Source organism: Moschus berezovskii, chromosome 7, assembly GCF_049115385.1.
Source record: "Moschus berezovskii isolate FMDL1 chromosome 7, NW_MosBer_1.0, whole genome shotgun sequence".
NCBI lineage: Eukaryota > Metazoa > Chordata > Mammalia > Artiodactyla > Moschidae > Moschus > Moschus berezovskii.
The window spans coordinates 73,765,370-73,837,458 of record NC_142466.1 but is presented as its reverse complement, the minus strand read 5'-3'; positions in this window follow the sequence as shown (position 1 = coordinate 73,837,458).

Sequence of the window (72,089 nt, the reverse complement as noted above, 5' to 3'; positions counted from 1 at the left end):
ACCCTCTTGATGAGCTAATAAAATAGTTTTCAGTGAGTCAGAATAAATTAATTCTGAGGTGGTCTGACTCAACTGCATCATAGAAATCTTTTCCAAACTTAACCGTTGTTGTAATTTATCTCCCTGCACATGATTCATGATTTTAAACCATGTGAACATCAAATATGTGCGGGTCACTTTAGGATAGAGCTCTTTGCCAATAAAATAATAATAATAATATATCTGTTTGTATTAATGATCTCTAAAGTATATTCCAGAGTCTTGGCAATATTCTTACAAACTTTGAGAATAGCCTGTTGTGAACTCTCAGGGAATTGTAGCATGGTTCTGTCCTTACTTGACTCTTTCCAATAATGATGTGATAAGAGACAATGATTTCAATGGAAAGGAAAATACCTCATATTCGATTTTCTAGTCTTTTCAGAAAGGCAGTTTTATAGATATGGTTTCATTCAGCCCTTCCCTCCTTTTTACTTGAGGGAGTTTTCTGTTATTACTTTTTAACTATGGGTGACAGAAAATCTACCACAGTGACTGACCCCTCAGCCAAGAAGAAATATATGGTATATCAATTTTCTCCCACTGCTGTAACCCATGAACAAAATGACCAAAATGTGCCAGAATGATTAACTTCAAACCCCCAATTTAGTATTCTTGAAAGTCTCTTTTTACTTCAGTCATTTGATGGAAGAGACTCATAGTGAGAGTATAGAGTAGATAATGTGTAAGAAATGTTAGGTCCATTGTTAGCAATTTCCCGTGAAAATTTTAAAGTACAAAATGCCTGAAAAGAATGTGATTAAAGAAGAGAAAAAAAATCTATGAAACTCAAATTACTATAGCGATACTCAGAGTCCTTTAGTGAGTTCAGTAAATCAAGACATACTGAAGACAAGATATTTTTTCCTTACCAAATTTTTAATTGTGTTAATTACTTTGACTTATATTCAAAGACAGTGTAAGTCAAGTCAGAATTATTTTGGCAACTTTAATAGCATTTTGGTCTTTCTTTTGCTTTTTCTTCCTGGATTTCTGCTTTTGTTTTTGTTGTTTTTGTTTTGTTTTGGTGAGTTGAAAGTGAAAGTTGCTCAGTCGTGTCCAACTCTTTGTGACCCCATGGACTATACAATCCATGGAATTCTCCAGGTCAGAATACTGGAGTGGGTAGCCTTTCCTTTCTCCAGCCTTTCCCTTCTCCTCTCCCTAACTCCAGGGGAATTAGGAGTATGTGAAAGTCAATAAGGCTGTTTGCCTATGACCATTTCGGAGCCAAGCTATTCAAAACTCCCCAGGATGTGAAGGAATGAGAATGGCATAATACAGGATGCTCGGGGCTGGTGTACTGGGATGAACCAGAGGGATGGGATGGAGAGGGAGGTGGGAGGGGGGTTCAGGATGGGGAACACATGTACACACGGGGTTCAAGATTCATGTCAACGTATGGCAAAACCAATACAATAATGTAAAGTAAAAACAATAATAATAATAAAAATAAACTTAATAACAACAACAACAACAAAAAGAGAATGGATTTGTATTTATGTATCGGTTTGCTTTTTAATGTTCAATTGACTCCTAAAGAGTGTGAGGTTATATCTCATCATGAGTTTGATTTGCACTCCCCTTGTGGCTCAAACAGTAAAGAAACTGCCTGCAATGCAGGAGATCCAAGTTCAATCCTTGAGTCAGGAAGATCCCCTGGAAAAGGGAATGGCCCCCCACTGTAGGATTCTTGCCTGGGAAATCCCACGGACAGAGGAGCCTGGCAGGCTACAATCTGTTGGGTCACCAAAAGTCGGACATGACTGAGCCACCAACACTTTCACTTTTTTTCCAGTGATTAATCATGTTGATCATCTTTTCATGTGATTACTGACAATTTGTATATCTTCTTTGGAGACATGTCTATTCGAATTCTTTGCCCATTTTTGCATGGTTGTTGCTTTTGAGTTATAGGAGTTTTATTTATTCTAGATATTAATTCTTTTTCAGGCATATGATTTGCAAATATTTTCTCCAATTTTGTGGGTTGCATTTTTACTCTACTGATAGTGCCTCTGTTTCACAAATTGTCTTAATGTTCACAAAATCTAATTTTTCTATTTTTATTTTGTTGCCTGTGTCTGTGGTGTCATATCCAAGAAATCTATGCCAAATTCAATATCATGATGCTTTGCCCTATGTTTTCTTCCAAGAGTTTGTATAATTTTATGCCTTATATTTAGATAATGGATATATTTTGAATGAATTTTCATGTTCTGTATTAGTCAAGGACTCAACTTCATTTTTGCATGTGCATCTCAAGTTTTTCCAGAAGCGTTTATTGAAAAGACTATCTTTTTCCCATTAAATGCTCATGGCATCTTTGTTTAAAATCATTTGAAAAAGTTTATTTCTGAACTGTCTATTCAGGTCCATTAGTCTAAATGTCTGTCTTTAGACCAGACACACACTACTTTTGTCACTTAGTTTTGTTGTAAACTTTGAAGTCAAGAAATATTAGTACAACTTCTTTAACTTTGTTCTTTTCTTCACAATTATTTTAGCTATTCAGAATTTTTTGAAATGTCTTGTAAATTTTAGGATGGAGTTTTCTAATTTTCTAATATCAGGGCTTCCCTGATAGCGCCTCAGTTGGTAAAGAATCTGCCTGCAATGCAGGAGACCATATTGTCCATATACTCTTTTATAATCTTTTTTTCTATTTCTGTAGAATTAGTAGCAATGTTCCACTTTCATTTCTGATATTAGTAATTTGAACCTTCTCTCTTTTTTTCTTAGTCAATATAGATAAAAGTTTGTTAATTTTTTTAAAAGCAACTTTTGTTTTCATTGATTTTCTCTATTCATTTTCTATTCTCTACTTTTTAAAAATCCTTGCTGCAGTCTTTATTATTTGTTTCTTCGTGGTAGTATCGGGTAAACTTTGTTCTTATTTTTCTAATTCCTAAAGTTGTAAAATTGAGTTGCTAATTTGAGATGTTCCTTTTTTTCTTAATGTAAGCATTTATAGCTATAGATGGGACCAGATGCCATGATCTTCGTTTTCTGAATGTTGAGCTTCAAGCCAATCTTTTCACTCTCCTCTTTCACTTTCATCAAGAGGCCTTTGAGTTCCTCTTCACTTTCTGCCATAAGGGTGGTGTCATCTTCCTATCTGAGGTTATTGATATTTCTCCAAGCAATCTTGATTCCAGCTTGTGCTTCTTCCACCCCAGCATTCCTCATGATGTACTCTGCATATAAGTTAAATAAACAGGGTGACAATATACAGCCTTGATGTACTCCTTTTCCTATTTGGAACCAGTCTGTTGTTCCATGTCCACTTCTAACTGTTGCTTCCTGACCTGCATACAGGTTTCTCAAGAGGCAGGTCTGGTGGTCTGGGATTCCCATCTCTTTCAGAATTTTCCACAGCTTATTGTGATCCACACAGTCAAAGCTTTGGCATCATCAATGAAGCAGAAATAGATGTTTTTCTGGAACTCTCTTGCTTTTTTGATGATCCAGCGGATGTTGGCAATTTGATCTCTGGTGCCTCTGCCTTTTCTAAAACCTGGTTGAACATCTGGAAGTTCACTATTCACATACTGCTGAAGCCTTGCTTGGAGAATTTTGAGCATGACTTTACTAGCGTGTGAGATGAGTGCAATCGTGCGGTAGTTTGAGCATTCTTTTGCATTGCCTTTCTTTGGGATTGGAATGAAGACTGACCTTTTCCAATCCTGTGGCCATGCTGAGTTTTCCAAATTTGCTGGCATATTGAGTGCAGCACTTTCACAGCATCATCTTTCAGGATTTGAAATAGCTCAATTGGAATTCCATCACCTCCATTAGCTTTATTCGTCGTGATGCTCTCTAAGGCCCACTTGACTTCACATTCCAAGATGTCTGGCTCTAGGTGAGTGATCACGCCATCATGATTATCTTGGTCATGAAGATCTTTTTTGTACAGTTCTTCTGTGTATTCTTGCCACCTCTTCTTAATATCTTCTGCTTCTGTTAGGTCCATACCATTTCTGTCCTTTATCGAGCCCATCTTTGCATGAAATGTTCCCTTGATATCTCTAATTTTCTTGAAAAGATCTCTTGTTTTTCCTGTTCTGTTGTTTTCCTCTGTTTCTTGGCATTGATCCCTGAGGAAGGCTTTCTTATCTCTCCTTGCTATTCTTTGGAACTCTGCATTCAGATGCCTATATCTTTCCTTTCCTCCTTTACTTTCCGCTTTTCTTCTTTTCACAGCTATTTGTAAGGCCTCCTCAGACAGCCATTTTGCTTTTTTGCATTTCTTTTCCATGGGGATGGTCTTGGTCCCTGTCTCCTGTACAATGTCACGAACCTCTGTCCAGAGTTCCTCAGGCACTCTATCTATCAGATCTAGTCCCTTAAATCTATTTCTCACTTCCACTGTATAATCATAAGGGATTTGATTTAGGTCATATCTGAATGGTCTAGTGGTTTTCCCTACTTTCTTCAATTTAAGTCTGAATTTGGCAATAAGGAGTTCATGATCTGAGCCACAGTCAGTTCCTGGTCTTGTTTTTGCTAACTGTATACAGCTTCTCCATCTTTGGTTGCAAAGAATATAATCAATCTGATTTCGGTGTTGACCATCTGGTGATGTCCATGTGTAGAGTCTTCTCGTGTTTTGGAAGAGGGTGTTTGCTATGACCAGTGTGTTCTCTTGGCAAAACTCTATTAGCCTTTGCCCTGCTTCATTTCGTGCTCCAAGGCCAAATTTGCCTGTTACTCCAGGCATCTGGTCCCATCACTTCTTGGGAAATAGATGGGGAAACAGTGGAAACCGTGTCAGACTTTATTTTGGGGGGCTCCAAAATCACTGCGGATGCTGATTGCAGCCATGAAATTAAAAGACGCTTACTCTTTGGAAGGAAAGTTATGATCAGCCTAGATAGCATATTAAAGAGCAGGGACATTACTTTGCCTACCAAGGTCTGTCTAGTCAAGGCTATGGTTTTTCCCGTGGTCATGTATGGATGTGAGAGTTAGATTGTGAAGGAAGCTGATCGCCAAAGAATTGATGCTTTTGAACTGTGGTGTTGGAGAAGACTCTTGCGAGTCCCTTGGACTGCAAGGAGATCCAACCAGTCCATTCTAGAGGAGATCAATCTTGGGTGTTCATTGGAAGGACTGATGCTAAAGCTGAAACTCCAATACTTTGGCCACCTCATGCGACGAGTTGACTCACTGGAAAAGACTCTGATGCTAGGAGCGATTGGGGGTGGGAGGAGATGGGGACGACAGAGAATGAGGTGGCTGGATGGCATCACCGACTCGATGGACATGAGTTTGAGTGTACTCCGGGAGTTGGTGATGGACGGGGGCCTGGCGTGCTGTGGTTCATGGGGTCGCAAAGAGTCGGACACGACTGAGCGACTGAACCAAACTGAACAGAACTGATAGATTACCCTCATAGCCTAGTTTTTGCTGTTTCCCATGAGATTTGGTATTCTGTGTTTTCATTCTTATCCATTTTCACATATCTTTTAATAACAATATGGAATTCATTTCAAGATAAAAGTCATGAGCAACATCAAAAATATACTTAGAAGAAGTCATAGCCTTATTTTTTTTTAATTTTTGTTTTTGTTGGAGGTTAATTATTTTACAATATTATATTGGTTGGTTTTGTCATATATTGACATGAATCCACCCTGGGTGTACATGACTTCCCCCTCCCGAACCCCCTTCCCATCTCCCTCCTCTCCTTATCCTCCCTCTGGGTCATCCCCGCATACCAGCCCCGAGCATCCTGTAACATGCATCGACCCTGAACTGGCGATTCGTTTCACATATGATAATATACATGTTTCAATGCCATTCTCCCAAACCATCCCATCCTCACCCTCTCCCACAGAGTCCCAAACACTGTTCTATACATCTGTGTCTCTTTTGCTGTCTCGTATATGCCAAGCCACTCCAGTACTCTTGCCTAGAAAATCCCATGGATGGAGGAGTCTGGTAGGCTGCAGTCCGTGTGGTCGCTAAGGGTCGGACACAACTGAGCGACTTCACTTTCACTTTTCACTTTCACACATTGGAGAAGGAAATAGCAACCCACTCCAGTGTTCTTGCCTGGAGAATCCCAGGGACGGGGGAGCCTGGTGGGCTTCTGTCTATGGGGTCACACAGAGTCGGACACGACTGAAGTGACTTAGCAGCAGCAGCAGCAGCATACAGGGTTATTATCATTTGCATCTTTCTAAATTCCATATATATGCGTTATTATATTGTATTGGTGTTTTTCTTTCTGGCTTACTTCACTCTGTATAATAGGCTCTAGTTTCATCCACCTCATTAGAACTGGTTCAAATGCATTCTTTTTAATGGCTGAGTAATACTCAAGAAACTGGAAGTAGAACTGCCATATGATCCAGCAATCGCACTCCTGGGCATACACACCGAGGAAACCAGAATTGAAAGAGACACATGTACTCCAATGTTCATTGCAGCACTGTTTATAATAGCCAGGACATGGAAGCAACTTAGATGTCCATCTGCAGAAGTCATAGTCTTAAATGCTTTCATTACTGCTCAAGAAAGTCTAAAACAAAAGTTATTCCACAATATTAGAGATAATACAATAAATTAAATGAAAGTAAAGGCAAATAGAAAATAATATTTAAGCACAATTTAATGGGGGAGGAGAAAGTAGAATTTGTTGATATGAAAAATCAGACCAAAGTGTCAAACACGCACTTGCATACAGAACAAAGCCTAAAGCAGATAGAATAAAACCTTAAAACAGATCCCAAATAAGATCTGCTACTGCTGCTAACTAAACAGTCAGTAAGTCGTGTTTACTGACTAAACAGTCAGTAAGTCATGTCCAACTCTTTGCAGCTCCACAGACTGTAGCCCTCCAGGCTCCTGGGATTTCTTGGCAAGAATACTGGAGTCAGGGTTGCCATTTCCTTCTCCTATCTCCAAGTATTTTTAAAATTCCCTTGTGATTTCCTTTTTGACACACTGGTTGTTTAAGAGTGTGTTGTTTAATTTCCACAAATTCATGAGCTTTTCAATTTTCTGTTTGCCATTGATTTCGGATTTCATCATGTTATAGTCAAAAAGATACTTTGTACGTTATCTGTGTTTTAAAATCTGCTGAGATGTAATTTGTGGCCTAATATATGAACTATTTCTGAAAAATGTCTCGTGCATTTGGTAAGAATGAATAATCTATTGTTGGATACAGTGTTCTATGTGTGTCTATTAGATACAGTAGGTGCATTGTGTTAAATGCTCTGTTTCTTTACTTCTCTCTGTCTGACTGTTCTATCTCTTTTCAAGAGTTGGGTATTGAAGTCTCCAGCTATTATTTTAAAATTCTGTCCATTTTTGTCTTGTATGTTTTGGGGATTCATTATTTGATGTGTAAAGATTATGATCATTATAACTTATTGCTGAATTGAATCTTTAATATGTAACATTTATTTTATAAATTTGTTTCTTGTCATCTTTAAAGTCTAAGTTGTTTGATACTGAAATAACTACCCCTGTTCTCTTTTGGTTACTATTTGCATGGCATATCTTTTTTTTCCCCATCCTTTCAGTTTCAACATATATGTGTTTAGATCTAAAGTGAGTCTCTTGTAGACAGTATATAGTTGGATCATCTATATGTTTTAAATCCTTCTGCCAATCCTGACTTTTGATTGAGAAGTTTGATTAACTTACATTTAAAGTATTTACTAATTAGGAGGATTTTTGCTGTCAGTTTGCTGTTTATTTACCATATACCTTATATATATTTTGCAGTTTTCCATATTATTGCTTTCTTCTGTGTTTAGTTGATTTTTTGCATTGAAATATAAGTTATTTTCTCATTTACTTTGTATATATTCTTTAGATATTTTCTTCATGGTTTCCATTGGGATTATATTTAATCTGAAGTTTTAATGCTCTAATCTGAATTTATATCAGTTCAACTTCAACAACAAACAAAAACTCTGTTCTTTTAATGGTTTCTGTCCCCATCCCTTTTAGTTGTTGATGTTAAAGTTATATATAGGTGGATTGTGTGCCCAAAAGATAGAAAAATATTTTTTAACTGCATTAGTCAAAATATGTAGAAAACAGAATTTGGAGTTACAAACCCAAGTTACAATTACACTCTCTTTTAGACTAATAGTTTGTTTAAGACATACTAGTCTCTTAAATCATGTGGAAAACAAAAAGTGGAGTGTCACACCTTTGCCAAATGATACTGGCTTTTATAATTGCTCATTTATTTACCTTTACTGAGAACTTTTTCAAATTTTTATTTATTTATTTTTGACGGTGCTTTTGCTGCTGTTTGGGCTTTTCTTGAGTTGTGGCTGGCTGGGGCTACTCTTCGTTGCTGTGGGTGGGCTTCTCATTGTGGTGGCTTCTCTTGTTATGGAACACAGGCTCTAGGGCACAGGAGCTTCCGTAGTTGCTGCGCGTGCACTCAATAGTTGGTGTTCCCAGGTTCGAGAGCACAGCCTCAGTAATTGTGACTCATGGACTTAGTTGCTCCACAGCATGTGGGAACTTACCAGACCAGGGATTGAACCTGTCTCCAGCACTGGCAGGTGGATTCTTTACCACTGAGCCACCAGGGAAGTCCTACTGAAATCTTTATTTCTTCACATAATTTTAAGTTCTTTCATTTCAAACTATACGATTCACTGTAGTGTTTCTTGCAGGGCAAATCTAGTGGTAATGAGCTCCCTAAGATTTTGCTTATTTGGAAAAGTCTTAATTTCTTTCTTATTTTTGAAGAACAGTTTTGCCTGTTCTTCAAATGATAATATAAGTACAAAATATAAAGTATTCTTGGTTGACAGTTTTCCTTTTCTTTTTTTTCTCTAAGCACTTTGATTACCTCAGTTCACTTCCTTCTGTCCTCTGAAGTTTCCAATGAGAAATCCGCTGATAATCTTATTAAGGGCTCCTTGTATGTGCTGAGTCCCTTCTCTCTTGATGCTTTCAAAATATTTAATTTTGTCTTTGCCTTTTAACAGTTTGAGCATAATGTGCTTCAGTGTGGATCTCTTTGAGTTCATTCTACATGGACTTAATTGTTTTTCAGATGTTTGCAATTACTTCTATCATGAAATTTTGAATGTGTTCAACTATTACTTCTTCAAATATTCTTTGCTCTTTTCTTTCTTCTCCTGGGACTCCCACGAGGGGTATGTTGGTCTGTTTAATGATATCTCACAGGTCCCTTAGGCTCTCTTCACTTCTCTTTAATCTGTTCATTTCATTCTCTTCTTCAGACTAGATAATTTCCATGCTCTTATCTTTCAGTTAACTGATTCTTTCATCTCAAATTTGCTTTTGAAGCTTTCTAGGAATTTTATATTTCAGTTACATTTTTCAGTTCTATAATTTTATTTTGCTTTCTTTTTAAGTTTTCTTTTTATTTATATTTACATTGTAGTAGTACATTATTTCCTTGATTTTTTTCTGTATCTTCTTTTAGTTCTTTAAGCATCTTTAAAATAGCTATTTCCAAGACTTTGCCTAATAGACCTGTCATTGTCTTTTTCAGGAACAATTTCTCTTGGTCTATTTATTTATTTTCTTTTGAGTGGGACATACTTTTCTATTTGTTTGTATACCTTGTGTTTTTCTTGTTGAAAAGAGGACATTTAAATCAAATGTGAGGCTTCCATGGTGGTCCAGTGGTAAAGACCCCTGTACTTCCAATGCAGGGGATGCAGGTTCGTTCCCTGGTTGGGGAACTAAGATTTCCCATGCTGCACAATGTGGAAAAAAAAATAGTGCAATCTCTAGCCCCAGTTGAGCCTGATGATGACTACAACTCTGCTTCCAGGCCATTGGCCACCTGAGACCCTGAGCCAGAGCTCAACTGAGCTGCTGTCTGGTTCCTGGCCCTCAGAAGTTTTGTGAGGTAATAAATGTTTTTAAAAAATCAAATAATGTGCTAACTCTGGAAATTAGATTCTCCCCCTTCCCCAGAGTTTGCTGGTATGTGTGTGTGTGTGTGTTTAGATGATTGCAGTCTTTATCTGTGCTGAGGATCAGCTTGAGGTATAAATTTAGTCTCATCAAGTCTTTTCTGACCGTACCTTCTCCTGTGCTGTGTTCTTGAAGGCATACTCAGCCAGACCAAGAACTATGACTTTAATTGGTTCAGGTGGCCATGCCTCAAATTGCCAAGAGGTCAGTCACACCCTAGGGCTTCCCAGGTGGTTCAGAGGTAAAGAACCTGCCTGCCAATGCAGGAAACACAAGAGGTGCAGTTTGATCACTGGGTCAAGAAGATCTCCTAGAGGACAAAACGGCAACCCACTCCTGTATTCTTGCCTGGAACATTCCATGGATAGAGGAGTCTGATGGGCTACAATCCATGGTGTTGCAAAGTCAGACATGACTGAGTACATGCACACATACACACAATCAAACCCTAACAAGGTTGAGTCTACTTGACTCTGCCAAAGCTATATTAATGTATGTCTCCCTTAGAATGAAGAGTAGAATGAAGAACACTACTTTTACAATAAAATTTTAATCAACATGACTATTCTGGTAGTGAATATTTTCTAAATTAGGAAGAGGAGATTTAAATGAACATCTGTGTCACTCACCTTAAATTTATGATCAGAGTTGTGGAAGCTTGTTTGTAAAATGTTTTCTTTTTTACATATTTTTTGTTTAACCATAGATTTGACATTCATTCTTTATTAACATGATCTCTTGGATAAATTCTTTTTTTATGGTGTTGCTTGAGCACTCTCAACTTTCTACAAATTGAATTACCTAATTACATAAAATGTAGCTATTTAGCATAAGCTGGGTAAAAGGTACACAGGACTTGTCTGTACTATCTTTGCAACTTCCTATGCATCCACAAGAAAAGTTATGACCAACCCAGATAGCATATTAAAAAGCAGAGACATTACTTTGCCACCCAAGGTCCGTCTAGTCAAGGCTATGGTTTTTCCCGTGGTCATGTATGGATGTGAGAGTTGGATTGTGAAGAAAGCTGATCGCCGAAGAATTGATGCTTTTGAACTGTGGTGCTGGAGAAGACTCTTGAGAGTCCCTTGGACTGCAAGGAGATCCAACCAGTCCATTCTAAAGGAGATCAACCCTGGGTGTTCATTGGAAGGACTGATGCTAAAGCTGAAACTGCAATACTTTGGCCACCTCATGTGGCGAGTTGACTCACTGGAAAAGACTCTGATGCTGGGAGGGATTGGGGGTGGGAGGAGACGGGGACGACAGAGAATGAGGTGGCTGGATGGCATCACCGACTTGATGGACATGAGTTTGAGTGAACTCCAGGAGTTGGTGATGGGCAGGGAGACCTGGCGTGCTGTGATTCATGGGGTCACAAAGATACGACTGAGTGACTGAACTGAACTGAACTGATGCATCCACAATTATTTCAAAATAAAAGATACAAAAAATTACTTATACAAAGAAATAGAAACTAGTTGTGCAAATATTACCATTGAGGGGATCTGGGTGAAGGGCAGTTGAGAAATTTGTAGTACGTTTTCAGCTGCATAGAAATTTATAATTTTTTAAAAGATAATGTTTAAATAAAAATCATAATTACTTAAGAGTTTAAAATGCACATTGCTAGGCTTCCTGTCTGTAGATTCTGCTTTACTGGAACAATGTAAAGCCAGGGTGAGAACCATAAGTAGAGCTAATGGTATCAATATGTCAGAACACTAACACTGGAGATTTCAAGTGTCCTGCAATATTTTGGTGATAGGTATCGATACTTTTCATGTCACATATACATTGTTTAAGTATATCAGTATAAATATTTTTAAAAGGAAGATATTCAAGTGTCTATTCTTTTAATTTCATTATCAATAGCACTTGAGCACTCTCTGATGGGCCTTAAATAATCCTTTTAACATAAGTTGTCTGCTTTCTTATTAACTCGAAATGTGAACATAGTCTTAGAGGCATGTTGCATTTCATTCTGAAGATATGCGATGAATTCCAATCATAATATGTTTTTATTGTATTAAATTTATGATTTAAGCACATTTTTTTCTTCTTTTTGCATATACATATGTATCAGAATGCATTTCACAACTGTCTTTCCTTTTACTTTTAATATAATAATCCCTTAAACAAATGTATCTTCTTAGGAGAAATATGAAATATAAAACTGCTGTAATTTAAGATGAAAGGAAACCAGAAGCAAATTGCTTTATAATACTTGCTTTCAGAATTCCTGAGGTTTTGATGTTTCTAATTTATGATATAGTAGATGCTTGATTTATATGTCAATAGAAAATAATTTTTGCCTGACTTATTAAGTGATGAAGTCTGTGCAGTTTCTTATTGGGTCAAAATTTATCATTTATACTCTGACTTTGTATTTTTCTTTTCTCTTAATTTACTAGGTGTGACAGAAGTTGTATACCTGTTCTATATCACTGTCATAGCCATAAGCATTAATCAATACATAAATTTGTACCCCAAAATTGCCAAAAATCTAAAAAATGAAGATAGTACCAAGACTGATATTAAGAGTGAGTTTAACATTCAAAATAGAATGAATAAAAGTCAGAAAAAACAGATGGCCAATAGACACACGAGAAAATGGTCAACAGTAATAATTATTAGAGAAATAGAGATCAAAACTACAATGAGGTGTCTCCTCATACCAGTAGGCGTAGCCATCATCTAAAAGTCTGCAAATAATAAATGCTGGGGAGGATGTGGAGAAAAGGGAACTTTCCTACACTGTTGATAAGAATGTAAATTGGTATAGCCACTATGGAAAACAGTAAGGAGGTTCCTCAGAAAGCTAAAAATGGACGTATTATGTGATCCTGCAATTCCAGTTCTGGGCATATATCCAGAGAAAATTTTAATTTGAAGATACATGCACCCTAATGTTCATTGCAGCACTGTTTACAATAGCCAAGACATGGAATCAACTTAAATGTCCATTGTTAGATGAACAGATAAATATGTGATATATATAAATCTATACATATATATAATGGAATTATTACTCAGCCTTAAAAATATTGAAATAATGCTATTTGCAGCAATATGAATGGACCTAAAAATTATTATACTAAGTGAAGTCAGACAAAGACAAATATCATATCACATGTGGAATCAAAAAATTATATAAATGAACTTACTTACAAAACAGAAATAGACCCAGAGATATAGGGAAAACAACAACAACAACTTATGGTTACCAAAGTGGAAAGGAAGGGGAGGTATAAATTATGAGTTTGATATTAGCAAATATAAACTACCACATATAGAATGGATAAACAACAAGGTCCCACTGTATAACAAACCATACTCAATATTTTGTAATAACCTATATGAACAGAATCTGCAAAAGAATATATGTGTATCTGAATCACTGTGCTATACACCTGAAACTAGCACAACACTGTATATCAAGTATACTCACCCTAGGACTACAAAGAGATCAAACCAGTCAATCCTTAAGGAAATCAACCCTGAATATTCATTGGAAGGACTGATGCTGAAGCTGAAGCTCCAATACTTGGCCACCTGATGTGAAGAGCTGACTAATTGGAAAAGACTCTGATGCAGGGAAGACTGAGGGCAAAAGAAGGAGGTGGCAGAGGATGAGATGGTGGCAGAGGATGAGATAGCATCACCAACTCAATGGACATGAATCTGAGCAATTTCTGGGAGGTCGTGGAGAACAGAGGAGACTGGTGTGCTACAGTCCATGGGGTCGCAAAGAATTGGACATGACTCAGTGACTGAACAATGACAAGACTTCAATTAAAAAATGAAAAGAATGAAAAAGTCAGGAAGAGGATTTCTTCTAATTGGCAGCCATGGTTTGTTTATTTTACTATGACAACATGGCTTTCTTTCTATGCAAGGGGCTCTAGGATGGAAACCTTGCCCTGTTCTCCTAATAAAGGCAGTGGGTCTACTGAGCCAGAGGCTTGCTTACACACCCAGCCTCAGAGACAGGACTGCTGCAGGTTCTGCTTAGTGCTGTTCCGTTCCGTTCAGTTGCTCAGTCGTGTCCGACTCTTTGCGACCCCGAGAACTATAGCCTACCAGGCTTCTCCATCCATGGGATTCTCCAGGCAAGAATACTGGAGTGGGTTACCATTTCCTTCTCCAGGGGATCTTCCTGACCCAGGGATAGAACCCGGGTCTCCCGCATTGGAGGCAGACGTTTTAACCTTTGAGCCACCAGGGAAGTTTAGTGCTGTTACAAGATCTATTTGTTTAACATGATATAGGTGTGGTCATTAATCACTATTTGGCAGTTACTGACTATTCTGACCTGATTTTCTAAAACTGCTGTTTAATTTGCATAATGACTGTGGGTTTTAAGTATAACCAAGGCGTTGAGCTGTGGACCTACTTACAAATGAGACACCAGGTTTCTTTTAGAGGACCCTAGAGCTTTGCTTTTTGTGGCAACCAGTGTTGTGTTCTCTAAACTGACTGTTGGCACTTGCAAAATGAGACAAGAACATATTTAAATGAGGGGCAGCTATGGAGAAAGGGGAGGTGTGGGAACAAGAAGGGACAATAGGGGTTAATGTCCATGAGGGAAATAAAGCAAAATTGTTGTTCAAGTATATTTCTTTCTCAAAAAGACAGTAATGACATCAACTTGTCCTTGACCTGGATGTGATTTGGTCTTGATAGGAAAGCAAGCGATTTCAATGTTTGTTTAGGACAATAGGATGGACTTGAAATGTGTCTAAAGAATGTAACATTGGCCCAATCCAAGTCACTCACTAGATGAAAAGTTGAAAAATGGCTATCTTAATTAACTTACCCACTTTGACTGTATTTGGTTTTGGTTTGTGATTTGAACAGACCCACAACTGAAAAGATGTTTATAGGATTTTACTCACCATGTCCTTACTCATCAGTCACATTCTCTCTCCACATTTCTAGTTACATTTCCCTCAAGGGAAAATTAAAGATCATACAGCAGTTAGCTTTCACTTCAAATTTAAGTGAAATGTATCTGAAATTTGTGCACGTACCTTTAGTTTACAGTGAGAGAAGCACTCAGTACCAGTTGAATACATGATGAGATGGAATATTTGCTGGGTTGCTCTTATTCTAAGGAAATTTAACTTATACTAATATAAATCTAAAAAATATCACAATGCAAAATATAATATATAATTTCACTTTAAACAAAAAGCTAAATTGTAAGTTCCAAGGGCATTTTCCAGTTCCAGTATTATAAATTAGAATTTATACTGCTTTTAATTTTTACCCTAGTAAATTATTCAGAGCCAATCTACACTATGATTTTTAAACGGTGGTGATTTAATCACTAAGTTGTGTGCAATTCTTGAAACCCCATGGGCAGTGGCCCCCCAGGCTCCTCTGTCCATGGGATTCTCCAGGCAAGAATACTGGAGTGACTATTGCCATTTCTTTCTCCGGGGTTTCTTCCCTACCCAAGAACTGAACCGGGGTCTCCTGCATTGCAGGTAGACTCTTTACCAACTGAGCTATGAGGGAAACCTGATGTTATTATGTTCTGGAATTGAAGAGAGATATAATATAAATACACATGCACAGGATTTATTTTTTTATTTTTTCTACCTAACAGTGAATTTTATTTTATTTTTTATTTTTTTTATTTTTTATTGGAGGCTAATTACTTTACAATATAATATTGGTTGGTTTTGCCATACATTGACATGAATCCACCCCGGATGTACATGTGTTCCCCCTCCTGAACCCCCCTCCCACCTTCCTCCTCCCCATATCCCCTCCTGGGTCATCCCCGTGCACCAGCCCCGAGCATCCTGTATCATGCGTTGAACCTGGACTGGTGATTCATTTCACATATAATAATATACATGTTTCAATGCCATTCTCCCAAATCATCCCACCCTCACCCTCTCCCACAGAGTCCCAAAGACTGTTCTATACACCTATGTCTCTTTTGCTGTCTCTTATACGGAGAAGGCAATGGCAAGCCACTCCAGTACTCTTGCCTAGAAAATCCCATGGATGGAAGAGCCTGGTAGGCTGCAGTCCGTGGGGTCGCTAAGGGTCGGACACGACTGAGCGACTTCACTTTCACTTTTCACTTTCACACATTGGAGAAGGAAATGGCAACCCACTCCAGTGTTCTTGCCTGGAGAATCCCAGGGACAGGGGAGCCTGGTGGGCTTCCGTCTATGGGGTCACACAGAGTCGGACATGACTAAAGTGACTTAGCAGCAGTAGCAGCATACAGGGTTAAGGTTACCCTCTTTCTAAATTCCATATATGATGCATAGGATTTAAAATGTAGTTTAAAATTATGTGAGAAGATAGTTATTATGAAAAGAAATGATTGATTTTTGACAGAGGTGCCAAGAAAATTCAATGAGGAAGGGATGGCTTTTTCAATAAGTCATGCTGGGAAAATTTTATATCAACATGTAAAAATTAACTTTGACCCTTACTACACAAGTTGCTTGAAAATTAACTCAAAATGGAAAATAGACCTAAATGTAAAGAACTACAGCTATATAACTTCTGTAAGAAAACTTAGGAAAAACCATCTTGACCTTGGGTTGGGAAAGAAGCAGAAAGATAAGTAAGGAAAAGCATAATCCATAAAATATTGAAAATGGAATTAATCAAATTTAAAATATTTGTATTTTCACTAAAAAAGAGTTTCCATATGATCCAGCAATCCCAGTCCTGGGCATATATCCAGACAAAATTGATTCATAATGAAACATGCACCCCTATGTTCATTTTAACACCATTCACAATAGCCGAGACATGAAAACAACTTAAATGTCCATCGACAGATGAAAAGATAAAGAAGATGTGATACACATATATGTGAAATGGAATATTACTCAGACATAAAGAAGAATAACACCATTTGCAGCAACATGGATGGACCTAGAGATTATCATATTAACTGAAGTTAATGAGAGAAAGACAAATACCATATGATAACACTTACATGTGAAATCTAAAATGTTATACAAGTGAACTTATCTATAAAACAGGAACAGAGTCACAGACATGAGAAAAGATTTCTGATTGCCAAGGGAGAGAAGGTATATGTGAGGGATGGATTGGGAGTTTGGAATTAGCAGATGCAGACTATTATATATAGAAAAAAATAAACAACAAGGTCCTATTGTATAGCACAGGAAGTTATAATCAATATCATGTGATAAACCATAATGGAAAAGAATATGAAAAAGAATGTGTATATATGTATAACTGAATCATTTTGCTGTACAGCAGAAATTAGTACAAGGTAAACAAACTTTTCAATACAACTTTTAAAACAATTACATTACAAAAGACACAATCAAGAAAATTAAAGACAAACTACAGAATGAGAGAAAGAATTTGTAAATCATATAAAGGATTTGAACCCAGAATATATTGAAAATTTTTTATAAGTCAACAACATGAAACTAAATAACTCAAAATGTGAACAAAAACTAGAAATTTCGTTAAAGAAGATGGCTTATTAGCACATGAAATGATGCTCGATTTCCTCAGTCACTAGGAAAATGCAAATTAAAACCACAGTGAGATATTATTTCACAGTCACTAAAGTTGTAAGAAAAGATAGACAAAAACAAATGCTGTTGATGAAGCACAAAACCTGTAATCCTTATTATTCATGTTGAGAATGTAAAACGTTTCCACTTTATAAGACAGTTTCTGAGTTAGGAAGATCTACTGGAGAAGGTACAGGCTATCCACTCCAGTAGTCTTGGGCTTCCCTTGTGGCTCAGCTGGTAAAGAATCTGCCTATGATGTGGGAGACCTGGGTTCTATACCTGGGTTGGGTAAATACCCTACAGAAGGGAAAAGCTACCCACTCCAATCTTCTGGCCTGGAGAATTCCATGGACTGTATAGTCCATGGGGTTGCAAACAGTCAGATGCGACTTTCACTTTCGCTTTTTGCTTCTTAAAAAGTTAAATATAAACATGCCATATGACCCAGCAAAATTCATAGCAGCATTATTCATAATAATTCCAAACTGGAAGTAATCCAAATATCTGTCAACTGGTGAATGCATAAACAAAATGGCATATATAAATGTAATGGAACACTATTTAGCAATAAAAAAAAAAAGCTACTGATAAGTGCAATAACACAAATGAACCTCAATAAACATTATACTAAATGAAAGAATCTGACCTAAATTACTGCATGTGGTATGACTCCATTTATATGAAATCTCCATTATTATAGGTACTGAAAGAGATTTGTGGTTGTCAAGATCTGGCAGTGGGAGCAGGGATTAACTCAAACAGGCATGAAGATTTGGGGTTGGATGGCTATAAAAATATTCTAAAATTAGGTTGTGATTCTATAAATTTTTTAAGTAATTATTAAATTATATAGTTTTAATGGGTAAATTTAATGGTTTGCAAATTCTACCTCAGTAAAACTGTGAAATAAATAAGAATGAACAAATACACAAAAAGCAGGCCAAAGATTTGAACAGATACTTTACCAATAAAGAAATTTAAATAGCAAAATAAGCACATGGAAAGTTGCCCAACACCTGTATTTATTTGTATGGTGCAATAAACTATCACAAATTTAGTGGCTTGAAACAGCACAAATGTATTATAGTACCACAGATTCTCAGGACACCATGGATGTCATTGGGCTAAAGTCAAGAGGTTAGCAGGGCTGTATTTCTCTCTGGTGGTCTGAATGAACAATCTTTTCTCTTGACTTTTCTAGTTTTTACCAGGAGTCCAAAGAGTCAGACAAGACTTAGAGACTAAACAACAAACAACAACAATCAAGAGTCCACATAACTTGATTTCTGGTCCTTTCTGTGGTCAAAGTCAGCAACGTTAGGTTGAACCCTTCTTACATCAAATTACAGCCGACTCTTGAACAATGTGAGTTTGAATCACATGGGGCCACTAACATGCATTTTTTTTTTTAATTAGTAGATACTACAGCCATGTAGTATTTACAACCCCCATGGCTGGTTGAATCCTAGAATGGGGAACTGTGGACACAGAGGAAACAGACTGTGTATTTGGAGGGCCGACTATAAATTATATGTGGATTTTTTGATTGCAAGAAGAGTCCGTGCCCCTAAGCTCAAGTTGTTCAAGGGTCAACTGAACTCTGACTTAAAACTTCTGCCTCCCTCTTTCACCTTTAAGGACCTTTCCTTTTGATAACATTGGATCCATGTGGACAATCCAGGATACTTTTCCAACTTTGAGGTCAGCTAATTTGCAACCTTAATTCCCCTGTGTTGTGTCAAGATTAGGACATGGGCATCTTCAGGTATTTAACACAAAGTAAAACCATATGGCAGTATTCCAGTAAGTACACACATATTATAATGGCTAAAATTAAAAAGACTGTCAAGGATGTGGAGGGACTGGAATTCTCTTTTTTTTTTTGGAATTCTCATGTACTGCTGTCAGAAGAAAAAAGTTTGGTACTTGCTTTTTTTTTTCAATTTGTTACTTTCTTAAAAAACTTAGATGTACATCTAGCTATTCCACTTTCAGCTCCTTGCCCAAAATAAATAAAATCATTGTTGTTGTTCACTTGCCCGATCGTGTGTGACTTCCTGTGAACCCTATGCAGCACGCCAGGGCTTCCTGTCCCTCACTTTCTCCCAAAGTTTGTCTAAGTTCATATCCATTGCATCAGCGATGCCAGCCAGACAGCCATACATCCATGCAAAAATCTGCATACAGATGTTCATTGCAGCATTATTGATGATAGCCAAACACTGAAAAAAAAAAAAAAAACTGATGGCCATCAACAGTTGAATGATAAACAAAATATAGTACACCTATACAATAGAATACTGTTCTGCCATACCAAGGAATGGAATACTTACATGAGGGTTTCTCATCCTCAGTTCAGTTCAGTCACTCAGTCATGTCTAACTCTTTGTGACCCCATGAACCGCAGCATGCCAGGCCTCCCTGTCCATCACCAACTCCCGGAGCCCACCCAAACCCATGTCCATTGAATCAGTGGTGTCATCCAACCATCTCATCCTTTGTTGTCCCCTTCTCCTCCTGCCCTCAATCTTTCCCAGCATCAGGGTCTTTTAAAATGAGTCAGCTCCCTGCATCAGGTGGCCAAAGTATTGGAGTTTCAGCTTCAGCATCAGTCCTTCCAATGAACACCCAATACTGATCTCCTTTAGGATGGACTGGTTGGATCTCCTTGCAGTCCAAGGGACTCTCAAGAGTCTTCTCTAACACCACAGTTCAAATGCATCAATTCTTCAGTGCTCAGCTTTCTTTGTAGTCCAACTCTCACATCTATACATGACCACTGGGAAAACCATAGCCTTGACTAGACAGACCTTTGTTGACAAAGTAATGTCTCTGCTTTTTAATATGCTGTCTAGGTTGGTCATAAATTTCCTTCCAAGGAACAAGCATTTTCTAATTTCATGGCTGCAATCACCATCTGCAGTGATTTTGGAGCCCATAAAATAAAGTCAGCCACTGTTTCCACTGCTTCCCCATCTATTTGAAATGAAGTAATGGCACCGGATGCCATGACCTTAGTGTTCTGAATGTTGAGCTGTAAGCCAAATTTTTCACTTTCCTCTTTCACTTTCATCAAGAGGCCCTTTAGCTCTTCTTCACTTTCTGCCATAAGGGTGGTGTCATCTGCATATCTGTGGGTATTGATATTTCTCCTGGCAATCTTGATTTCCCTTTGTGCTTCCTCCAGCCCAGTGTTTCTCATACTATTGTCTTTTTGAGTCAAATAATGCTTTATCATGGGGAATGTTCTGTACATCATAAGGTGTTTATTAGCATGCCTGGGCCTTTATGTTTTAGATTCCAGTAACAACTTCCTGCTTCTGACCCAAACCATGGCAACCAAAAATGTTCCCACGTATTGTCAAATGTATGCTGTGGGGCAAAATCACCCCTGTTTGTCAGTCATTGATATAAACTTTGTCCCAGTAGTCTTGCTCAAGTGTGTATTTGTCCTTAATTCAATTATTCTTTGTAATATGCAGACACTGCTCAAATATATAAATAAAATTAAAATCTTATTAATTAATTTATAATAAATTTAGTATAAATAAATTTATTAATCTAATCTCCTGAGTGGATTATAAATACAAGCACATGTATTCAGAACTGATGAATACAACTTATAAAATATTTTTTAAAAGATTCTTGTTTTACTTTTAAGATTTTATTCAATTTTTGTTGAGGTCTAGTCAATAATTTTTTTTAAAAATGTACCTTCTTTAATTAAGTTTTGGAATGTCCTTTATAGGTTTCCAAAAGATTCAATTTTATGACTTCACTTAAGGGAGGGTATTGCTTATCTATTTTTAGAAACAATGTATGTTTTTGCACTCGGTCTGTGAGTATTTGCTTTGTAAGTTTGAAGCAACTTAATCTTTTTAGAATTTTGTCATAACTCTAAACCTATCCATACAGTGTTTTATGGCTGTGCATTCATTAGTTACACAGTGTTGCTTAGGCTTGCAATTCCTTGCGATGTTGTGTACCTGAAGTTATTACAAGCTGCCCATAGAAATCAATATTATTGTTTCCTATGAATGTGATTAAATCAGAACAAGACTTAGGGGCAGAATGTGATATACGATTTCTCTATATACTTGATTTCAAAACTCTATTGAAGAGACAAGGCTTTTTTAATCGATCTTGCCCTTTGTGAAGGACGCACTATAAATATTTTCTAGAAGGCATTCCAAATAGGGTTCATAGACTGGCAAAGCCAGTGTGAGGATCCTCTGGGCACTACAGTCTCTAGCTAGAGAGAAAAACACCTTTTTAAAATAAGGAAAAAGTAATGGAAACTTATAAGATAAGAAACTATTCCGGAATTAGCCATTGCCACCTATAAAAGGAAAAGTAAATAGTTTTGTTATTGAAATAACTGTAAGACCTTTTAAATTCTCATTTTCTGAAGACATTTTGATCTACAAGATTTATATATATATATATATATATATATATATGAGAAGGAAATGGCAACCCACTCCAGTATTCTTGCCTAGAGAATCCTGTGGACAGAGGAGCCTGGTGGACTGCTGTCTATGGGTCACACAGATTCGGACACAACTGAAGTGGCTTAGCACCATATATATATATATATATATATATATATAATTTACATGACAAATTATGACTTTCAGTCATAATATTAGGAAAAATATACCAAAAACAGTGTTTGGAGAGAGACCCTCTAGGAGCCAGACAGGAAAACAAGTTATATGCAGAGTGCAGAGAAAATTAACATGTAAGGGGAAAATACCCCTTTTTCTCACTGATATGTCAGCAGGAAATAAATAATCCATCCCCTTCAGGGAGAAGCCAAATAGTGTGGATGATCATCATCTCTCATCACCTCTTAGGAAATTAAAAAATATTACCAGAGGGCAATAAACCACAGTTAATATTTGAAAAATTGATTTAAAAATTCTTAAATCTACTCCTCAGTTTCATTTTATTATTTAATTTTAGCTACATGTCTATGTAAACTGCACAAAAACAGACCTGCCCTTTAGGTTCTCAGAACTATATAAAATAACAGTGTGACAACCTAAATTCTCCTTAAGTTTTGTGGAAGATGGAGATACGAATTTTAGAAAGCAATTTCTACCTTAGTTATAAAAGCCTGCCAAAATATTTTCTATATGTTCCACATATAACACTAAATTTTGGCTAAAAGTGTTTCCTCTATTATCAATGTCACCATTATTCCTTTGTGAAAAATAAAGATTTGAAATACAATAGAGGGTTCACCCTATTCAAGAAAACTATGTCTTCAAAATCTGTCTACATAGAAAAGTATGTGAGTGGTATGCAGGATAGAGAGACCTGTTGGTAGGTCAAAAAAAAAAAATACATATAACTTATTCTTTGAAGACGGGGAAATGATTGTGAGGGTAACTTATGGGCAGAATAATTCATGTGTCTGTTAACAAAAATTTCAGAAACAGAGACTTGATTGAAATAAGGAGTGCTTATTTGGGGTTTATTAGGACTGCAACCTGGGAGACACAGATTCAAGAAGCACTCAAATTTTGTTCCACTGATTACAAAACAGGGGCGGCTTATGAAGGCAAAAATTGCAAGGCCGCAGTTAGTTATTTGAGTTTTATGCTAAGAATTATAATCGGAGAGGGAAAGAAATAAAGTGCTCATTAAGCAAGAATTGACTGGGATCCAAAATGGTTACATAGTTACAAGGGGGGATAACCTTGAAATACAAGGCTGTGGCTAGCAAATGCTGTTTTAAAAATCTGAAACCAGCTGGTGTCCATATAGTTCACAGAAAGTTCAAGTTCTCAGTGGTGTGGGAATGTTTCTGAGACCAGGTTCCCGGTAGTCACCCAACTCCATTTTGCATGCTTATACTCTACTTACTCCATTAACATTTCGATCTGTCATCATATATAATTTGTATTGATTGTTGGGAGCCCTAAAGTTAAATTTGCTGTCCCCCTCATAGCTCAGTTGATAAAGAATCCACCTGCAATGCAGGAAACCCCAGTTTGATTCCCAGGTAGGGAAGATCTGCTGGAGAAGAAATACTCCAGTATTCCTGGGCTTCCCTTGTGGTTCAGCTGGTAAATAATCTGCCTGCAATGTGGGAGACCTGGGTTTGATCCCTGGGTTGGGAAGATCCCCTGGAGAAGTGAAAGGCTACCTACTCCAGCATTCTGGCCTGGTGAATTTCATGGACTGTCCATGCAGTTGCAGAGTTGGACACAACTGAGCAACTTCCACTTTCAGTAGATTTGTGAAGGGTTTTATGCTGTTCAGTTCTGTATTGGACACCTCTGGCTTCACCTTACTGTGAAATCCAGCAGAGGAGCAGCATATGGATGTGGTGCTGGTATGTAAAGTAGGGGTCTGCTCTTTGATGGCTTCAGTTTTCTCAATGAAGTAAGCAGTAGGGTTATTGATAGGGACGGAGTTAATGGAGGTTGAAAAATGAGGAAAAGATGTTTATTTGTGTAGGTTGTGCATGCGTGCTAAGTCGCTTCAGTTGTGTCCAACTCTGGTACTCTATGGACTCTAGCCCACCAGGCTCCTCTGTCCATGGGATTCTCCAGACAAGAATACTGGAGTAGGTTGACAGGCCATTGGAGAAAGAGTACCAGGACCCGAAAGGCTGGGGGTTGGGAGAGCCTGTATGTATATTGAAATTGTCAAAATAGGATGTGAGCAGCTGCTGGAGCCTGGAGAAGGAAATGGCAACCCACTCCGATACTTTGGCCTGGAAAATCCCATGGATGAAAAAACCTGTAGGCTTCAGTCTCTGGCAGGCTACAGTCTACGGGGTCGCAAAGAGTCAGACATGACTGAACGACTTCACTTTCACTTTCAGCTGCCGGAGAGAGTTTCAGTGAGTGCAGAGCTCAAGTTCGGAACGAGGAGGCAGTGGCCAGAGGTGGGCATTGCAGCAACGAGGGTCAGCAGGTGGTTTGGTCTGATGATGTGAGATTCAAAACTGGGGGTTTTAGGAAAGTGGGAGGGAGCATGGTCTCAAAACAGTGTCAAAAAACATGGGGACATCATCCCTCTGCAGGCTCAGGGGGCCAGGGTTCTGGCAAAAAATGTCTCTCATGAGAGTGTAAGGTGAGTGCACAGAAAAAGAGAGCGAGCCAGGCATTCAGGCAGAGAAAGATTTATTATAGGAAGAGGGAAAGTGACTGGCTTTAGAGAGAAACCAGTGCTCTCTCTTTACAACCAACCATTCTTATACCCTATTAAGGGGAAATTGCGCCCTGAAGGGAGGGGGGCTTAGCTTATCTTTAGCCAGCAGGTGGGGTCTTATGATCACCTAGTTGAAGGGGTCTCATGGTTGGGTGGTCATGTAGTCTTGACAAACTGGCACCAGCAGGGAAAAACAGGCGATCGCCTTAAGGAAAAAACAGGATGTCCACCAGGGCAATGTGGCAACTGTGACTTCATCTCTTGTTTGTCAGGTCACCACAATGGCCCATTTTTAAACTATATGCTATGAGCCCCTTGCGATCCCTAGCAGAGAGTTCTTGAGGGAGTTATTACAACAAGATGGTGACGGGAGAAGAGAATGAGGTTTTGCTGCAGGGTCAATAGCTGGAGGGTTAAGGGATACTTGAGGGATGAGAAAAGGGAATGGATTCCCTGGGAAGAGAACAGAATGTGATGGGGATGACCTGGGGGATCGGGAGCTTCTAGAGGTGACAGAGAAAGGCAGGAGAGGAGTTTTGCTGGTTTCAGTAGAGGGAGGTGGTCCGTGAGTGGGAGGAGAAGGAGCAGAGGGAGAGGGGAGGGAGGGTGACTGGGGGTGCCGTGAGGGCCAGTGTGGAGCTGAGAAGGGCTGGGAGACATAGTCCCAGAGCAGGGACTCTCTGTAGAACCCCTGATGCCTTGATTCCTCCTCTGTTGTGTTTTTTTCTAGTTATTTCATCCTACTTCCTTAAAATGTTTCTTGGTAAAGTTCAAGCTATTGGGTTGGTGAAAAAGTTCATTCAGGTTTTTCCACAACATCTTACAGAAAAGCCCAAATGAACTTTCTGGCCAACCCATGATTTGAGAACCAAGCCACGGGTGTGAATAACTAGAATTAGTAGAATTAAATTCTCCTAATTCCTTTTAACAAGGAACACTCTTGGGTACCGTGAGGACCCCACTGTTGTGACTGAACTTATTTTTTTTTTTTTTGTGACTGAACTTATTAGGCACAGGTCAAGGGTGTGGGTCACTACCATCTCAGTTGCCTTATAGCTTGGGCTAAAATAGATAAGCTTTTATCTGAAGTTATGAATTTCAAAGTCAAATTCAAGAAACCGTAAGACATTTTCAAATCACTTTGATATAATGCACTTTGTGTAAAATTTCTGAACATAATTGGCCCAATGGTCACATCATTTTAAATTAGACCATAGTCATTTGCTAGGATGCACTAGATAACTGCCTTCATAGCGGCCTCACTGAAGCGGAAGCTGGGCTGGGTCTCAATTAGACAAGCAAGATCGCTGACAAGGCAAGGTTCCAGAAATAGTGCAGCTGGCTCTGCCCCTTCGAGAGCAGTCAAGTTTCTAGCTGGGCTCAGGCTCTGTGAAAACAACCTGAGGTGCAACAGAATAATGCAAACCACTTACACTGGCTGACACTAGCTCAGTGCTTTCACAAAATTCCCCAGTTTAGATTTCCCCACACTTGGGGTAAGAGTGACAATGTGCTCCAATAATGAGCAGGAATGTACCTGTATGAATGAGCTGAGTTTATTATTTGGAGAGAGAGAGGCTCACCTTTAGGAATCGTGGGGCCTCTCAGTAAGAGGCTTAAAAAGAAACTATTACAAGATTTAGAGTCTTGGTTGGGTTGTTTGGTAAAGAGCTAAAGAAGTAGGAGTTCACTCTAGAATGGACGCTCTCAGAAAGAGGAACAACTCAGTAACTGAATATCTCAATAAATCTGGTCTGTAGAGAGAGGAGACTAGAGCCAGGATAAAGGGGTAGCTGGTCAAGATGAACATCCAGGGCCTTCCCTGGTGGGCCAGTGGCTATGACTCCATGCTCCCAATGCAGGAGATCTGGGTTTGAACACTGGCCATGGCACTAGATCTCACATGCTGCAACTAAAGAGCCTGCATGCCACAATTGAGACCCAGTGAAGCTAAATAAATAAAGACTAATTTTTAAAGAAGCACATCCATTAGCCAGGAGAGGGGATATTTGGTGTTTCATGGGTTGTCCAATGACTTTGTTTCTCTGTGTGCTTAGACAAATTATGAGGTTACTTTGTTTTATTTCTATTTTTTTTTTTTATTTTTTTTATTTATTTTTTTTTTATTTCTAAAAAAGAATTTTATTAAAAAAGCACAAATGCAAAGAAATGAACAGAGGAAAATTTATGCGTCGAACCTGGACTGGTCACTTATGATAATATACATGCTACAATTCCATTCTCCCCAATCATTCCACCTTCACCCTCTCCCACAGAGTCCCAAAGACTGTTCTAAATGCCTATGTCTCTTTTGCAGTCTCTTATACAGGGTTCAGGTTACCATTTTTCTAAATTCCATATATATGCGTTAATATACAGTATTGATGTTCTTCTTTCTGGCTTACTTCACTCTGTATAATTGGCTCCAATTTCATCCACCTCATTAAAACTGATTCAAATGCATTCTTTTTGATGGCTGAGAAATACTCCATTGTGTATATGTACCAAAGCTTTCTTATCCATTCATCTGCAGATGGACATCTAGGTTGCTTCCATGTCCTGGCTATTATAAACAGTGCTGCAATGAACATTGGAGTACATGTGTCTCTTTCAATTCTGGTTTCCTCGGTGTGTATGCCCAGGAGTGCGATCGCTGGATCATATGGCAGTTCTATTTCCAGTTTTCTGAGGAATCTCCACACTGTTCTCCATAGTGGCTGTACTAGTTTGCATTCCCACCAACAGTGTAAGAGGGTTCCCTTCTCTCCACACCCTCTCCAGCACTTATTGCATGTAGACTTTTGGATAGCAGCCATTCTGACTGGTGTGAAATGGTATCTCATTGTGGTTTTGATTTGCATTTCTCTGATGATGAGGGATGTTGAGCATTTTTTCATGTGTTTATTAGCCATCTTTATGTCTTCTTTGGAGAAATGTCTGTTTAGTTCTTTGGCCCATTTTTTGATTGGGTCACTTAGTTTTCTGGAATTAAGCTGCAGGAGCTGCTTGTATAATTTGGAGATTAATCCTTTATCAGTTGCTTCATTTGCTATTATTTTCTCCCATTCTGAAGGCTGTCTTCTCACCTTGCTTAGAGTTTCCTTTTTCTATTTTATTTTTTTTCTATTTTATTTTTTTATTTTCTATTTTATTTTTCTATTTTCTATTTTTTTTCTATTTTATTTTTTTCCTATTTCTATTTTATTGTTGTCTTAGCCACTGAATTGAAGGTGAAATCTTTGCTCTTGTGACAACGTGAATGGACCTTCAGGATATCATGCTAAGTGAAATAAGAGAACAACAAATAGAGTATGAGTTCACTCTTATGTGGAATTTAAAAAACAAGAAACCAAATAAATGAACAAACAAAATTAAGCAAAAACAAATATGTAGATACAGAGAACAGAGTAGGTTACTAGAAAGGAAGGGACATTGGGGAGGGAGAAATAGGCAAAGTGAATCAAATGTATGATGATGGAAAGAAACTGGAATTTTGATCATGAACTACTATAGTGTATACAGAAATAGAAATATAATGTACATTTGAAATGTATGTAATATTACAAACCAATGTTACCTTAATAGAAAGTAAATTAAAATAAATAAAAATAAAATGTTTAGAAACCACAGGCCTGAAAATATAGAAGGAAAAATAAGCATACATGTTCAAGATTCAAATAACTTAATCAAGTCATATTTAATGATGTTATAATATATAATATCCTCTAAGAAAGAATATACATTCTTTATGTCCATAGATGATTTATAAAAATTCATCTTTCATCTTGATACAAAGAAAATTCTCATTAAAGGCCAAAGCCAAAATACAAATTAAGAAACTGGAAAATAAAGTAAATAGATTGGAATAAAATAGGAGTAAGATATAAATATATATAAATGCTGAAAATAGCAAAATATATATAATCATCATTAAAATTTGGATTTTTGGAAATATATAAAACTCTGATTTGCTTAGTGAAAAAAAATGATAAAATTTTTTTTAAATGATGAAGAGTAAGAAACGAGACCGAGGTGAGTTAAGGATATTTTATGGCAATTTGGAGAAATATACATATAACGCTCTGGTAATATATGTAGATAAGTAATAAACATTCCCGGAGGAGGAAATTTGAGTATGTCAGCACTGTCACAATATGCTATAAAGCTAGTTAGAGGTCTGCTAGGCTCAATTTTCAGCTCAGAGGAGTAAGCATGACTAATAAGGCTCAACAGATGCTCGTGATTCTAAGTTTGCCAGATTCTTGACCCCTTCTAAATTTGTTAGTCCTTCACTATCTTGGCCAGAAATTGTTTGGTATTTTTCTTTCCTCCACTTCATGATTCTTATGAAACCCAGAAAAACAGTACCAAACAGAGGAATTAGAGGGATTTAGAATCTGCAAGGAGATCCAACCAGTCCATTCTAAAGGAGATCAATCCTGGTTGTTCATTGGAAGGACTGATGCTAAAGCTGAAACTCCAATACTTTGGCCACCTCATGCAATGAGTTGACTCACTGGAAAAGAGTCTGATGCTGGGAGGGATTGGGGGTGGGAGGAGAAGGGGACAACAGAGAATGAGATGGCTGGATGGCATCACCGACTCGATGGACGTGAGTTTGAGTGAACTCCGGGAGTTGGTGATGAACAGGGAGGCCTGGCGTGCTGTGATTCATGGGGTCGGAAAGAGTCGGACACGACTAGCGACTGAACTGAACTGAACTGAGAATCTGTTAGTATGAGATGAGATAGAAGATGTTTCTCTTTGTGCTCCTGATCTGAGGAGCAAGTTCCAGATCATGCTGATATTACCCTTCTCAATTTCCTAATCTTATCAGAAAATCATGGATGAGCTGCGCATCCTGGTAAATTTTCCCAAAGGCTGGCAAAAATGATTTTGTATAGAGTTTAGAATGTTATGTAACAGTATCATTTGAAATATTGGGAGATGTGAGCCAAATTTTCCCTACACTTACCTCTATCAGCAGTGCCAGTTTCAGTAATCCTTATATATAAATCTGGAGATGGATTTTTCCATTTACTTTGGCACATCTATCCATCTGGTTAAAGGCCCTGCAGGACACAATTCTTGTGCTACTCTTTGTAATTTAGGTTACTAGATATATATTTTTCTGCCAAGAAAAGTTAACTGTGACCTTGAAAACATGCTCTCCTAATCTCATTTATAAAAGGGAGATAAGAATACTAAGTTTGCAGCATGGAGATAAAAGAGGGTAAAGCATGTAACACATAGAGTGAATTCAATAAATGACAGATACATTTCACATCCACTATGATCCTTAGCTAGTAAATCTTTAGAACTGAAATCTTGAATACCAGCTTTCCTGTCAACCATTCTTAAGTTAACCTTTTTAATGTTATTTTAAATGATACAGCATTTCACGGTATTATTAGCATAAAACAAAATACTAATACTTTGTATTTTAATATCAGCTATCATTTCTCATAAAATGCTTAATAGATTAAAACATTGGAATTAAATATGTTTCCTTTTAATGAGGAGCAAAAAGTGTTACCAAAATATTTGAGTCATTTTTCCTTATATTTTTATACCCTTCAAGTATTAAAAATTATTACTTAATTTTTATAACATACATGTATTTGGCACATCTGAGGTTTTGATTTCTTATTTAATCTTTGTTGACATGCAACTGACAAATTGTAATATATTTAATACACACAACATTATGATTTGATACACATATATATTAAGTATATCAAGTTAATTTACATAAGTTCATTAATACATCTATCACCTCACATATTTACTTTCTTTTTTTTAAGAACACAAGTTTTATTCCCTTAGCAAATTTCAGTTATATAATGAAATATTTTCAAGTATGGTCACTATGGTATAATTGTCGACAGACTTTATTCATCTTATAACTAAAAGTTTATACACTTTGACCAGTCTCTTCCTATTTCCTCCATCCTCTAGCTCCTATAAACCATTATTCTATTTTCTGTTTCTATGAGTATGCCTTTAAAAAAATAATTAAATAAACATGATACCATGCAGTATTTGTCTTTCTCTGTTTGACTTTTTTCACAATTTAATGCCTTTCAATTTCATTCATGTTGTAGCACATGGCAGAATGTTCTTTCCTAAGGCTGAATGTATTCTGCTGTGTATACGTATGGCACATTTTCTCTCTTCATTCATCATCAGTAGTCACTTAGATTGTTTCCATGTCTTGGCTATTCTGTATGCAATGAACATGGGCATACAGATATCTCTTTGAGATATTAAATTCATTTCCTTTGAATATATATCCAGAGTGGGATTACTGGATTATATGGCAATTGTATTTTTATTTTCTTGAGGAAACTTCATCCTATTTGGCAAAGTAGCGATACCAATTTATATTCACACCAACAATGTCAAGGGTTTCCTTTTCTCCACATCCTTGCTAACACATGTTATCTCCTGTGTTTTTGATGACAGCCATTCTGACTGGGGTGAAGTGATATTTCATTGTGATTTTGATTTTGATTTCCGTGACAATTAGTGATGTTCAGCTTCTTTGCATGTGCCTGTTGACCATTTGTATGTTCTGGAAAAAATATCTTTTTAGGTCTTTGGCATATTTTTTCATCAAATTGGTTGGTTTTTGTTTGTTTGGTATTGAATTTTATGACTTCCTGGTTATTTTGAATAGTGACCCCTCATTGAATACATGGAATATATTGCAAATGTTTTCCTCTATTCCATAGGTTGTTTTTATTTTTTTAATTTTGTTGATGGTTTCCTTTACTGTGGAGAAGTGTTTTAGTTTGATGGCATCTCACTTGTTTATTTTTGCTTTTCTTTCCTTAGTTCTTGGTGTTAAATCCAAAAAAATCATTGTCAAGAGCAAGAAGCTTATCCCTTCTGTTTTTTTTTTTGTGTGTGTGTGTGTGGAGTTTTGTGGGTTTAGTTCTTAAGTCTAAATCTTTAATGAATTTTAAGTTAAGTTTTGTGAGGGGATCCACTTTTGTTCTTTTGCAGTTAGATATCCAATTTTCCCAACAGCATTTATTGAAGAGAAAATCCTTTGGGATATATCTCAGACTTTTTTTTTTTTTATAAACTTTTAGTGGCTTGATCTACTATCAAATATATTAATTCATTCCATGTCAAAGCTTACTGTGAATATAACCTCAACAGCCACAAAATAAAAGTGTTGGTCAAGAGAAAGACACAGCACCACCCTCAAACCCTCCTTTAATGGCTGGCAGCTAACACTACTTTACCCTGAGTAGGAGTGCCTACTCTGGGTCAGCTGTGGGCTTTGCAAGACAACTCACCGCAGGAGTTGGGCCAGTGGAGGGAGAACCTGGATTCTAGTAAGTCTTCAGTCTTTCTGTGTTTGCAGTTGAAAATCCATAGTGGATATGACTAAATTAGCAAATCTTGATCAGCCATTTCTTCCTTCTCTAGCAAAATTTCTGTAGTGTATTACTTGGAATGTTTAACCTTTTCTTTACTCTCCTCAACAAAAATGCTATCATGTTTATGTTTGCTTCTATAGAATTTCAGAACAAAAGCAGTCTTAACTCCTCTAAATTTTTCATCTTTTATTTTACAATCAAAATCTAATTCAATTTGAATTGAGAATCTCCTTAACACTTCAAAAACCTGAACCAAATTACAATAAGTAAAGTGCCATGGTAAACAGTTGAAATTTGAGATACTATTTCTGATAAAGCTTGTGAGTCATGATCTAAATGTGCTATTATTTATTCATGGAAAGAACCCCTATAACACTTTCTGATATAATTTCTGATTATATATAGTTTCATTGCATGACAAAATAAAAATTATAGCAATTTGGAAAGTAAAAAAATGCCAGAATTTTTATAATATTATTTTTTTAATCAGTCTACTTGACTTTGCCCACATTTATTTTAGCTTACTCCTATGGAGCCATGGGGTCGTGAAGAGTCGGACAGGACTGAGCACCTTCACTTTCACTTTTCACTTTCATGCATTGGAGAAGGAAATGGCAACCCACTCCAGTGTTCTTGCCTAGAGAATCCCAGGGACAGGGAGCCTGGTGGGCTTCCGTCTATGGGGTCGCACAGAGTCAGACACGACTGAAGTGACTTAGCAGCAGCAGCAGCATGGAGCCTTGTCACAATGGCTTATTGAAATTCATTCACAAGAGTAGCTTTTAAAATTATTACATTGTAAGCCAATCACAGCTCTTTTAAACCACTTCTTATTGTAGTACCTGGTTAAGAACAGTTCCACAAGTAAAACAGATAAACTGACAAATATCATATATTTTATCTATATATCAGTTCAGTTCAGTTCAGTCGCTCAGTCGTGTCTGACTCTTTGCGACCCCATGAACTGCAGCACGCCAGGCCTCCCTGTTCATCACCAACTCCCAGAGTCCACCCAATCCCATGTCCATTGAGTCGGTGATGCCACCCAGTCATCTCATCCTCTGTCATCCCCTTCTCCTCCTGCCCTCAATCTTTCCCAGCGTCAGGGTCTTTTCCAATGAGTCAGCTCTTTGCATCAGGTGGCCAAAGTATTGGAGTTTCAGCTTCAACATCAGTCCTTACAATGAACACCCAAGACTGATCTCCTTTAGGATGGACTGGTTGGATCTTCTTGCAGTCCAAGGGACTCTCAAGAGTCTTCTCCAACACGACAGTTCAAAAGCATCAATTCTTCGGCCCTCAGCTTTCTTTATAGTCCAACTCTCACATCCATACATGACCACTGGAAAAACCATAGCCTTGACTAGATGGACCTTTGTTGACAAAGTAATGTCTCTGCTTTTTAATATGCTGTCTAGGTTGGTCATAACTTTCCTTCCATGGAGCAAGCATCTTTTTATTTATCTATATATATATATAGATATAAAAATATGATATATTTGCTATAGCAAAAAAATTGGAATTTTTCCCCAGTGACTAGATTAACATTTTATAATAGAAATATTTCAGTGAAAGATTTCACTGCAACATGTATTTTTAATGCCCTTCATTTTTCAGTTAAAAAGGAAAGAAAAAGATGAACAGACTTGTTTAACTTTAATTTTTAATTATTAGGAAAATTCTTAGACATTTTTTACTTTGTAAAGTAAGTAGAACCAGTGAAGAAACTAAAATTAGCAGTATTTTTTAAAAGCATGCTGACTAGATAGTTTTAGTTTTTGCATTTTACATGAAATAGACATGTCCTGAAAATGTAACATGCCAAGACTATTTTATTCAGTTTTTCTGAATGGGCTTATCAAATAAAGTCAAATATTTTATTTTAGAAATGTCTGCTTGCTCTTTAAATGTCATTTTCTTGTCTATTTTGTATTTCCTTTTATCAATATATCTGGGAAAACTTTTTACGTTTGGTTATTCCATTCTTTAATTCAGTTAGATTAGTATTATCACAGAGCTAAACAAGGGTCACCCACAGAATCAATAAAAACAGTTTTAAAAATATCTTGTTTTTCTGGTCCTGATGGTGTGATGTGACCTGAGAACAGAAGTGGATAACATTTTATGAAAATTAGTTAAACATTACAGCCCCCATCAATATGATTAGTAGCAAGAATTATTGTGCCATAATTGCAGACTGAAAAGAAGGTGATGAAGCACTCTTGTCTGGTGGGGCTTTTATAATCAACTGACAAGATTATGTAATGTGCATGGATTGAGTATGACCTAAAGAAAATTAAATTGCATTTGCTTGGGTCATAATTTGAGCTAGAAATGAGATACAGGATTCAGAGTCTACCACTTACCTTGTGCATAAAAATTCCCTAAATCTCAGTTCTATATGTGTCATTTGTTTTGGAAGATGAAATTTCACACCTACCTGGATAGGCCTGGGCTGCTTGACTGTTTAAAAAATACACATTACCTGGTGTAGCAATGTCCAAGGTAAGCCACCCATGAAATTGTATAAAGGTTGATCATAAGTAACTTTACACAAAGAAATGTTTAGGCAACATGATTATCAAGATACAATTGATGAAATTATATTTTTACCTTTTAGTGTTTGACTTTTCAATTTGTTCTAGATCAACTGTGGTCTTCTCCTCATATTGGATATATTTCCACAACCACTTAATATAAATGCTTTATCAAATAACCCACATTTTGCATAATGTATTTTTAAAACTTTTCTCTGAAAATGATTGTTGCATTTTGAAAATGTATATATATGGCTCTTTTGAAGAATTTTAGCAAGTTTATCATTTAAAGTTTTATTGTAGCTCAAAAATGTTTTAAATACCTTGAAAAAAGTAAATGGAGCCTGAATACATAAGTAATTCAAAATCTATTTTAATTAGAGACCGTTTTAAAATTTGAAAAAAGAAATGTGTGCTTTACAGATTTGTGAAAGGAAAAAAAAGATCTCTTGCCCAATGCCAAATTATAGACAGTTACATACCAACAAATGGCAATTAAATTGAACTGCTTCCAATGCAGTTTGAGTCACTAAAGGCAGTAATCACACGTTCTTCAAAATGTAGTTCTATATGGTTCACTGAATGACAACATAAATTCTGATATAGATTAGTCACAGGTATAGATGCCTTATGTTGGTAAAAAGTCATGGCTTAGATGACCTGGAAGCAGAGAGCATTGATGCTTTTATACAGAGAAACAATACAACTTTGTTTTTATAAATCAGTTTATAATTTAGCTACACACAGATATATACACACAGACATATATATATATTTATCATGATTAATAAATTTGACTTTGCATATAGATTAGAAAATTATTGCTATACCAAAATATTATTAGTGACTAAGGAAAACAGCCACCCCAGATATTAATATTTAATTTAAATTCCCACTCAACAGCCAGTGATTTACCAAATAATTTGTAACCTGAGGCTAATATATTGTTTTCTCATGCCAAGTTTTAGCTTTAATTTTATTTCATCTGTTATATTTAACAAACCAAAATGGGATTCCTTTTAAATTTTATTTTTTTATTGAAGTGTAGTTGACTTAAGATGTTTTACAATGTGTTAGTTTCTGCTGTACAGCAAAGTGGTTCAGTTATACATACATGTGTATAAAATATATTCTTTTTCATATTTTTTCCATTATGATTTATTACAAAACATTAAACATAGTTCTCCATGCTATACAATAGAACCTAGTTGTTTATCCATTCTATATACAATAGCTTGCATCTTCTAATTTCAAATTTCAAATCCATTCCTTCCCCCACATTCCTTTCCTCTTAGCAAGCACAAGTCTGTTCTCTATGTCCATGATTCTGTTTCTGTTTCATAGATAAGTTCATTTGTGTCATGTTTTAGATTCAACATTTAAGTGCTATCATATGGTATTTGTCTTTGACTCATTCACCTAATGTAGGTACATCCATATTGCTGCAAATGGCATTAGTTCCTTCTTTTCTATGACTGAATAGTATTCCACTTTATGTATATTTACATATATACATACATACATATATACCACTTCTTTCTCCATTCATCTGTTGAGGTACATTTAGGTTATTTTCATGTCTTGGCTACTGTAAACAATGCTGCTATGAACATATGATGCATGTTTATCTTTTTGAATTATAATTTTGTCCAGAAATTGTCCATGAGTGGGGTTGCTGGCTCATATGACAACTCTATTTTTAGTTTTTTAAGGAATCTCTATACTATTCTCCATAGTGGCTACACCAATTTACATGCCCACCAACAGTGTAGGAGGGTTGAGACCTTTTTTAGATGACTATTTTATTTACCATAAGAAAGAAACATTGCTACCAATTAAGTTATAACATGCCATGGATTTAAAAACAACTGATTTCATTGATGATAAAATGCTATAAAAATGTGCTCCTGTAAATCGATGAAATACTTTGTTACCCATTTGGTTTGGAGGAAAACATAGACCGCCTGAGATAGAGATGATTAAACTGTGTGCATTCGTGGCACCAAAGGCAGAAGTGAAGGAAGCAGGATGGGAAAGAGGGAGATGTGAAAGGTGATGCATTTGCAGCAAAGGCCTCCACTGGCCCTCCAGGGAGCTTGGGAGCTTGGGAACTGGACGGTGGAGACAGGCTCTCAGAGTTTTCCTAGATTAGAAGAGCAGGTGGCACTAGTGGTAGGTAAAGAACCCAGTGCAGGAGACATAAGGGACATGGGTATCCCTGGGTTGGGAAGATCCTCTGGAGGAGGGCATGGCAATCCACTCCAGTGTTCTTGCCTGGCCAATCCCATGGACAGAGGAGCCTGGCAGGCTACAGTCCATAGGGTCACAAAGAGTTGGACACAACTGAAGACTTAGCACACACACATATGACCTTGAGCAAGTCTGTTCTCTTCAGCCTCAGACTAAGGGCAATGGAGGTGGACATTTGACAAAGTCTGGAGATATTTTCAGTTTTCACTGAAATAGGGAGGTGGGGATGGGGAATGTTAGGGAGGTATTGGGGGGGTTGCTGCTACTGTATCTGATGGGTAAAATCTTGGGGTGCTACTAACCCCCTACACTTCACAGGACAACCCCCAACACAAAGAACTATTCAGCCTGAAATAGCAATAGTGTCAAGGGTGAAAAACCTTGCCTGGGAAGTTGTAGGGCTAGAAGGAGTGGGGGCCAGCATTCTGCATGAGATTGTCCAATCTTCAAAGCCTTAGACTTCTAGAAAATCAGATATAGGCAGTAAATTAGAAAAAAAAAATGGCTTTTAACTTTGAAAGCACTTCTAATATAGGAAGAATGTAATTTATAGTACAACAGAAACCTGCCAGGGATAATGTAAAAAGAACACCTTTCTCTTACGAATTACTTGCTGCTCCCTTAGAAATTGAGGGCAGGATTGCCAGGATGGATAGAAACCCACAGAGTGATTCTATTGCAGTTAGCCAGCAAGCACCAAGCCATAAAACTGTTTGATCATAGTTTTTGATTAATAAAGAACTTAAGACTAGAATTCCATCACCCTGATCTAGATTTTACTTAGTGTAACAATTAGCAGCTTTTTCCTTCTGTGTTCAACTTTTGTCAAATTGCATTTCCAAAGATTCTTCATACTTCCTTGTATATGTGAGTTTCAGATTGCTCTAGATCAGCTGGTGAACAATTGTAATTGAAAGTTGGGTCCAGTTGCTTGCTGCTCAAAAGCCAATAAAAAGGCCAGGTTGGTGGAAAGGAAAGCTTGCTATACTTTGGTTGCTGGCAGCTGGTGGGATAGAGAGGACACCTGTCCAAAGGCACACCTCCTACATACACAAAACCAGTGGACAAGAGCTTTTATAGGCTGAGGGAGGGGGTGACATGAAGAAACAGCACAGTCAGCTCTGGCAGACATCTTGAAATTGGTCATGTGATGGTCTGACTGTTCTCATCTTGATTCTTTTAGGTACAGGAATCTTCAGTTCCAGGGTCTGTTTGTTCCCATTTCCTTGAGGCTAGTTCTTGGAGTTGTGGTGGCTTATGTCATGACTATAGTCCATGGGGTCACAAAAGAGTTGGACACAACTTAGAGACTAAACAATAGTACTACAAAATGTCATGATTACAGTAAAGTCATCATATAGTTAACTTCTTTCACCTGATGAGGGCTTCAGTATCTATAAGACAGCTCACAGGATATGGCTCAGAATATTATGTATAGCTCTTGAGAAGGAACTAATGGTCCTTTGTTGTTCAGTCTGACTGTGACTCCATGGATTGCAGCAGGCCAGACCTCCCTGTCCCTCACCATCTCTCGGAGTTTGCCCAAGTTCATGTCCATTGAATCAGTGATGCCATTCAACCATCTCATCCTCTGTCGCCCTTAACTATGATTAATAACTATACTATTATTCTTTAGTTTTGTTGGACAGTTTTGCTTTGTTTCTGAATTTCCACACTTCTCTGATTAAACTTTTTCTTTGGCCAAAGTTTTTCCGGACAAAAGGTAGGCAGAGGACATGGGGTTAAGGACCGTAGGTTCCTGCTCCATTTTACAATGACTTGTCTTCCAAGCAAGGGATTAATTCAGTAGTGCCCAAATCCTTGAATTAGCATTTCAAAAATTGCAGACACTCCTGTAGAGTGAGAGATCATAGCTTATTATTACTTTACAAAAAGTATGTGAGATGTGCACATTGAAGGTGTCTATACGCTGTGACCTAATGTAGAACTTAATGCTCCTGTAATGCATTTTTCTTCTGTACTTTGCTTGCTGCTTGTAAAACCAAAGTTATTCCATTTTAAGATAAGGTTGTTTTTAAGTAAAGATTCCTAAAATTGTTTTTGAAAAAAAAATTAACATTAAATCCAGAAAGATTAAAAATAAAATAAAAGCATGGATATCAAAAAAAAAAAAAAGAGTCTATACTTTTAGATAAAGGGAGAGGTTTCACAAACTTAATTAAGATAGAAAAAAATCATCAGTTATGCTACAAAGGACAAATCCTTAGCCTCATTCTGAAACTAAACCTAAAGCCAGTAACCCATGGGCTTAATTATAAAGAAAAGAAGAACAAAATAACAACAAACTTTAAAAAATTGAAAGAGAAGTGAAAGTGTTAGTCATTCAGTTGTGTCCTATGTGACCCCAAGAACTGTAACCTGCCAGGCTCCTTTGTCCATGGGATTCTCCAGGCAAGAATACTGGAGTGGGTGGCCATTCACTTCTCTAGGGGATTTTCCAGACCCAGGAATTGAGTCTAGGTCTCCTGCACTGCAGGTAGATTCTTTACCATCTGAGCCACCGGGGATTTTTTTTTTTTTTTTAATCACAGTACAAAAGTATTTTTGAGGAAAATTTCTATGCATTGAGATTTATTTTGGAATTTAATAATATTTTAATTTGCCAAGACTAAAAATCCTCTTAAAACATAAGCAACAAACCAAGCTGGCTGCCTGGGTAACCATTCTGACTTGGAGCAGGGATTATCCATGAAATGAATTTCTGCATATGCTGAGGCCGTTGGGCAGCAACAAGAAAGCACACAGGTATCTAGCAGAATCCTCTGTAAGACTTGGGAGAGCAGCTTTGCTCGGGAGGGTGAATCACTCTTAAGCCAAGTACTAACCCCTATGGGGGTCAAAGGCCAGTCCTGGTTTCCTTCAGGATGGAATTCATCAGATGCCATCCAGGACAGACTCACCTTCAGCAGTTTATGACAATTGATTGCCTTGAGCTTTGACTGGTTTTCAAGGAACAGGTTTCAGTCTTTTGAAGGAGGCCAACCCTTTCCTCCAGGTCATATCCAATGGGCCAGCTTCGCACAGGCTTTCTTTTTGCATATTCAAGTTTGATTATCAAAATAAAGGCTGCCCATGAAGATACTATTACCACATGTGTTTGTACAGTAGCTCAGTTGTGTCTGACTCTTTGTGACCTGATGGATTGTAGCCCGCCAGGCTCTGTGCATAGAATTTTCCAGGCAAGAATACTAGAGTGGGTTGTCATTTCCTTCTCCAAGGAATCTTCCTGACCCAGGGATCAAACCCATGTCTCCTGTACTGGCAAACAGATTCTTTGCCATTGCACCACCTGAAAAGTCACAGATATTGTTAGAGAACTTGAAAACTGTTCCTCCTCAAAATAATGTAAATTCGTTATTTACTTGAGAAACATTATAGTACCTAAGGAATTGTGGGGAATCACACATATGTTCATTACAGAAGGCATTTTATAGTGGCTGCTAGGGTTTATCCAGTTATTAAGTGCTTTTATATCTTTGCATTGTTGTGGCTTATTCCATTTCATAAATAATAGCTAGATTTTTTTCTTTTTTTTAGCTCTCCTTTTAAAGTGCAATACTTGTGCACATACAAGCTCAGTGAGTGATTTTTTTTTGAGGAGGGTTCAGGACCTTTCATCCCTTTGTCAACTTAAAAAATATTCACAACTTAAAAGTGAAGAGATATGTTTTATTTGGTGGGAATTTTTAGGGCTTAAGCCTGGGAGACAGCCTCTCAAGTGCCCCTGAGAGAACTTCTCTGAGGAGGTGAGGGGAGAAGCCAGATTATATAGGAGTTTTGCAACAAAGGGCAAGTAGTCAGAACCTCAAAAGGTTATTGTTAATTAAAGAAAACCAGATATCTCAAGTTAAGCAATTTAGGGCTTTACTATATATGGGAAGATGCAAGAGTCTGGACTCACTGAAATCATTCTTTTGATATGCACCTCAGCTCTTAGGGGCCAGTATCCTGTGTTTTCACATGCTGAGCTTCCTTTCCTCAGGAGTCACCACTGGGAGAGGCTGTAGTTGTTGGCTGCTAAATAGCAGGTATTCTCCTTGCTGAGTTCTCTTGGAGCTTACAGGCTCACATTGGAAGGCTGATGACTGCTATATCCTTGTTTACTGATACGGCAGGAAGCACTGTATTTCTCACCTCATAGCAAGCAGAGAGAGTTGGTAACACAGGTCCACAACTGTCTCATCTCATTAGTGGGATTGTAAAACACAGGAGATATTTCTGAACAGCAAGCCCCATTTTTATCATGTTTCAATGTGTTTCATGTTCTTCCTTACATATGTGACTTTTCCTGGGCAGACCCATCTTTTGAGCGTAATAAAGCCATGTCCATAAGATTTTCCAAATTGGAAAAAGAAAGTACACAGAACTATAGAGAAGAAAAGCAATTAATGAGGAACTGGGATCTGTACAGCATTGAGAATTTTAACCTGGAATTCAATATTTATTCCCTACTTATTGTAAGCCCATTTTACTTATTTCTATTCCTTTTAGGAAACTAAAAATCAGTCCTTTATGTTATTCAATTCAAATGATATTTTTTAAAAAGAGACATGACATAAAACTGTTACTATATCAGCAAAGTGAGCTGCAATAGCATAATGTGTAGTGCATGAGTGCTCAGTCCTGTCACTAACCCATGGACTTCAGCCCACTAGGCTCCTCTGTCCATGGGATTCTCCAGACAAGAATACTGCAGTGGGTTGCCATGCCCTCCTGCAGGGCGTCTTCCCCACCCAGGGATCAAACCCATATCTCTTGTGTCTCCTGTGTCCCTCTTCCAAGGGATCTTTCCGACCCAGGGATCGAACCTGCCTCTCTTATGTCTCCTGTATTGGCAGGCAAGTCCTTTACCAGTACTCCAGCTGGAAAGCCCAGGAGCATGCATAGTACCCTGTTTTTGATCCTGACACCCTGCTTTTGTCCCCAGCTCTTTGGAAGTGGACTTGGGGTTTTCATGGTCTTTTAGTATCTTGTCTATAATTTACCCCAGCTGCACATGTATACAGTTACGTTTAGTCCCTGTAGTATCTTTATATTTTGTTGCTCAAGGAAACATCAGTCCAGGTGCAAGCACTGCAACAAAGGGTCTCAGGTCCCAGGTCGCAGGCTGTCTCAAGCCCAGAAGATCAGGGCCATATATCTTTATTAAGGTCCAAGGGTGGAGTACTTTTCTGAAGTTCCCAGGGCTAAGGCTGGATTGGTCAATTCAAACCAACAAGATCAGGGTTGTGGTAAGCTTTGCAGTTGGAAGAGTCTTATCTAAGGAGTGCACATGGGGACAGAACTTGAAGGCAAGGGATGCTATTGATCACCCAGAGCTTTGGAGAAATCATATTGGGACCTTACACTTACTTGTGACCCTAAAGGTCATGTACTAGGCTTGAAGGAAGGCTGGTGTTCAAAGCCCCTGCTGGGGTGGTGGGCACACAAAATGATGCTGAGACAGCAATATTATGGAGTGCTGTGCTTAGTCACTCAGTCGTATCTGACTCTTTGTGACTCCATGGACTGAAAGGCTCCTCTGTCTATGAGCATTCCGCAGGCAAGAATACTGGAGTGGGCTGGCATGCCCTCCTCCAAGGGACCTTCCCAACCCAGGGATTGAACCCAGGTTTCCTGTATTGCAGGCAGATTCTTTATCATCTGAGCCACCAGGGAAGGTGCTAAATTTTCAACACTCACATTACACCCTTCGAAATGAGTCATAAGAAAACAGCCCTAAACCTTGGATTAACAGGTTCATAGCTTCCTCTTGATCCTCACATGAAGAAGAATATCAGTCTTAAACAAAATAGTGCTAAGGTAAGTGTTAGGACCATTAATGCTCTACTTTCAGTGAAGAGCAAAAACAGTATGGAAGTTCTTTAAAAATTAAAAATAGATTTGCCATATGATTCTGCAATCTCACTCCTGGGCATATATCTGGAGAAAACCATAATCTGAAAAGATACAAGCACCCCAGCGCTATTTACAGTAGCTAAGGCATAGAAGCAACCTAGCTGTCCATTGACACATGAATGGATAAAGAAGATGTGGTACAATGGAATATTACTCAGCCACCAAAACAAATGAAATAACGCCATTTGCAGCAACATGGGTGGATGTATAGATTATTATATTAAATGAACTAATTCAGAAAGAGAAAGACAAATATCATATCACATATGTGGGTGTAAGTGATAAAACCTTAAAAATGATACATATTAACTTATGTACAAAACAGAAAGAGACTCACAGACTTAGAAAACAAGTTTATGATTACCAAAGGGGAAAGAGAAGGAGGAAGGATAAATTAGGAGTTTGCGATTAAAATATACACACTACCATACACACCAGCTTCCCTGGTGGCTCATATGGTAAAGAATCCACCTGCAATGAAGGAGACCTGAGTTTGATCCTTGGGTTAGGAAGATCCCCTGGAGGAGGAAATGGCAACCCACTCCAGTATTCTTGCCTGAAAAATTTCGTGGACAGAAGAGCCTGGTGGGTTACAGTCCATGGGATGGCAAAGAGTTGGGCTTGACTGCATGACTATCACACACACATACACCATATATAAAATAGGTAAACAGCAAGGTCCTACTGTATAGCATAGGGAGCTATACTCAATCTCTTGTAATGACCTATAATGGAAGAGTATAAAAAAAGAATATATGTATTTATATGTATATATATGTATAACTGAATCACTGCTATACATTTGAAACTAACACAACATTGTAAATCAATGATAAGAGTTACAAAAACATTTTCATATAGAAATGTAACTAGCTGCAGCTGCTAAATGAGATGAATCTGAATTGTTTGTTGACTGACTCTTTTAGGTAAATGATGGGAATATTTTTGGAATTTTGTCTCGCTCCACTGAAACTCTGGCTCATTTTAGAAACTGTTAAAAAGAAATACAAAAGTTATTGTGATTGACATAAAAAGGGAAATGATTGAAAACTTAAATATTTGTCAAAAGATGGAAAACAATGATACAGCACTGAGGTATTATAATGTTGTTGAGCAATATTTTCAATTTGCATAATGTGCAGAGTTCTCTACAAGTTGCCTGAAGAGTCTGATGATAAATAGCACTTCTGTGTAAATCATTGTTTTAAAAAGGCAGAAGGAAAGGAAAGAACTGGGCTATGTGGATATATGTAATAAACAGAGAATTGATAACCAAGTTTATTAGTCACAGAACTCATGGATGTTGATGCAGTAATAGAGGTCAGAACATTCAAAACAGATTGATTACACAAAGGGCATTGTTTGGAAGCACATTTTATTTTATTTATTTTTTTTATTGGAGGCTAATTATTTTACAATATTATATTGGTTGGCTTTGCCATACATTGACATGAATCTGCCCCGGGTGTACATGAGTTCCCCCTCCTGAACCCCCCTCCCACCTCCCTCCTCCCTTTATCCTCCCTCTGGGTCATCCCCACACACCAGCTCCGAGCATCCTGTAACATGTATCGACCCTGAACTGGTGATTCGTTTCACATATGACAACATACATGTTTCAATGCCATTCTCCCAAATCATCCCACCCTCACCCTCTCCCACAGAGTCCCAAAGACTGTTCTATACATCTGTGTCTCTTTTGCTGTCTCGTATACAGGGTTATCATTTGCATCTTTCTAAATTCCATATATATGCGTTAGTATACTGTATTGGTGTTTTTCTTTCTGGCTTACTTCACTCTGTATAATAGGCTCCAGTTTCATCCACCTCATTAGAACTGATTCAAATGCATTTTTTTAATGGCTGAGTAATACTCCATTGTGTATATGTACCAAAGCTTTCTTATCCATTCGCCTGCAGATGGACATCTAGGTTGCTTCCATGTCCTCGCTATTATAAACAGTGCTACACATTTTAAAACTAGGAAAAATATGAGTTGGTGGAGTTCTAGAAAGGTATTTCAGGAATGTGGGGAGAAATGCAGTTGGAGGAGCACACTTAAGGGCAGGCCATGGATCCTGATCATTGCAGAGGCCAGGTGGTGGTGAGAGATGGCTTATAGATGAGCATGAGGTTTAAGTGGATGGGATAGAATAATTATCATCTAACTAGAGGACAGAATCAGAGAATAATTGTTGCAAATTACACCTGGGTTTTAGGAACTTGTCTATAATGTGGCACAATAGCATTTTCCTACTCAAAAGCATTCTAAGAAATGCAAGTTTTAGAATTTTATTTTCACCAAAGCAGCAACCCCTTGCAACATTTCCAGGGTACCTAGGAAATGTCACCAGGGATCACTTAAGCATTTAGGGAGGCTACAGCCATTGGTTCTTTCCATGAAACTTTCTCTTTGGGAAATCTCATTCACTTTCCAATCCTCCCATAATTGCCTGATGGTCCATAAGCTCGGAGTTAAATGTTTTGCTTTGATTTAAGAGGTCTTTGGGACACATGACAGAACTGAGGATAATAGCTTTTGCCATTGACATCACAACTAAGGGATAATAGTTGAATAACTATTTTTAGAATAAATTAAAGAAGATCCGAAAGTGGATAGGACTTTGGGGCACTACTAGCATTAATCACAAGGTTATTACTTGATGGTGCATGGACACCTGGATATGAGAAGGAGAAGGAGGTGGTAGAGCATACACTCTATTGGGAGACATGCACCATTTTGTATTCTCTTCAGTGTCCCAGTAGATGAGATGTTATAACCCAGAGTCATTAAAGAGCAATCTTCTCTGGGATAAAAAAGAAACAATTGCAAATAAGTTGGTAGTGGATTTGGTGATGACCTTGATACGAAAACCTTCTGTGATTAATCCATCATTTTCACTGTGTAAGCAGTAGCTACACTTGTTTAAAGGGCTTTTGAACTGTGGTGCTGGAGAAGACTCTTGAGAGTCCCCTGGACTGCAAGGAGATCAAACCAATCAATCCTAAAGGAAATCAATCCTAATTATTCACTGGAAGGACTGATGCTGAAGTTGAAGCTCCAATACTTTGGCCACCCGATATGAAGTAAAGAAAAGAAGGAAAAACCCTGATTCTGGGAAAGATTGAGGGCAGGAGTAGAAGGGAGTGACAGAGGATGAGATGGTTGGATGGTACCACCATCTCAATGGTCGTGAATTTGAGCATATTCCAGGAGATAGTGAAGAACAGGGAAGCCTGCCATGCTACAGTTCATGGAGTCACAAAGAGTTAGACACACCTGAGTGAACAGCAACAGCAGCAACAAAAGGGACAAAAGTGCTCACTGGAAGCCAATACATAGGATTTTGTCTGCACCCAAAGAAATTCTCTATACCTTGCTGCTCATAGCCCAAAAGGTTGGAAGAAGCAGTAACTGAGGTCTTCTGTATATCCTCTCTTGCTGTGGATAATAATAATTTAACCTACATTACTTTGCTCTGCTGAAATATTCCCATGGTTTACTAACATGTTATAGTAATTGACAGACTGTTCATAAGATTGATAGAAAAAACAGCTGTGATTTCCTTTTCTTTGAGGAGGCTTATATTTTCTCCTCTAGAATACAGATAAATGTCTTTTTCCTTTTTTCTTTTTTCACACATTTGAGCAGGAACACACTTCAGAGGTAATAAACAAGAGTGACAGAAAGAACAAATCAGACCACTACTCTGGTTTTATTTGAACTATTATTAGCATCATGCTGGGATTAGAGCAAGGTTCTTCATGAGTAATTCCCATAGCATCTGCCTGGCAAAAAGAAAAAAGAAATAATGCTTGGGAAGTAGCCACTCTGTGTTAACAAGGCATGGGAAGAGAAACGTGTGTGACAATTTCTCTGTTTAATTAGATGTTTGGCACAAAGTCAATTGAAGCATTTATGCCCTAATTTGTCCTTATTAGAACCTCAGAAGAACGATTTTAGTGACATTATCTTTTAGGGTATTTCTGATATTTGGGGGCCAGACTTGGAAACTGAGATAGCAAAGATTGAGTTAGGGAATTGGGAGTGGAAGAAGAAAGAAGGGGGACAAAATGATAATCCCCACAGTCTTGGCACATGGCAGGATTGCATTTTTCCTCTTTGCTCCCCCTTAGATGTGAGCTCCTGGAGTGCAGGGACGATGCCCTTTATATTGGCTCTCCAACACCAGTCACAAGCCCAGGCATAGATCAAACACTTAATGAATGCTCATCAAGAGAGTGAGTGAGTGACTGTATGACTGTGTGAATAAAAGGGTGCCCTGCTAGCGAAAATCACAGGGCACGTAGATTCAGTGAGAGTGGAGTTAGGAGGACTTGGTGGTACAGCCAGAAGAACACAAGGTAATAAGAAAAACCTCTACATGTGTATATTAGTCTGGGTTTGAAACTAAAACCATTCTCACTTTAGGGGGGCAATCAGCTTTACTGATGTAAATGTTAATCTCACTCAGAAACACCCTCACAGACATACCCAGAATAATGTTTAACTAAATATCTGGGCAGCTGTAGCTCAGTCAAGTTGAGACATAAAATTAGCAATCACAAATTCTGGTTCTGGTATTATCAGAAACAAGGGACCTGACAAGGTCATGTGTACATTGTTTTATCTCCATTGAGAGACCATAAAATAAATAACGTTTTGGTTTAAATTTAGTGACTATATTCACGGATTTAAAAAAGAGAAAGAGGAGTTGGACTGGGAGATGAGTCTAGTCACTGAAATTCAATAAGTAGATTTCTATAAACAATTTGATTGACATGTTTGAAATGTGTGTATATGTTTATTATGTGTGCATATGTGTAAAATTTATGTGATTTTTTAAAAAAAGTGTTGAACAGTTGGGTCTTTGGATGATTTCCTTAGGCGAGATTTAAAGCAGTGTCTTGATTCAAAAAGAAATATTTTTTCTTCTTGTTGGAAAAATAGTTTGAAACAAGTGCATTTCCCAAGGTCAATATTGACAATCAAGTGTTTTCTATCGGTGTGGGGGTGAATTGTCTTATTTTTTCCTTAATATTACAGATAACATCTTTCCCCACTTTGGTATTTCAGAAAACAATTACACTCATACTATTGACAAACACCTTCACCATTGTGTCTTGAACCACTTTTGAGAATAATTTTGAGTTGGCTAACAAAGTTTTCTATCCTTAGGGTTTCCTTCCAAGGATATGGCACTTTTTAAAGCTGTATATGACATTGTCAGTGAAAATTTAATCTTGGAGAAGATGTATGGATTCAGCTAACATTTAATAATTTTTTGCAACTGGTCCTGTGGGTATGTATACCCCAGTCTCTAGAACATACTCAGTTATTTGCTGCATTGCTTTAAAAAAAGTTTTTCTTATGAAGAACACACTGAGAAGCAAAAATAAGTAGCTCAATGTTTCATCCTAGAGTTTACTCTGATAAAGACTCACATTTCAGATCAGATGAGGGAATATGACCAGTTTTCTCCACCCCACTATGAATAATCAGGCTCTTGTTCTCACCAAGATATCCAGTACCCTGAGTCTTAACACAGTGATTTTGCCACCTTTTGTACTTTACACAAATAAAATCATTCATAATGTACCTTTGAGTCTGTCCTCTTTTGCTTGTATTATATTGAGAGGTCTTTCCATGTTGTCATAGACAACTGTGGTTTTTCAAATTTATTGCTGCATAATATTCTATTCTATAATATGAATATATAACAGCATTCTATCCTTCAGTTGGCGTACATTTGCACTGTTCTCAGATTTTGGTTATTATGAAGAAATTCTATTTTGAACATTTTGGGTCATGCTCCTTGGTGCACCTGTGCATCTATTTTTGAAATGACCAACAGTAACTGTTTTGACATATAGAACAAAAATCTTAGTTCCTTATTTATGTGGGGAAACCTGAATTTTATAGAGCAGATCTTGTCAGTTCATTGTCAGGAATATCCTTGTTGTGCATTCAAGTGAACTACTAATCAGATAGGTATTTATTCTGCCAAAGAAAGAGTTGAGTCATTTCTGTGGGGTGATTTATCAGAGTCATGTTGGAATATTATGGATAGTCCATGACATACATTAAAATACATATTCTGGATAAATGCTTGAATCTTTTTTTATCTCCACCCTCTAAAAAATCTTGGACTAAAAAAAAAAATGTTATAGTTTGGTTTTAGAGAATGTTCACCACCCTCTCTCTACTAATGCATGTTTACTTCAAATATGTTGCAAGGTAGTTAATTAGGTTTCAGCTTTTTTGTTCAGGATTTTCTAGGATGATCCTTAGTTACGTTGGTTGGATTCAAACTTTGATGTGTATTATTTCAATAGTACATATAGAGATCACAAATGTAGGGTGCCACTGTCCAGCAGTGTACATCATTCAGACTTTATAAACCCACTTACATTTTTCAAATTTATAATTTTAAAACTGGGGATGAGAATATTAAGCACTTGAGTGTCTCAAGAGTTTGAATTCATTCAAGTGTGACACATAAGTATACTACCTGGTATACAGCTGACATTCAATAAGTGGGAAGTATAATTCTTTAAACTGCTGCAACTAACATCGTTACTAATCTCATTCATTCACAGTGTACTCTTTCTCATCTGGCTCTCTGGGTAACTTGACTTACAAATCTAAGAAAATTGAACTTGCATTGTCCATAGGAGATTTTTAGACAAAGCAGCAAGTGGTGTCAGTGAAGAAGGATGGAGTTAAGAAAGGAATTGGACCAGCAAAAACAAGGCAGACAACAAGATTCAGGAAGAGAGAGGAATCAGAGGTGGAAGAGAGAGTTGATGAGAACGTAGATTCTAAGGAATTGAAGAAGGACAAAGAAAGGCATTTGACAATTACAATTCATTTATTTAGGCAAAGTTGATCTAGGAAAATAAGTGTCTAGGACTAATTTAAATTCAGAACTTGATGCTAATTGAATCTACTTGTATGGCTACTGCCAGAGTTCATTGCTCATACATTGAGCATAAGAGTTATATCATCATCACATAATTTATTTAATCTTTACAATAACAGTTAAAGTAGGAACAGAAGCTTTCTTTGAATTTGAAAACAATCTGTCCTCTCAAATAACCTTTTTTTTTTTCCTTTTTTGTGCCAGGTACTGTGGTAAATCTTTATACACATTCACTTACTTAATCATCATAGCGGTCTTACCCAGGAAGCAACTGAGGCTCAACAATGATTATTTCTCTGCCCCAGCCATGTATAGCCATGGGAGGCCGTGGATCCAGTGCTCCCATACTCCTTCGGGAAAAACTACTGTTATTCTCTCTGGGAGTCACAGGAAACAAGATCTGAGCTATACCATGGGCACATCATACTCCATGGGCGTTCCCTTCTTCATATATGAAATGTGAAACTTAGGTCTAGTGACTTTTCAAGTGCTAAGCTTGCCAAACTCTGTGAGGTTACGAACATCTGTGTATGGTTTCTATAAATATGAATGATGAGAGGAAGAAGGGAGGAAGACATTAGGGAGAGGTTCTAGTGAGACATTAGGAATGCTTAACATCTGTCATAAATTTTACATTTGTTCAAAAAGAAAGAAAGAGACCTGTCCCATTATCACTCCTAGGAATGTATCTTAACAAGATTGATATTGTTTATGATTATTTACAAATGTGTGTTTGGGGGACATTTGAATGTGTCAATAATAATTCTGATTTTTGCTTGTGAAAAAGATGAAGAATGATGAGAGAAAACCAGGCAATAGAGGGATGCTTTATTTGAGTTGAAGCTTGTTCTAATTTTGTTAGAATAAAGAAAACACAAGACACACAGAGAGTAGATTTTTAAATAATTAACAATAATTTATTGTTTACAATATTATTAACTGTATTCCGTTAACAATAATAAATGAAATTTCCTGTTGGCTTAGCAGAACTGAGCTTTTCAAGATGGAAAACAACATATTTTTCAAATGACTCTCTTGATCTTAATATGAGTTTTCACTACATATACACAATTGATAGCTTTTAATATTTTTAAATTGCCTATTAAGCATGTTTCAAAAACTCAAATGAACATAAATAACCCTACAAGTAAATTAATTGGTAATTTACAGTCTCTGTTTTTATTTCATCTAGACCTTTAGGCTTGATTGAGATTTAAAAAGCATCATTTCTTTTAGATGCTAATATTATTATTTTAATCTTGCAGATTCAAAACCAATTTATTTTCATGTAAAGTTAATTTAAACTTAATTAAAACCAGACTGTGCTCTATTCTGTAGCTATTACAGATTCCATTCACTGGTACATATCCTTTGGCATAGATTTTTTTTTTTTCTGTTTTTATGCTTTAAATTATAATTCATTCCTAAACTCTACATTATTTTTCCTATTTGCAAATAACTTGTAGAAAACTAAAATGGTAAGAAGCCTTTGTTTTTCTTGCATCCCAAGTATTTTATTACTACTTAAACAGGAATTCATATCTTTGAGAGTATCATTAATTTTATGTTTCTTTCTCCTTAATGTGAATTTCATGGGCAGAAGAATTGTTTCTAGCACTAAGGAAATATTTGTCTAATGGTAAATTCACAATAATAGATTTTAAATGAGTTGGTATTTTTTTCTCTGAAAGTCCAATAACAACTAAATTTTTTCGTTTCCCCTCTTTTTCTTTTCACCCTTCTCTATCCTCCATATATTCATGAAGGAAACATTTTGCTCCCACTCTGTCCTGAGCCCTGCTAGAGGAAAGCTATAACAAGGAGAAGTAAGATATATTCCACTTGATACTATCTCTCAGTGCAGTGGGGAGGCTTGAGGTCACTGCATTTCTAGACTTTATGTAAATGAGGTATTTTCCTTCACCATCCACTCCTCACTCCAGGGTTTGAAATTGGACTATTTATTAAATGCTTCCATAATCTGGAGTTTTGCTTCACAGATTTTGTCTCTAAATAAACGACTTTTTTCGTTAAGTATACTGTTAATTCCCCATTAACATAAAAATAATAAATTTACTCTGTCACATACAATTTTGTTAAACTTTTAGTACTTCTTTGTAATACAGCAATTGATTTGGCAAAATGTATGACACAACAATGGACTTCCCTGGTAACTCAGCGGCAAAGAATCTGCCTGCAATGCAGGAGCCTCAGGAGATGCAGGTTTGACCAATCCCTGGGTTGGGAAGATCCCCTGGAGGAGGGCATGGCAATCTACCCCAATATTCTTGCCTGGAGAACATGCTGTCTAGGTTGGTCATAACTATTCTTCCAAGGAGCAAGTGTCTTTTAATTTCATGGCTGCAGTCACCATCTTCAGTGATTTTGGAGCCCCCCAAAATAGTCTCTCACTGTTTCCATTGTTTCCCCCTCTATTTGCCATGAAGTGATGGGGCCAGATGCCATGATCTTGGTTTTCTGAAAGTTGAGTTTAAAGCCAACTTTTTCACTCTCCTCTTTCACTTTCATCAAGAGGCTCTTTAGTTCTTCTTCGCTTTCTGCCATAACGGTCGTGTCATTTGCCTATCTGAGGTTATTGATACTTCTCCCGGCAATCTTGATTCCAGTTTGTGCTTCATCCAGCCTGGCATTTCACATGATGTAGTCTGCATATAAGTTAAATAATCAGGGTAATAATATATAGCCCTGACGTACTCCTTTCCCAATTTGAAACCAGTCTGTTATTCCATGTTCAGTTCTAACTGCTGCTTCTTGACCTGCATACAGATAGCTGGGTTGGCAAGGCCTGTGAATTAACATTTCTATATTTATCCTAGAGGTGCTGTCCAATCGCTAAATGGTGTCTGACTCTTTGAGACCCCACAGACTGCAGCACACCAGGCTTCCCTGTTATTAACTATCTCCCAGAGTTTGCTCAAATTCACATCCACTGAGTCAGTGATGCTATCTAACCATCTCATCCTCTGCTGTGCTCTTTTCCTTTTGCCTTCCATCTTTCCCAACATCGGAGTCTTTTCCAATGAGTCAGCTCTTCGCATCAGGTAGTCAGAGTATTGGAGCTTCAGTTTTAGCATCAGTACTTCCAATGAGTATTCAGGGTTGATATCCTTTAAGATTGACTGGTTTGATCTCCTTGCAGTACAACGGACTCTTCAAGAGTTTTCTCCACCACCATATCTTGAAAGCATTAATTCTGGTGTTCAGCCTTTTTTATGATCCAACTCTCACATCCTTACATGCTGCTCAGTCACTTCAGTTGTGTCCGACTCTGTGTGACCCCATAGACGGAAGCCCACCAGGCTTCCCTGTCCCTGGGATTCTCCAGGCAAGAACACATCCCTACATAGCTACTGGAAAAAACGTAGTTTGACCATATGGACCTTTGTCAGCAAAGGGATCTATTTGCTTTTTAATATGCTGTCTAGGTTTGCCATAGCTTTCCTTCCAAGGAGCAAGCGTCTTTTAATTTCATGGCTGCAGTCACTGTCAGCAGTGATTTTGGAGCCCAAGAAAATAAAATCTGATACTGCTTCCATTTTGTCCCTTCCATTTGTCAAGAAGTGATGGGACCGGATGCCATGATCTTAGTTTTTTGAATGCTGAGTTTTAAACCAGCTTTTTCATTCTCCTCTTTAACTTTCATCAAGAGGCTCTTCAGTTCCTCTTCACTTTCTGCCATTACAGTGGTATCATCTGGATATCTGAAGTTGTCAATATTTCTCCAGGCAATCTTGATTCCAGCTTGTGCTTCATCTAGCCCAGCATTTTGCATAATATACTCTGCATATAAATTAAACAAATATGGTGACAATATGCAGCTTTGTCGTATTCCTTTCCAAATTTTGAACCAGTCAATTATTTAGTCCTCTTCTAACTGTTGCTTCTTGATGTGCATGCAGGTTTCTCAGGAGACAGGAAAGGTGGTCTGGTATTCCCATCTCTTCAAATTTTCTGCAGTTTTTTGTGATCCTCACAGTTAAAAGTTTTAGCATAGTCAATGAAGCAGAAATAGATGTTTTTCTGGATTTCCCTTTCTTTCTCTATGATTCAGTGGATGTTGGCAATTTGATCTCTGGTTCCTCTGCCTTTTCTAAACCCAGCATATACCACTGGGAATTCTCAGTTCAGGTATTGCTGAAGTTTAGATTGAAGGATTTTGAACATAACCTAACTAGCATGCAGAATGAGTGCATTGTACGGTAGTTTGAACATTCTTTGGCATTGCCCTTCTTTGGGATTGAAATGAAAACTGACATTTTCCAGTTCTGTAGCCACTGCTGAGTTTTCCAAATTTGCTGATATATTGAGTGGACCACTTTAGAAGAATCATCTTTTAGGATTTGAAATAGCTCAGCGGAATTCCATCACCTCCACTAACTTTGTTTGTAGTAGTGATTCCTAAGGCCCACTTCACCTCACACTCCAGGATGTCTGGCGCTAGGTGAGTGACCTACACCATCATGATTATTTGGGTCATTAAGACATTTTTTGTATAGTTCTGCTGTATAATCTTGCCACCTCTTCTTAATATCTTCTGCTTCTGTTAGATCTTTGCCATTTCTGTTCTTTATCATGCCCATCCTTGCATGAAATGTTACCTTCAATCTTTCTTTGGTGCCTTACAGTTTTTCAAGTCCAGGTCTTTTACCTTCTTATTTGCATTTATCCCTAGGTATTTTATTCTGTTCAATGTGATGGTAAATGGGATAGTTTTCTTAATTTCTCTTTCTGATGGTTTGCTATTTAGTGTTTAGAAACACAACAAATTTTGTGTATTGATTTTTTATCCTGGAAACTTACTGAATTTGTTTAGTAGGTGGAAAAATGTTTTGTTGGTGCTTTTAAGATTTCCTACATATAATATCATGTCATATGCAAAAGTGAGAGTTTTACTTCTTCCTTTCCAATTTGGATGTCTTTTATTTATTATTCTTGACTAATTGCTCTGGTTAGAACTTCCAATAATATGTTAAATAAAAGTGGCCAGAGTGGACATCCCTGTTCTGTTCTTGATCTTAGAGAAAAAGCTTATAGCTTTTCACCATTAAGTATAGTGTTAGCTCTGGTATTGTCAAATATGGCTTTTATGATGTTGAGATACATTTCTTTTATACTGACTTTTTTGGGAAATTGTGTCATACATAGGTGTCAGTTTTGTCAAATGATTTTTCTACATCCATTGAGATGATTATATACTTTTCATGATTGATTTTTTTTAAAATGGTATGTAATATTGACTGATTTGTGATGTCGAACCATTGTTGCATCCCAGAATTAAATTCCACTTGATTATGGTGTAAGATCATCTTAATGTGTTACTGAATTTGATTTGTTTATATTTTGTTGAGGATTTTTGTATTATGTTCATTGGAGGTATTGGCCTGTAATTTTCTTCCTTTGTAGTGTCTTTGTCTGGTTTTGGTATTAGGATAAACTTGGCTTTGTAAAATGAATTTGGAAGGCTTCCCTTCTCTTCAAATTTTTGAAAGAGTTTGAGAAGGATATTTGCTCTTTCAGTGTTTGGTAGAATTCACCAATAAAGCTGTCTGGTCCTAGAATTTGCTATGTTGAGAGGTTTTGATATTGATTCTAATAATGTCTATTCATATTTTCTATTTCATCATGATTCAATCTTATTTGGTTATATGTTTCTAGGAATTTATACATTTCTTCTAGGATGTCCAACTTGTTGGCATATAATTGTTAGTAGTACTGTCTTATGATTTTCTGCATTTCTGTGGTATTAGTTATAATATCACTTTCATTTATGATTTATTTGACTTCATCTTTTTTTTTTTTTTTGGTGAATCTAGCTAAACTTTTCCCAATTAAAAAAAATCCTTACAAAAATAATCTTAGTTTTATCATTTCTATTATCATTTTATCATCTATTTCATTAATTTGTTTCATTAATAACTAATATTAGTTATTGCCTTCCTTCTACTAATTTTTTTTTCTCCTTTTCCTAGTTCCTTTAGGTGTGAAGTTAGGTCATTTATTAGAGACTCCTTATTTTTTGAGGTAGGCATTTATTGCCATTATTTCTATCCCAGAACTGCTTTTGTTGCACCCCATAAAATTATTTTGGCTGTTCTAAGGTAAGATGGTAGAGTGAAAATCTTTTATGTATCTTGTGGATGGATAAGCTGGGCAAGGGCCAAGAAGTGATGGAGTGGGTAGTCATTCCCTTCTCCAGAGGATCTTTCCCACACAGGGTTCAAATCTGGGTCTCCTGAATTGCAGGCATATACTTAACCGTCTGAGCCGCCAGGGATGATCTGAACAGATCTACATATATGTGTAAATTCTAACTGCCTTTCAAAACTTGAGAAATACTTCATTTGCTATATTAAATATCTTTATCTCATTTCATAGATGTGTTATTCAGCTCAGATTGAGAATCTGAGTATGCGTCAAGGTTTTTGCAATACTTTTAGAGATTAAAAATCCAAAAGAAAAATATATTTTCAGTACCAACCATACACTACTTCAATTCACATTGTTCTGAGCTCTTAACCCAAACAAGGAAATAAAATAAAACTTCAAAGACAATAAAGAAATAAAAGTAAAATTATATTGAAATTCCCAGGTAGCTCAGAGGTAAAGAATCTGCCTGTAATGCAGGAGACATGGGTTTGGAAGATCCCCTAGAGAAGAAAATGGCAACCCACTCCAGTATTATTGCCTAGGAAATCCTGTGGACAGATGCCTGGTAGGCTACAGTTCATGGGGTTGCAAAAAAGTAGGACATGACTTAGCAACTAAGCAACAACAACAAAATTGTCACTATTCACAACTGATATGATAGTGTACATAGAAAAAACCTAAGAAATTCACAAAATTTTAGAGCCAAGTAATTAACAAAATTTCAAATTGCAATGTCAATATAAAAAGTCCAGTTGTATTTCTGAATACTAAGAATAAATAACTGAAGTAGAAAAATGGAAAGGAATCTAATATCCTTACAAACCAAATAATAACAAACAAGAAACCCTAGGGAATAAAATGTAGATGGGCAAAACTCAGATAGTGAGAACTGGAATATATTGCAGAGAGACATTAAAGAAGACATAAAAAAATAAAAAAGCATATTATGATCATAGGTTAGATAACTTGAAATTTTTAGGAAATGAATTCTCAAAAAATTTATCTACTGAATCAGTGCAATCTTTTTCTAAATTCCAGATGACTATTAATCCTTTGTACAAATTAAACAAGCTGATTATAAAATATATGTGAAAATTCAAAGCCCCCAAATAACTAAAACAATTTTGGAAAACAGCAAATGAACTATCTGATTTTGTGACATCCTGTAGGGCTATAATAATCAAAAGAATGTAATACTGACATGAGGATAAAGAAATAGAAGAGATATGGACACATGGACACATGTGGGTGCCCACATAGACCCACATGTATGTGGTCAATTGATTTTAAAGGCACTAAGGGCATTTGAATGGGAAAATACAGACTTTTTAATAACTAAAGCTGATGTATCTGGTTAATCACTTAGAGAAAAATGAAGGTGACTTCTAACATAGACATACATTAAACTTGTCGAAAGATACATTATAGGCATAAAGATGAAAGGCAAATTTTCTAGAGCAAATTATGAGATATTTTTTTAATTTGGATGTAGGCAAGGATTTCTTGAGCTTCCCTGGGGGCTCTGTGTTAAAGAACCTGCCTGCCAATGCAAGAGACATGGGTTTGACCCTGGGTGGGGAAGATCCCCTGGAGAAGGAAATGACAATCCACTCCATATTCTTGCCTAGGAAATTCTATCAACAGAGGAGCCTGGTGGGCTACAGTCCATGAGGTCACAAAAGCGTTGAACACAACTTAGCGACTAAACAACAGCAACAAGGATTTCTCAGACCCCAAAAGCACCAATACTTTTTTAAAATTTGTAAGTTCAACCTTGTAAAAGTTAAAAAAGTTGCTGTTGCCAAGAGAATTAGGAAAAAAAAAAAAAAGACACAAACTTGTAGAAAATATTTGCAAGAAATGTATACAGTATATGCAAAGCACTCAATAATAAAAGCCAATTTAAAAAGCCAAATAAAAAGAGGAAAAGATTTCACCAGACAGTTAGAAATATGATATTCAAATGACCAAAAATAAGATGAAAAAATGTTGAACATCATTTGTCATGAGGAAATTACAAATTAAAATCACAGTAAAATATCATTCCACATCCAATAGAGTGGCTAAAAAAAAAAAAAAAAACACTGACAATACCAAAAGTTGGTTAAGATTGGGAGTCAGTGGAATGCCTATAAATTCCTGTCAAGAATGTAAAATGGTGCAGTAATTTTGAGCAGGTTACCAGTGTTTTATAAGGTTAACCATAAACTTACCACACAACACAGCAAGTTTATTCCCAGTTTTTAATCCAAAGAGAAATAAAAAATGTCTGCTCAAAGAGTTGTACAAAAATATTTATATTAGTTTTATTTATAGTAATTTTTTAAAATAGAAAGACTCAAATACCTATTACTAGAAGAATGGGCAAATACACTGTGGTCTAGAGATTCATGACTTGACAACAAGAATCAGCAGACTACTGATGCAAGCAACAAGAAGCATGAACATCAAAAGCATAGTTTTGAGTGAAAGTGTCCAGCCACAAAAGAATATGTACTATGTCATTTCATTTACCTGAAACTTTAGAATAGTCAGAACCAAGTTGTGATAGTAAAAGTCAGATCACTGGCTCCTGGCATTGAGTATGCAAGGACACAGACTGGAAAGAGGCTTGGGGAATTTTGAGGGTGGGGAAAATGTTTCACATCTTTTCAGGGCGATAGCTACCTGGGTATACACATACATTTGGCAGAACGTATTAATCTCTATGTAGTAAAAATCTGTTGATTTTTGTTCTATGTGAATTATATACATCAATTAAGTTAATAAAAATATATGTTATGTAGAAAATAGAAAAAGAGAGAATGCCCCACTATTGTGAGGTTATTGTAGATTATTAATTTTGACACTTTTCTGTATAAATCTATGTAATGAATATCTATTACTTTTTTTCTATTACTTACCGAACTTTGAAAAAAATGTTCAAAATTATAAAATTTTCAGTGGTTACCAGATATATTTATGAATGCTCCCCGATTATACAACCAAGTTTTTCAACCACTGAGTACTGAGCACGTCACAGCTTTTTTCTCTCATCAGATATGTGGATAGTCTTATATATTTTCATCCATTATTTGGGGGAAAAAGTGAAATAAGTGGCCAGAAACCAGGAATTATTATTTCCTCTACATGTGTTTGTGTTCTTCCTTATGTTTCTAAAGCCAATAAATAATAACAACACTCAAATCTTAAGATATTTTTATCAACCATTTTGAAAAAATATAAGAAATATGTTTATTTATTGCTGCTGAAGTTTCAGTCTTTCTGTTACAAGATTACACTAGCATTTTAACGTTCACTCAAAATTCTCCCTGTCTTTCTCAGGTCTGTAATTTTATTTACATTGGGAAAAGGAATTCTTCTAGGGAAAGAATGATTGTGTCTATGACTGTTTAAGATGTTATCTTTACACATAGGAGGAAAAATAGTTTATATATGTTTCTGACTCACTGACTGAAGTTCCACGTGAATTGTTTCTTCATTAACTTTGGGGAAATAACAACAGTAACAACAAAAGATTTTGAGTTCTGAGTCGATTTACTCTAAAGATAAATTAATGGCTTATCATTGATTTTTTTTCTGAGTAAGGTTATATAAAACTTAGATTGATGAAAATTAAAATATGCAACTTCAGAATTACCAAATAACAGCTCTTCAAAACGTGAGTACATAACGTTGTGAGTTAAAGTTAACCCTGTTGACATATAAGCATCAGTGAGGCCTTGTAAGACTTGGGAAAAGATTTGAAACCAAATATTATTTAAACTGTCTAATTTAATTAGGATTCAAGAATTGTTCCTAGAAGCATCTGTTGTTTGAAGTTTTCGGTCTATATAAATAGACTTCTTTTGTATTTAACTGTAGATAAGCATCTTTTACTGTCTAAGAGAACATATTCATTCCAAGGCTATTTCTTTCTGCTTTGGATTCTGTATTTCTAGCCAGTTAGCTTTGCCTAGAGGAATTGCATTAACATGGATATGTCTGGTGACGTAAGAGAAAAGATTTACTTGATTGAAAAATGGACTCTGCATGGTAGATTTTCTGGTTTGATAAGCAAAGCAGCAGGAGTATACCACTGTAATAACAAACTTAGTGCTTTGCAATAAGACACACACCATGCCTAATTTACCAGTGCTGTGATAAAAAATGCATTCTACTTAATCAGATTTTGCAATATGTTCAACTTACAACTAACGTTTACTATTTGAAACATATAGTACATACAATTTCTTACTTCCTTTCCTTCCTTTTTTTTCTTTTTCTTTGCTTTCCTTTCTTTCTTTTATTTATTTCCCCTTTCTCTTCTTTTAGTTCCTTTTTTCCAGTTAGCAAAGCTTTCTTTTTTGAAAGATACATTTGCTTTTTCATAATTGCTGATAAATAAATGTACTGCTAAATTTTACTATACAAAGCTTTGCATTCTCTATACAAACTTTGGGAGACAGTGGAGGACAGACAAGTCTGGCGTCCTGCAGTCCATGGGGTCACAAAGAGTCAGACATGAACAACAACAATTACAACAGTGCATTCTCTAACTCAGAGCTAATTAGCTCTTCCTAGCTATTGAAGCCACAGGAAGTTTACTAGGAGTGCATTCCCCAGGTGTGTTCTTCTCTGTGTTTTATTTGACACTTTCTGATTGGCATTGCATTCTCCTAGATTCTTCTTTTAGTTCTTCAGTCAAATCATTTATACACATTCTAATTTCTGTCTTCTTTCATGGAGCAGTGCCATAGTATATGATGAACTATTTTAAAATCAAAAAACTTTGACAAATAATTACATAAACCACACATTTTAAATTCTCTATTTAACTTTAATTATAATATTTATGAAAGTTTTAGCACCTATGTAAATGCTTTTGTGTTGTTTACTTATCTTTTCTGAACATAAATTACAAGCTTATGTAACATAGTTGAATTATAAAATGAGATATAGTTAATAAGCAATGTGTTCCATAATAGCGATGAAATAATTAGAGCCTCTAAATTAATAAATGACAAGTCACAGTAATTCATAAATGCTATCAAATATGTAACAATCTGGTTAAAGCATATAACGCAGTTGCTCACAGGGGCATTTTCTTGGACAGAAAAAGTGCAGTACAAATTTTGAATGTGACATGAAAATTTGAAGGTTAGCAGTGTGGTTAATAGAATAATGGTTTTTGAAGATATCTACATCCTAATTCTCAGAATTTATGACTAAGTTCATAGAAAAGGAGATTAAAATAGCAGATGGAATTAAGCTTGCTAATTTGCTGATTTTAAGATAGAAGGATGATCCTGGATTTCTGAGTGGGTTCAGTGTAATCACAAGGGTCTTTGATGTGAATGTGGGAAGCTGAAGAAGAGGTAGGAGTAATGAGATTAGAGGATTTGACCCCATGCAGCTGGCTTTGAAGATAGAGGAAGGGTACGAGGAGACAAGGAATGCAGGAGGCCTCTAAGAACTGAGTAAGTTAAGGAAATGGATTCTTCTCTTGAGCCTCCAAAAGGGAATACAACCCTGCTGCCACCTTGGTTTGATCCCTAGGCTGGGAAGATCCCCTGAAGAAGAGAACAGCTACCCACTCCAGTATTCTATAAAGAACTGAAAGATAATAAATTTGTGTTGATTTAAGTCAATAAATTTGTGGTAATGTGTTACAGGAGCAACAGAAAATACAAGCAAATTAAAAACATAAATATTAAGTGGACTATTACAAAATAGTGAAGGACAGGGAAGCCTGTCATGCTGAAGTCCATGGGATGGAAAAGAGTTGGATTGGATACAACTTTAGTGACTGAACAACAGCAAAGAATGAAATAGAATTTATTCAATAGCTACAAGTTGTGTTATGCAAGTTTTCATAAAATTTGTTAGTGTTCTACAGTTAATCTTAATTTAATTTAAAATTTAAATTTGATAAGTTACTTTGCATATAAAAAAGTCCTTTCAAGGTTTAAAGACAATCATGAGTAGCTGTGCTGTGCTTAGTTGCTCAGTCATGACCGACTCTTTGTGACCCCATGGACTGCAGCCCACTAGGCTCCTCTGTCCATGGAATTCTCCAGGCAAGAAAACTAGAGTGAGTGGTCATTCCATTCTCCAGGGATCTTCCCAATCCAGAGACTGACCCAGGTTGCCCATATTGCAGGCAGATTCTTTACCTGCTGAGCCACCAGGGAAACCCAGACAAGTAGCTCAGTTCAGTTCAGTCGCTTAGTCGTGTCTGACACTCTGCGACCCCATGAATCACAGCATGCCAGGCCTCCCTGTCCATCATCAACTCCCGGAGTTCACTCAAACTCATGTCCACAGAGTCGGTGATGCCATCCAGCCATCTCATTCTCGGTCGTCCCCTTCTCCTCCCGCCCCCAACCTAGGGGACTGGAATGCAAAAGTAGGAAGTCAAGAAACACCTGGAGTAACAGGCAATTTGGCCTTGGAGTATGGAATGAAGCAGGGCAAAGGCTAATAGAGTTTTGCCAAGAGAACGCACTGGTCATAGCAAACACCCTCTTCCAACAACACAAGAGAAGACTCTACACATGGACATCACCAGATGGTCAACACTGAAATCAGATTGATTATATTCTTTGCAGCCAAAGATGGAGAAGCTGTATACAGTTAGCAAAAACAAGACCAGGAGCTGACTGTGGCTCAGATCATGAACTCCTTATTGCCAAATTCAGACTTAAATTGAAGAAAGTAGGGAAAACCACTAGACCATTCAGATATGACCTCAATCAAATCCCTTATGATTATACAGTGGAAGTGAGAAATAGATTTAAGGGACTAGATCTGATAGATAGAGTGCCTGATGAACTCTGGATGGAGGTTCGTGACATTGTGCATGAGACAGGGACCAAGACCATCCCCATGGAAAAGAAATGCAAAAAAGCAAAATGGCTATCTGAGGAGGCCTTACAAATAGCTGTGAAAAGAAGAGAAGCGAAAAGCAAAGGAGAAAAGGAGAGATATAAGCATCTGAATGCAGAGTTCCAAAGAATAGCAAGGAGAGATAAGAAAGCCTTCCTCAGTGATCAATGCAAAGAAATAGAGGAAAACAACAGAATAGGAAAAACAAGAGATCTCTTCAAGAAAATTAGAGATTCCAAGGGAACATTTCATGCAAAGAGTGGATCGATAAAGGACAGAAACGGTATGGACCTAAAGGAAGCAGAAGATATTAAGAAGAGATGGCAAGAATACACAGAAGAACTGTACAAAAAAGATCTTCATGGCCAGGATAGTCACAATAATGTGATCACTGACCTAGAGCCAGACATCTTTGAATGTGAAGTAAAGTGGACCTTAGAAAGCATCACTACGAACAAAGCTAGTGGAGGTGATGGAATTCCATTTGAACTATTTCAAATCTTGAAAGATGATGCTGTGAAAGTGCTGCACTCAATATGCCAGCAAATTTGGAAAACTCAGCAGTGGCCACAGGACTGGAAAAGGTCAGTCTTCATTTCAATCCCAAAGAAAGGGAATGCCAAAGAATGCTCCAACTACCGCACAATTGCACTCATCTCACATGCTAGTAAAGTCATGCTCAAAATTCTCCAAGCCAGGCTTCAGCAATATGTGAACCATGAACTCCCAGATGTTCAAGCAGGTTTTAGAAAAGGCAGAGGCACCAGAGATCAAATTGCCAACATCCGCTGGATCATGGAAAAAGCAAGAGTGTTCCAGAAAAATATCTATTTCTGCTTCATTGACTATGCCAAAGCCTTTTACTGTGTGGATCACAATAAACTGTGGAACATTCTGAAAGAGATGGGAATCCCAGACCACCTGACCTGCCTCTTGAGAAACCAGTATGCAGGTCAGGAAGCAATAGTCAGAACTGTACATGGAACAACAGACTGGTTCCAAATAGGAAAAGGAGTGCGTCAAGGCTGTATATTGTCACCTTGCTTATTTAACTTATATGCAGAGTACATCATGAGGAATGCTGGGCTGGAAGAAGCACAAGCTGGAATCAGGATTGCCGAGAGAAATATCAATAACCTCAGATATGCAGATGACACTACCCTTATGGCAGAAAGTGAAGAGGAACTCAAAAGCCTCTTGATGAAAGTGAAAGAGGAGAGTGAAAAGATTGGCTTGAAGCTCAACATTCAGAAAACAAAGATCATGGCATCTGGTCCCATCACTTCATGGGAAATAGATGGAATAACAGTGGAAACAGTGTCAGACTTTATTTTGGGGGGCTCCAAAATCACTGTGGATGCTGATTGCAGCCATGAAATTAAAAGACGCTTACTCCTTGGAAGGAAAGTTATGACCAACCTTGACAGTATATTAAAAAGCAGAGACATTACTTTGCCAACAAAGGTCCGTTTAGTCAAGGCTATGGTTTTTCCAGTGGTCATGTATGGATGTGAGAGTTGGACTGTGAAGAAAGCTGATCGCCGAAGAATTGATGCTTTTGAACTGTGGTGTTGGAGAAGACTCTTGAGAGTCCCTTGTACCGCAAGGAGATCCAACCAGTCCATTCTAGAGGAGATCAATCCTGGGTGTTCATTGGAAGGACTGATGCTAAAGCTGAAACTGCAATACTTTGGCCACCTCATGCGACGAGTTGACTCACTGTAAAAGACTCTGATGCTGAAGTTGAACGGTTCTATGAAGACCTACAAGACCTTTTAGAACTAACACCCAAAAAACACAAGTAGCTAACTTGCTCTAAAATAAGTTATTTTAAAAATGGCTTTCTTATGTGACATTAAATTTTGAAAACGTTTCAATGTCATTCTTTATGAGATATTGAAAATCTGACATTAACCATTGGCTAAGTTTGGCAAGGTGTGGGCAAAAGTGACCTCGTTAGTCACACTGGAGTCAGTGTGAAAAATTAATGAAATTATTCAGACCAAATTTCTCAAAGCTAATCATGTGACAAGTAAAGCAAAGAAAATTATATTTAAGAAGTGGTTTTAACATTCTAGTCTAGATGATTTCAGGGGATCTATCTAATCACTCAATTTTGTTTCATCAAATTCTAGCTTCTCCCTCAAAATTATCTTTGGTAGGAAAAAAAATTTATATTGTATGTCTAAATTCTTGTTTTACTCCAATGTGCTGCTGGTTAAGTTGGCTGTAGAAGATCTATGTCACAAGGTATGCTGTGACATCTAGAATTATTGATAATATGTAAAGAAAATAGACTTCCCCTAGACTGTAACATAACTCTGTTGCATAATAACTAATCCACTTTTAAAATATAGTCACATGTACATGCATTATATATATAATTTAAGATGGTGACTTGGGTTATCAACTGACTCATTGTGGTGTTTTATATAATATATATGATCTTGAATCCTTCCAGTAATAACTTTACTCTCAACACCACTAACCTTTGTATGATTCTGCACCTGTTCTTTTTCAGTCCCCCATTCTCGATATGTAACAAGACCCATTTCCAATCTCAGACCACTAATCTACCAAGTGATCTCTGGTTACTTTGAAAAGCAAATTAATGGATTGATTCAGTTTTGCTCTTACCGAGCCTCATCTATTTCTCTGCCTTCTCCTAACCCAACACAGATAAACCCAAAGCTGCTGGAACACTTGAAATCTTCCCTTGGAGGCAAAAGTGGGCAGAAAGCTCCAGGACATGGCAGAGGAACATTTAAAGTTGGAAATGTTTCAATTTTTCCCAGTTGTGTACATATGTCTATTTACACTGTGTTTGCTCTAAGTCATAAAATGTAAAAATAAAAAATGTTTAAAAGACTTTGTTACAATTTCATTGGAAAATGGTAAAAAATACATTTTATAATACAAACTGAAGCAGAAAGCAAAGTTGAACCAGCATATTTTATTTGTCCATCCTGGAAAAAAAATAACTGAAATACTGTGACCTGTTTGTGTTATTTGGTTATTGTTAGGGGAAAGTGGAGCTGTTTGCTTGTGACAAAGTGCAACTGGATAACATCAGAACTTAACCAATCTTGTGTTTGTCAGAAGTAATAGTCATCTTATCTTCTGGCCACTAGGAGAAAGTTTTTGATTGGAACATCTTTGATAAAGCTATTTACTTGGAAAATGGTATCTCAGGCTTAAAATTGTAGCAGAGGAACAGAATTACTGCTCTGCCTCTGTCAGTTATATTCCATGTTTCCAAGTCACATGTTTCCTGTAATAGTTTGAAGAAAGTTTTGAAGAATTGGCAGTTAAGCCATCTCTATTCCATGTGCAAATGGATCTAACTCTGTTGCCCACGACTACAGTTGGAGTTACGTTCACTACATGAGATTTCCTAATGTTGGAGCCAGTTTTGATAATAAAATGTGGAGAGCCTCCGCCATGGTCTAAAATTGATCTCCTAATAAAAATGGTGCTCTGCTCACGTGTGGATAATCTGAGATGCTTAATAACAAATAAGAGCATCTGCAATTTTCCCTGCTCCAATAAATGAGGTTAAGCCGTTTTCTTATGGGAGGTAGCTGTCGTCCTTCACCTTCACCTCAATGTTACCCTGAATTCTGCAAGCTGGCTGGAAAGTGGTGTGTCTGTGTCCCCACAGTGGATGAGGACCCTTTCCAGGAATCACTGCTATTGCCTGAGTTTATATTTTAAAAGAAATGAGAATCCACCGAAGTTTCAGCAAAATGGCATTATTTACAAAGCAGAAACAGACTTACAGATATCAAAAATAAACTTATGGTTACCAAAGCAGGTAAGGATAAGTCAGGAACTTGGGATGAACACACACACATACACAACTATATATAAGATAGATAGCCAACAAGGACCTATTGTTCAGTACAGGGAACCCTACTCAATATTTTGTGATAATCTACATGAGAAAAGAATCTGAAAAAGAATGAAGATATCTATATGTGTAACTGAATCACTTTACACCTGAATCTAACAAAACATGGTCCATCAACTACAATCCAATAAAATTAAAAAAAAAAAAAAAGAAATGGGGGTCCATCCTTAATTTTCTCCTGCATAGGAAGGCAGCTCAAATGCCAGATATAAAAATTTGAAAGGCTTGACTGAACTCCAGGTAAAAAGCAAGAAACAATTTTAAGAAGCTAGGACAACATTCAGAACAGTTTTATGGGAGTAATTCTCACACTAAGCTTACTGGTGGGTGATTTTAGGCCTAGGGATTAGATATTTGAGTTAAAGACAGAAAGGGATAGTGACACCAAACTGACACATTAAGGTATTTTATGTGTGAGTCTTCGGGAGTAAAAAGCTATCACAATTTATTTTAAAATATTTATTGCATATCTATATGATCCACACACTTTTCCAGACAGAGAATATAGCAATGGAGTCTCTGTCATCATGGACTTACTCTTGAGAGACTGGGAAACAAAATAAAATCTTAACTATAAGACCAAATGGTGTGAAACAAAATAAGAGAAAATACAGTTAGTTGTAAACATATTACGGAGCAGTATGGGTGCTCTTTTTAGATGGAGATGTAAAGAAAATCCTGGCTGATGAGGGATTCTTGGAGGAAACATCGTGGATATGGTACCTGGGGAACACATCACAGAGGAAGAGCAGAGAGCTCTGTGGAAGAGAACCGCTCCCCACGTCAGAGACCATTTCACAATCCCACTCTGCATTGAAGTCAAATAGCAGCACATGTCAGAGTGAAATTTGCCTGTGGATGACAAAATCCATTGCCATAGGTGTGCCTATATCCCCTCCCTCCCATCTCACTCCCATACCTATTCACGTTAACATTTGGCAGAAGCCAACACTATATTATAGAGAAATTATCATTCAATTAAAAATAAATTAAAAAAGAAAAACCCATTGCATATCATCATTTGAACTAGTTGTATTTAATATTTCTTTCTTCCTTTCTTTTAGCCAACAGCCATTTGTGATGATTCTTTTTTTTTTAAAATATTAAACTAAGTGAGAGTTCAATCATTTATCTTCATGCCATACTACTGTTAGTATTTTGACATACTTTCATGTGTTTTTAAAATACACATATACTTTTAAAATCACATGAGTAACATACTGAAGTGTCATATTAAAAATTAATATATTGCAAATAAATCCATAATTCATTTGTCCACTCTAATTCCAATTTTTTCACTCCCAGAGGCAAATCATCATTATGAAATTGGTGTCTAGGCACCCAGTCTTTTTTAAATATACCTGCATGTACACTTTTACACACAGTTGAATCATTTCATGTGTGCTTTAACTTGGCATAGTGGTAATGTACTCTTTACCTCATTCTAAGGCTTTCTTCTTATAAACAGTATCTCATCACGTTGTATCAATGTTGAGACAAAATATACTTCATCCCTTCATAGCTGCTGTGTAGTATTTTGTTTTCAAATGTTTATGTATGTGTTAAAGTATGCACATGTGAGAATTTACCTCTGTATGCAAGTCCGTGCGTTTGTGTATAAGTTTAGTATTTTATGTAGTATATGCGTGTGTGCTCAGTCACTCAATCCCATCCAACTCTTTATGACCTCTGCAGCCCACCAGGCTCCTCTGTCCATGCGATTTCCCAGGCAAGAACAATTGAGTGGGTCACCATTTCTTTCTCCAGGGGATCTTCCCAACCCAGGGATTGAACCGGCATCAATCCCTGTGACTCTTGCATTTTCAGGTAGATTCTTTACTGCTGAGCCACCTGGGAAGCTCATTTTATGCAGTGGCTCTGTCTCAATAAATGAAGTATAACATGAAATGTTTTTAATTTTCCTACACTGTCTTCAGATACTTTAGTTGCAATTTCCCTTCCTTATCAGTTAAAATTTCCCATGCATCCTATAATTTGCTGGCCAGTGTTAAAGTTTAGTTTGAAAGTTTAATATTATATTAAATTTAATCCTCACCCCTTTCCCATTCTCAACACAAGCTTGATCTGAGACCCTGACTTCCTGAAATGGGAAATAAGAAGCTATCCTCTCCTATACCAGGCCCTGGCTTCTTCCTCTTTGATGGCCTCTCAGTTCCTGCCAGGAGTGGATCACCCCAACACACCTCTTGTGGCTGTGATCTCTTTACGTGTTACATAGAATTAGAATAAGAGAAATATTAAAGGTATCTGATTCTTCAAATTTCATTTTAAAAAAGTGACATTTCACATTAGTATTTCTCTTGATAACAAAGAGATTTTTTAAATTATTTTTTTTATTGAAGGATAATTGCTCTACAGAATTTTGCTGTTTTCTGTCAAACCTCAACCAGAATCAGCCATAGGTATACATATATCCCCTCCCTTTTCAATCTCCCTCCCATTTCCCTCCCCATCCCACCCCTCTAGGTTGATACAGAGCTCCTGTTTGAGTTTCCTGAGCCATACAGCAAATTCCTGTTAACTATCTGTTTTACATATGGTAACGTAAGTTTCCAAGTTATTCTTTCCATACATCTCACCCTCTCCTCCCCTCTCCCCATGTCCATAAGTCTATTCTCTACGTCTGTTTCTCCATTGCTGCCCTGTAAATAAATTCTTCAGAATCATTTTTCTAGATTCCATATATGTGCGTTAGAATATGATATTTATCTTTCTCTTTCTGACTCACTTTACTCTGTATAATAGGTTCTACGTTCATCCACCTCACCAGAACTAACTCAAATGTGTTCCTTTTATGGCTGAGTAATATTTCACTGTGTATATGTACCACAACTTCTTTATCCATTCATCTGCTGATGGGCATCTAGGTTGCTTCCATGTTCTAGCTATCGTAAATAGTGCTGCAATGAACAATGGGATACACATGTCTTTTTCAACCCTGGTTTCCTCAGGGTATATGCCTAGGAGTGGGATTGCTGGGTCATATGGTGATTTTATTCCTAGCTTTTTAAGGAATCTCCATACCATCTTCCATAGTGGCTGTATCAATTTATATTCCCACCAACAGAGCAAGAGTGTTCTGTTTTCTCCACACCCTCTTCGGCATTTATTGTTTGTAGACTTTTTGATGATGGCCTTTCTGACCAATATGAGATAATATCTCATTGTGGTTTTGGTTTACATTTCTCTAACAATTAGCTATGTTGAGCATGTGTTTGTTAGCCATCTATATGTCTTCTTTGGAGAAATGTCTGTTTAGGTCTTCTTCCCACTTTTTGATTGGGTTGTTTGCTTTTCTGGTATTGAGCTGTATGTTCTGCTTGTATATTTTGGAAATTAACCCTTTATCAGTTGTTTCATTTGCTATTGTTTTCTCCCATTTTGAGGATTGTTTTTTCACTTTGCTTATAGTTTCCTTTGCTGTGCAAAAGCTTTTAAGTTTCATCAGGTCCCACTTCTTTACTTTTGTTTTTATTTCCATTACTCTAGGAGGTGGGTCATAGATGATCTTGCTTTGATTTACATCATCAAGTGTTCTGCCTATGTTTTCCCATAAGAGTTTTATAGTTTCTAACCTTACATTTAGGCCTTTAATCCATTTTGCGTCTCTCTTTGTGTATTGTGTTAGGAAGTGTTCTAATTTCTTTCTCTTATATGTAGCTGTCCAGTTTTCCCAGCACCATTTATTAAAGAGGCTGTCTTTGCCCCATAATGATCAAGGGATCAACCCAAGAGGAAGGCATAACAATTGCAAATATCTATGCACCCAACAAAGAGCTTTTTAGAAATATATATATATATATATATATATATATATATATATATATATAAATTACCTTTCAGTCATATTTCTCTTACTTACTGCTTTAGTGTCAACTATCAGGTTTTCCAAGGTAAGTGAATTTCTGAGAGATAAATTTTTATTGTAAATATAAAAAAGACTGCATTACCGTTTTGATCCTATCAGTCTCATTTACTCTGGCTTCACTTCTGTTTATCTTTCTGAGTTCAGCTCACCATCAACTGTCATGCAAAGAATGGGTAAAATAATTTAAATTTCCAAGGAGAATCTTGAAAAAAAAAAAAAAGTTTTATCTTTCTGGAAATAATCTACCCTATTCCTGAGCATTGATGGAAGTAGCATAATTTAAGAAACATAGAAGTTGCAAAGATAAAAACAAAGTCTTTTTAAACTACATCTGCAGTGTTATGCAAAATATCCTCAAATGGTTTTTTAAATTAAGTGCCTAAAAGTTATTATTTTTAAAAATCAGTTACTATCTGAGAGTAGTAGCACTTTAAGCTGTTATCTGCCACTAACACCAGTTCAGTGCGTGCCCTTATCTAGTCAGTTAACCTATAATGAACCATGAAGGGGAAGGAAGATTGAGGAAGGATCTGTTGGTTGTGAAAAGGCTGAATACATCAATTCAGGATGCAATTGACCCCAACTTATTGTTAGGAAGGTGGCATGGGGAGAAAATAATACACAGCATTTTACATGGAGACATCCCTGAGGTTCACTCTAAATAAACACACACAATCACACAGCACATCAGGCAGTTGTGAATGTGTCTGCTTGCAGATTAATTTATGTGTGTCTATACACATGCACAATCAATAGATAAATACATATATGTATTTGTGCTTAATTTGAAAATGTATCAATGGACAACATCAACATGTGTAAAGTGCATTAAATCAAACAAGAATTTCATCAAACGCCCTTATTAAAAGTCAGTTAGATGGGAGTTTGGGATTGACGTGTACACACTGCTATATTTAAAACAGATAACCAACAGGGATTCACTGTATAGCACAGGGGACTCTGTTCAATACTCTGTTGAAAGTGAAAGTGACTCACTCGTGTCTGACTCTTTGCGACCCCATGGACTATATAGTCCGTGGAATTCTCAAGGCCAGAATAATGGAGTGGATAGCCTTTCCCTTCTCCCAACCCAAGAATTTTCTTCCCAACCCAGGGATCGAACCCAGGTCTCCGGCATTGCGGGTGGATTCTTTACCAGCTGAGCCACAAGGGAAGACCAAGAATGCTGGGTAGGTAGCCTATCCCTTCTCCAGCGGATCTTCCTGACCCAGAAATCGAACCGGGGTCTCCTGCATTGCAGGCAGATTCTTTACCAACTGAGCTATGAAGGAAGATTTTTAATACTCTGTTACTAAATGGGAAAAAAATTTGAAGAAGAGATGCATGTATGTGTATACCTGGATCACTCTGCTGTACACTTGAAACTAACACAACATTGTTAATCAACTATGCTCCGATATAAAAAAAAAAAAAAAACCAGTCAGTGAGGCACATCAAGCCACAATGAAAGAATATGGAATTCTGCTTTCTTTGGCCCTGGCCAAGGACACCTGACTGTGATGTTACGTGTGATAACTGCACTTTACAAAGGATGTAAAAT